Below are 72,089 nucleotides of genomic sequence, written 5' to 3' on the forward strand. Positions count from 1 at the left end.
TTACTGGAGAACATTACTACTTGTCTAGGGGCGAATGGGAAGGGGGGGGGGGGTATAACTATTTCCCTGTGGACCAATGGGGAGCATTATTAGGTGTTTGGGGGGCCACTGAAGATCATGATACTATGTGGGGCCACTAAGATTGGTGATGGTAAAATGTGTATTTTTGTATGTTCTGGGTGGAAAGTTTAGCATAGTGTAGATTTGAGGGTGCATTCACTAAAAAACACATCAAAACTTCATGCATATTTGCAGGTTTTCTATATTTACTAGTGGGAAAAAATGTCTGTTCCAGCTGTAATTTCAAAAACTGTGTTTAAAAAAAATCACATCAGAACTGTAGTTTTCTTGTCTTTTGGTAAAAATTATTTGGTATAGGTGCCCTGAGGTAAAACTTTTTTCCAAGGGTACCCCAAGTCTGAGAAGTCGGAAAAACACTGGCCTAGAGACTGTCAAGCTTCAAAGTCAATAATCATTGCTTGCATTGAAGTGAAGCACAATCATTTTATTTTGTTCCAATTTGGTAGTAGTAGACGTAATTCTAATAATGGAAGATTCTTTACATTTATGGTGCAGTTTCACTGAATATAACAGGATAAACCTAATATTTAATCTATGTAGGATACAAGAAGCTGATATATAAGAGCATGTTCAAAAGCATCTATCACCAGAGAGTTGAAAGTCAACATAATTTTCTTCGCATACCTATATTTGGTTATCTCATGTCTATAAAGTGAATTTACTCCATTTATTTCTATCTTTATAAAATCAATTTTGTGCAGTATTCTTTATAAACCGTAAACTATATACGCCATATTAACCCATTCGGTCTTACCAATATTACAATTGAGCATAGTTGCAGAATATTACTTCCATGCCATAACAAGCACAACTTGCCAATTGTTAAACCAGTGAGATATAACAAGCAGGAGCAGACAAAATTGTATCCAAATCATATTTCATCCACATAATCCACACATTCATTGTCGTATACAAAGACACACATAGGAAAGTCAGAAAACAAAATTTACTTCTTAATTTACTAATAAAGTAAAGATAGTGACAAATGGAAGAAAATGCAAAGGCTCATACCATTGTAGCAGCACTTGTGTAGTCCTTGTGATTTGCAGATCACTGAGGTAATGAATATGCCCAAAGAATAAAATGGATTAAGAACATCTATGACAGGATCTGAACCAGCAGTTTTCTATTGGGTGGGGTGACAAGCCTTGAGATGCTGTTTCCGTATTATACATTCAAAACAACCACTGAACTTGTCTTTGGAATCCAAAGAGTCTAATCCGAGGCTTTCACCACAAGTGTTATCATCATATTAACCTAGTGTTCTGTAGGTCAGAGGAGACTTCACATGGAAGGCAGGAACTGATAACTTGTTTTGTGCACTTTTATCTTCCAATTCCTGTGCGACCATTGAATAGCATATAGTTCTGGGAAAAAGAAATATTGTCTTCCAGTTATTCCAGTAGGAACAACCCTATTCCAGTAAGGTACTCTAACAGGATGCCACTATTGCCAGTAACTACAGAATGGGGATGACAAATGCTAAAGTGTATCCTTACAAGTTATTGAGAGCAGTTTGGGGAAGGCCCATTTTTGTTCCAGTATGAATGTGCCCAATGCACAAACCAAAGTCTATAATGTATGGTTGGCAGGAGCGGATCCAGGGTCGCACCTCTAATGGGGGCGGCAGCCCGGGCGATTTTTTTTTTTTTACTTTTTTTTTTCTTTTTTCTTTGAACCAGCACAGGAGAGCTACTGCTCTCCGTGCTGGTTCAGACGTCTACGTATCGGCGTAGGCGACGTCATCACGCCGCCTCTGCTGATACGTAGACTTCTGATGTCTGTCAAGAGAAAGAGGATCGCAGAGGCAGCAGGAGCAGCAGCAGCGCGATCGGTAAGTATAATAACATTTTTTTTTTTTATAATAGGCCTCTACCTGCTGGAGTATCTCCAGCAGGTAGCGGCCTATTTACCAACCTCCGCGGACCTGATCACTGCCGCCTCCACTTCCCCTTGTACTATAGGCCCGGGCCAGGCCGCGATCCCACTGCCGCTATTATTATACTCGGGGGTCTTTTCAGACCCCCGAGTATAATAATCGGAGCCCAAAGGGAGGTGAGGGAACATAAACAATGTTACTTACCTCTCCGAGAACCGATGTTAATCCTAGCTGGCTTCGGTCCTATATGGTATTGCCCAGACGGCACATGGTCTGGTATATTACCATATAGGCCCAAAGCCTGTGCTAGCAGTACCATATAGGCCCGAAGCCTGCTAGGATTAAAGAGGACCTTTCATGGGTTTGGGCAAAGTCAGTTCTATATACCGCTGGAAATCCGACAGTGCGCTGAAATGAATGGGATCTGCTTTATACGCGCTGATTCTGAATGTGTTTTAACGTTCATAATCAGTCAGCATATCCGAAGAGTGAATGCACCCTAATAGCATGAAGAAGCATTGTATTTCACTTGTAACAAACAGCTTAGATCACATTCTCTCCTGATAATTATAGTGCGCATGCGCTGGACTTTTCTATGTAAAGGTATGAGCTATGCAGTCGCCCATTTTCATCTTTTTCACGTATGTGCAGTATCACCTTATTCTATTTTCCATGATGGTGTGCTAAGGCGCATACATAGGATTATAATTTGAAGCATTAGATTACTAAGCGAGTGCACACACCTGGTGGGTATCATATATATATATATATATATATATATATATATATATATATATATATATACCTGTTGACCTTACAACCCCCTGACAAAGTAGAGGTGAAACATACATTGTGACTGAGTTGGAGGTATATCATTTTTGTCTTGCTCTATATAAGAGGCTGTGCCTTCTGGTTCTCCATACCTGGTATATAGCTATTCTATATCATTCAGTATGTGGTGTGCATATTGCATCTTCCATATGCTTAGTATAATATTGGTTATGCAATATATCTTATGTAATTTAAGCATACATTCTCATGCCATTGTACAGTGTGGACTGAAAATACACTCACCAGTATTTACCTGTATTTTTCCATTCTAAGTCCTTCATCCTATTTATGTACATGAATTATATATATATATATATATATATATATATATATATATATATATATATATAGCTTTTACACATCACTTATTGTTACTGCAATATGAATCAGTTTGGGGCATTGTTGTTATTCTTTTGGGGTATTGTAGTTACCACTGTTGTTATACCTGGCTTACATACTGTATTTTAATGTCTATTTAGAGTGACCATATTATTGTGATAGTATCATTATATGTATTGTGATCATCATTGATTTATGATTAGCACTAGGGCACTTCTTATGCACAGCTATATATAGGAGCATAACATTACTGATCATTTGATTATTATACTCTGGGGTCTTGCAGAATATTCCTTCCTCTATAGTAAGCACACTATCATGCCATTATAATACGATTACACTGGCACAATTTGTTTTTCCAAAGATTCTACCGACCAGAAAATGTTGGAAAACAATGATACAGATGTCGTAGTAATTTACAAAAGTTTATTAGAAAAACAACTTATACTTTTATTACAAAAAATAATTAATGCTTATAACAATCATTATGTATATCATGAAATGACACCACACAATATTTTTATGTGGAAGTAAGTTCTCAATTACATTCTTCTGTACATTTGGGTATCCCATAAATCTGAAGGATTGAAGCATATATATATTTGTTACTTATATAACATCAAGAATAGACAGGACAGACCCTTTAACTTAACCATTCACTGACTGACCAAGTGATTGTTATATGCTCTGGCTACTTATGATAGAGTCCCTTTGGCAATGTAATCCTACTAATACTATTTATTATCTACCCATCTAATCACTAAATCCCCAAGTAGGCAGCATGTTCGAAGCCCACTCCATTCAATTGATGAGAGATACAGAAACTCCTGATTGAATACCTTTAGTTGTTTCTACATATCCTATATACATGTATTTATAGCCTTGCTATGCACATGCTCTACTATTGAGTCATACAACTTCCCTTGGTTGCAACATATCATAGGTGAAATAGAGAAGGCAGTCTCCTGTTCTTGTGATGGATGATATAATTTCATAAACACATAACTTCCCGGCTTCATGACTTATATATTCCACTGCATGATTTTAATGTTGTTATATTGGAATAACTGTAGCCTTCATATGTCGGGAAGTATTTTTGCAAAATGGATGAAAACAATATGGTTTTGTGCTGGCAACATTTAACAAAAACCTTGTTCCTTGTTGTGATTAAATATATATTCCCAAAATTGTGAAAATAATTTGTATCCAAAGTTAATAATCATTGTATATCATGAAATTGATGTAACAAGTCTATACTTCTTCTTAAAGATTTATACAATATGTGTTTAATATTCTAATAAATGCAGCACTAGAAACAACTGAAAACATATATAGAAAAGTAATGTAGCCAGTATAAACAACTAACAACTGTGATTCTGCAGCTAAGAATAACAATTAACAAGTTCAACAATTAAACAAAATCATTCAATTTGCTGGTTCAATAAAATGAGTTTTTTCCCACTGCATTTCCCCAGCAGCCAAAAATGATGCACCATAGGCCCCTAGTCTACAAAACATCACCGCCCAAAGATTAAAACTGCCATTTACTAGTCATTTAGAAGCTTAGTGATTAAGTTCGATTTACTTACAAAGATATTTGCAGTCTTCTATCAATGGTGGCTACCATTTTTGTAAAAGTGACTATGGGAAGTATAACTATATCTTCCTCTAAGCAACTGGTGGTGAATGGAACTGATTTTCAGTCACAGAAATTTCTGCAGCATAAATCTGCCAGATATACAGTATGTATACCCTTGGGGTCCATTCACATGGAGGAAAATGGTGAGGAATTTGATGTGGAATTTCAGCGCTGAAAAAAAAGCCTCCCATTCCTTTTTCTGCTAGCTGGAACCCATTGAAGTCAATGGGGGGCTTTTTTTTTCAGCGCTGAAATTCCACACCAAATTCCTCACCATTTTCCTCCATGTAAATGGACCCTAGGTCATCAGTTTCAGAGAGGCAATGGTTACATAGAACAGGGTTTTATTTCCTGTTGTCACTTTTGCAAAGATGGCTACCACAAAAAGCCGTGCTGGGAAGTGTTGAGGTTATCTTTGATGATCAGGTCAAGAGGCCTACAAATTGGTTAACCCAGAGAGAAGAAACTGTCTCATAATCTGTCTGCATAATGCTTCTATTTCACGTGGTGTCACAAGATAACAACGTTTGGACACATCACTTCATCAGGCTCTTAGAAGCCAATTGAAATAAAAGAACAGTTCATAAATGTAAGACATCATGCCGTGCCGTTTCTTCTCTCTGGAATAACTATTTGGTCACTCTCTTGCCAAGTCCCCAAATATAAGGCAAAATAAAATAAAAACTGTACCAAACCTGCACTGTGTGAACAAGGTATTCATTAATTTTCCTGCCCAATTTTTTTCTATTTCATGAAATCATACCAAAGAAACTATAGCATGACATTTATGTAATACCCATTCAATATGACATAGTCAAATCTCATCATTCAGTATTATATTAGTAACATACAAGTATATGTAATGTAGATAGACATACAAGTGTTCTTTTGGGATCATGTTGATTCTGTAGAAGTTTTATTCTGTCATCTGTTATACCTGACTTAAATATGATTCTAAATAACAGACAGATTATGTCCCTGGAGAAGTTCTGATACATTCACAAGATCAGTGTTTTACTATACATTAGAGTTGAGCGAACACTGTTCGGATCAGCCGTTCCGAACAGCACGCTCCCATGGAAATGAATGGAAGCACCTGGCACCTACACTTTGCCGCCGGCCGGTCGCCGTGCCAGGTGCTTCCATTCATTTCCATGGGAGCGTGCTGTTCGGAACGGCTGATCCGAACAGTGTTCGCTCATCTCTACTATACATGAATACATAACAATATCACCTCAACTCCAAGCACTAAAAAAAATCCACCACCCACCAAAAACTACTTACAGAGGTATAAAAGTATTTAAAATGCTTAATTTTGTATAAAAAAAATATTATAGTACAAACTTTGACCAAAATGGTGAGCCCTTTTTCCTTCTATATCTACGGCTTGATATAAATTATGATACAGACGCTTTACTGAAACTTAAATATATGAAGCAATATTTGGCCATCCTAGAGTGGAATTTAAGTCGACTACTTCTGTGCATACTAAGATTTCTAAAAAATGTGAACTATAGATAATGTTGACTGAGTTAAGATCCAAGTGCCAAGAATTTGTAACCTTCCAGTAAAATCCGATATACTGAAGCAATCTTAAAACAGTGCTTCTATAGAATATTTCCCAGTGCTTAAACATTACAAATCAGTTCCTTCACGCTTCATTTTGCTGTTTCATTCTCATGAGGACAATGTGGTTCTTCTTTTTTCTGTGATATATTATACATGCAATGACTGTACAAACAATAGCAATGCAGCACAAAACAATTATTGCTACAACTACTCCGACTAGCCTGCTGCCACCACGTTCTTCATCATCAGCGATTATGTCTGAGTCTGTCGTATTCTCAATGTCATCATCATCTGATTTGCCAAATCGTGTTGTTGGTGTTGTTTTTGTAACTATTGTGCTGGTAACTTGTTCTGGCTCTTCAGAAGTTTGGAAAGGGATGACAGCACTGCTTTCTTCATAAATAGATGTTGTTTGGCCTATTTCTGGTTCTTCTGTAGTTGTCAGTAGTAGGAGCTTTTCTTCATTTAGCTCAGTTATGGGCATACCTATAAACGTAGGGTTGACACATACAAGTTGAGTTTGGTTTCCAAGTTTTGCCAAATTATGAGTAATCCAATCCTTCAATGGAAGAATGTGAGTGTCACATTTCCACGGATTATTGAAAAGTCTTATTTCATTTACATGTTCTAGACCTTCAAAAAATTCCTCTGGCAGATTCTCTAGAGAATTATTTTGTAATTGTATGGTCATCAAAGTGTCCATGTTTCTAAAGAGTCCTGCTGGAAGATACTCAATCTTATTGCTGTGAAGAGAGACATTCTGCAACTTGGGTAAGCCCTGGAGGACATCTTCATTTAATGTGGTAAGAGCATTGGTATGCAATGACAGTTCCAAAAGCTCATCTAAGCCATTAAAAGCATTTGGAGAGATGGATTGGATCTGGTTTCTGGATACAATCAAAAGTTGTATTTGTGTTAGATTGGAGAAGGCATTGTCCTCAAGTTCTTCAAGACGGTTGTCATATAACCAAAGTTCCTTTAATTTTGGCATTGGTCCAAATACTCCAGTGGAAATATGTTTTATGGAATTTTCAAATAACGTTAGCTTGGAGAGTTCTGGCAAATTCCCAAATAATCCTTGGGGCAGTGATGTGATCATGTTATTAGATAAGTATATTCTCTGTAAATTTGGGTTATTGGAAAACAAATCAGCAGATATTTGACTTATCTGGTTACTTTGCAGTCCAACTTCTTGTAGATTTGTAAGCGTCTTCAGTAAACCTTCAGGGATATCCTTTAACTGATTCTCATACACTCGAAAGGTTTGAAGTTTAGTTACTTTATCCAGGATTTTGGGGTGTAGCCGTGTAAGGTTATTTTTAGCCAAGTTCAACTTCAAAAGTCCACTCATTTGATCAAAAGCTCCCCTTGGTATGGATCGGATACTGTTTCCTAATAAACTGAGCTCCCTGACATTAACTAATGGAGCAAACAGTGATGAGGGAATCTGAGCAATCAGGTTGTTTGACAGGATAAGAGTTTCCAGTTTGACTAGATCTTGAAATAAACTTCCGGGTAAATCTTGCAGTTTATTGCTGGCCAGACTTAGGTAACGGAGGGATATGAGATTGTTGAATGCATTAGGACCAACTACAGAGAGTTCACTTTTTTCAATTCTCAAAATTAACAGAGATGTCATGTTTTCTAAGACACCATCTTCGAGTTCAGTGACCTCAGTGTTTATTATCTGCAGGTTTCTGATGTTCTGAGGGATAGAACGTGGAACCTCTACAATGTCTTCTCCAAAACAATCTACCTGGCCAGCTCGAAGGCATCGGCATTCTTTAGGGCACTGACTGTAGGTTTGCGGAATCAGAAGGAAAAACACAATTCCAACGAGGTGACAGTTCCACATTGTTGTATCTAGAACAAAGAGAAAAGGGTTACATTTCATTTTAGTATGTTTTTAGCAAAAAAAAAAAATGGCAACTTTTCTAATATGATACTCAAGGATGAAAATTCTATGCCTGATTCACATCTGCGCATGGGTTTCCTTTCTTGAGGACCCCCTAAATGGAAACCTAATCTACATTAAAAAACGGTTACTGTAGGAAACCCGCAGACCCCATAGACTATAATGGGGTCCATGTGGTTTCCACACAAAAAAAGAGAAAAGTGCTGCATGCAGAGAGGGGAATGGAATCCCCGACTGCAGATGTGAAGCGGGCCTTACATAACTATAACAACTCTTTGCATATGGTTCTGGTAAGTTTTGTTATTGAAATAGTTAATAATTAAAACAGAAAACATTGTAAGGAATTAATCACTTATTAATAATATGTAATCATGGCATAAAGTAAAAAGTCCGCAGCAAGAAAAACGCTTCAGGAAAAATCGCGGCAGCAATGCATTGTGGATTTTCCTACAGTTCTTTTCCTAGAAAGTTTCACACAGGTTTCCTCTGCAGAAGTTCTGCTTCCATTATACCTATAGGGATACCACTGGCATTTCCATAGGTAAAATTAACATGCTGCCATTACGCTGTGCATATTTTTCAGCAATGTGTGGATGGGATTCTCTAGTAATGATAGGGCTCTGGCTCATTTCAGACACATCCACCTCTATTCATGAGTCCCATCTAGTTCAGATGCTTCTTTGTCAGGGCACCCCATCCCTTTATGAAGTGGGGGTTGAAATGTTTGATGTCCAGGAAGACGTTCCTGTGTCTGTCAATTACAACACCCTTTAGTATGGATGCCTGACTTTCTCTGTCAAAGGCAAAAACCTTATTGCGTTGTAAGTCTGCAACTTTAACCCCTTCCCGACATGCGCCGTAATAGTACGGCGCATGTCGGGTCTGTAACTATGGCGACCGCCTGGGAGCCGGGCGGCCGCCATAGCTGCCGGGTGTCTACTGCTTTAAGCAGTAGACAACCGGCTCTAATGCCTCCGATCGGTCCCCGGACCGATCGGAGGCATTAACCCCTCCGGCGCCGCTGTCAAAGGCGCCGGAGGCGCCATTTTCCCGGCGGCGCATGGGCGGCGCCATTTTGGCCGGGATCGCCGGCTCCTGGAGCATGCTCCAGGGCTGACGTCCCGTTGCCATGACAGCCGGGAGCCTTGTACAGGCTCCCAGGCTTGTCTGCAAAGCCTCTCTTTTGCAGGCTGGTGTATGCAGCCTGCAAAAGAAAGGATGCTTTTTTGCAATGCATTAGCATTGTAATGCATTGCATTAGTGATCAGACCCCCTGGGGTTCAACACCCCTAGGGGGTCTAATAAATGCAAAAAAAAAAAAAAAAAAAGTTAAAAAAAAATATAAAAAAATATAAAAAGAATTAAAAGTTCAAATCACCCCCCTTTCCCTAGAACACATATAAAAGTAGTTAAAAACTGTGAAACATATACATGTTAGGTATCCCCGCGTCCGAAATCACCCGCTCTACAAATCTATAAAAATATTTTTCCTGTTCGGTAAACGCCGTAGCGGGAAAAATAGTCGAAAGTGCCAAACCGTCGTTTTTTCACTGTTTTGATTCTGATAAAAATTTGAATAAAAAGTGATCAAAGCAATAACATTTCCCGAAAATGGTAGAACTAAAAAGTACACCCGGCCCCGCAAAAAAAGACGCCCTATAAATCCCCATACACTTACGTATAAAAAAGTTACGGCCGTCGGAATATGGCGACTTTTAGAAAAAAAATTTTTTAACACAGTTTTGAAATTTTTTTTAGGGGTCAAAATGTAAATAAAACCATATAAATGTGGTATCTCTGGAACTGTACCGAAACACAGAATATAGGGGACATGTCATTTTGGCTGCACAGTGAACGCCGTAAAACCAAAGCCCGTAAGAAAGTTGCAGAAATGCATTTTTTCTTCAAATCCACCCCATTCTGATTTTTTTTCCTGCTTCCCAGTACATTATATAGAATAATTAATGGTAGCATCATGAAGAAAAATTTGTCCCGCAAAAATTAAGACCTCATATGGCTCTGGGAGCGGAGAAATAAAAAAGTTATGGGGTTTAGAAGGAGGGGAGTCAAAAACGAAAAACGAAAATCAAAAAATGCCATCGGCAGGAAGGGGTTAATGAAAGCACCAATCTTAGGGTCAGAGGTGACAAAACCATGTCTTGTTCCGTATACATTATAAACACTACATATGTAAATCAATAAACAATATCATTTACTGATAGTGTAAACCAGTAAGGTTTTTCTTATCATAAGGCCTTTTCAATTGAATATATATTCAGATCTAGAAAGACAGTCCATGTGTGACATTTGTTCCGTCTTCACCAATGCTCCAGTGAAGTGGACTTACAGCAGCATACTAACTTATGATACTGTGACCCTACTGTCCTGAACATGGGCTGTATTTCTCGGCCCAAATACATTCATGTAAAAGGGCCCTTAGGGTGGAAAACCATTCTGTCTTGCTAGTATATTGCCGTACCACAATAATAACTTTCACTTTTGCTGACAATTGCTTCAGGTTACTTTCTCCTTAGCAATACAATATTAACCCCTTCCCAACATGTCAGACATTTGACAGATATTTAAATATGACAGTCACTCAAGAGCTGAACACCTCTGACTGCGGGCTCTGATTGAACAAACCTATTGCAGGCCTTAAGGCCCCTGGTCAGCTTTTCCTGGCAGCACCATATTTAATAGGCTCATATGGCTTTATTTATGTATAATGAATGTAATCTCTATCATAAAAATGTCTGGACCACTGTATAAGCAATGCTACCTCCTATGCCGCCCCTGCTACCTCCCCCACCTCATAGATTGTAAGCTCTTTCGAGCAGGGCTCTCATTCCCACTGTTTGAATTGACTATTCAAATGACCCTCCTTTCCCTAAAATACATATAAAAGTAAGAAATTACTCTGAAACACATACACATTAGGTATCCCTGTTTTGGAAAAAATCTAAAGTGCCAAACCACAGGTTTTTTGCTGTTTTACCTTTGATAAAAATTTCAATAAAAAGTAATCAAAAGGACATTCCCCAAAATGGTATAACTAAAGATTACACCTGCCCTCTGCAGCTCCACGTACGGAGATATAGAAACATGGGTGTCGAAATATGGCGACTTTGAGAAAAAAAATTTTTTTTGCAAAGTTTTGTATTTTTGTTAAAAAGTTAAAATATAAATACAACAATATAAATTTGGTATCCCCGGAATCGTTTTTCAGCACAGGGGTATACTCAAGTGAAAATAAAACGTAGCTTTTAATAAATATGATTAAAAACGAAATTTCTGTGTGTCTCGTCACTGCTATTGTGTTACAGTGTTAACAACAAGTATTGCACACTTGTATCCTTTTGTGGATAGGGCAAGGGGGGTGGCCAGAGTCGGGGAAACCCACCCCACCAGCAATGGTCCAAAATAGTTAGCAGCGCGGTGTGGTATACACCCACCCGTATGACCAATTCCCCCCTATATCTCCAAGGGCTAATGTCATTGCTCCTGTCACTATTTGTTAGAATAGTGTCTAAACAGATATAGTCACTTGATAAAACAATAGTAACCCTCTTATCTAAATAAGTGCAGATATAGCAGACTGCCTCTAATAGGTCGGATATAACAGGCTGCGCTTACACTATTACAAGCTAATTGTTAGCACACAAGTAAACTGGAGTAGACTGAGCTAATGGCATTATAAGCCCTATTCAAACACTCTCTACGCGTTTAAAATCAATAGTTTTTCAGCACAGGGGTATACTCAAGTGAAAATAAAACGTAGCTTTTAATAAATATGATTAAAAACGAAATTTCCCGGAAAAATCCCCGGAATCGTACCTAAACATAGAATACAGGTGACATGTCCTTTTGGCTGCACAGTAAATGCAGTAAAAATGAAGCCTGTACTAAAGTCGCACTAATGCTCTTCTTCTCCTATACCACCTCATTCTGAAATTTTTTTCCAGTTTCATAGTACATTATACAGAATAATAAATGGCACCATTATGAAGAACAATTTGTCCCACAAACATTAAGCCCTTATATGACTCTGTGAGCGGAAAAAAAAATGTTATGGGGTTTGGAAGGTGGGGGTCAAAAATAAAAATCAAGAATGCCTCCGGTGAGTAGGGGTCATGTGCCCTTTACTATCCTAAATGAAGTCAATGTAGCTGACAGTAGCATGTTACAAGTGAGCAGCTGATAGGAAATGACATAGAACACACCACAAAGAAATTGAAGTCAGACATGAAGGACTGCTGAATGTCAAGCTTCTGAATCTTCTGTAGCAATTTTTACTGAGAATTGCAGAATTTTGACTTGTCCGTTGCTCTACAGTCTCCCCTAGTAGTAGTGTGGAGCTTTATCATAATCGAGTAGTAGCTTGTGTTATATTTATGTATCTGCATGTGACAGTAGTATAGAGGGATGCAGTTTAGGGATTCTGGTGTGCTGACGTAGGGTCCCAACCCATAGTAATCATGCATGTGACAGTAGCTCCTACATCTGCAATGATAATGGAGGCATACCTGAAGCCTGGGCATGTTAAGAGGGAATCTTCTTGGTTAGAACCTTATCTATGAACATAACATAAAAAGCTGAAAAGAGAATTTAGCTTTTTAGTGGAATCCACAAAATGATGTAATACATGATGACATTGTGCTGCCGGATTCATCAGATATTAGACAAACCTCTTTTTGATTTTCAAATAATGTTTTGTATTGGATTGTCTCCAAAATCCCTCCTGCTTAAGATGACCACTTCCTTTATCCAGATCAATTCCTATGACAAATTTTGGTCATCTGTTTTGAGATCAACGCACTAGAAGACTATTTTCAATGCAGTTTTGGGTGGTGGTTTCAATGGGGTTTTACTGTAAAAATAACAGTATCATACAATATGTGCCTAATCACTTAGGTCTAGAACATTTCATATTTCCAGGAAACTATGTTTTGTTGTCGCTGTCATGTCAGACAAGCTAGGAGAAGGGATAGGAAATGAAAACACAGCTAATATGGGCCACATGTGTCTTAGGCTTGAACTTCCAGCTGCGTTCAATACAGACATCCTTGTTCTTTTAAGATAAAAATAGAGCCGAATCAGCCGACGTGTAGCACGTGATATGGATTAGTTGTCCTTAATGTGCTGCTCCATGCATACATCATTGATGGAAGGCTCTTGTTTGACATTGTTTTGGTATTACCGTATTTCAGTTCCCGATCCAATAATGATCACAGGTTCATGTGAGGACTCTCTAGCAATACAATGAAATGCACGCCTAATAAGATATTACTTCGGTACTATCAACTCATGGCAGAAATATATTTCTATTTTACAGAGATGTTTAATTGAGACTAGTAATAATCAGAATAATAAGAGTAGAGCATTTCTCATGCCAAGAAAATACTAGTGCTAAAAATCTGGAGCACAACAAGGCGGTTTTATATTCCCAGCATTGTTACAAATATCCAGTAGACATACAGTCCTATGAAAAAGTTTGGGCACCCCTATTAATCTTAATCATTTTTTGTTCTAAATATTTTGGTGTTTGCAACAGCCATTTCAGTTTGATATATCTAATAACTGATGGACACAGTAATATTTCAGGATTGAAATGAGGTTTATTGTACTAACAGAAAATATGCAATATGCATTAAACCAAAATGTGACCGGTGCGAAAGTATGGGCACCCTTATCATTTTATTGATTTGAATTCCCCTAACTACTTTTTACTGACTTACTGAAGCACAAAATTGGTTTTGTAACCTCAGTGAGCTTTGACCTTCATAACCAGATGTATCCAATCATAAGAAAAGGTATTTAAGGTGGCCAATTGCAAGTTGTTCTCCTATTTGAATCTCCTCTGAAGAGTGGCATCATGGGCTACTCAAAACAACTCTCAAATGATCTGAAAACAAAGATTGTTCAACATAGTTGTTCAGGGGAAGCATACAAAAAGTTGTCTCAGAGATTTAACCTGTCAGTTTCCACTGTGAGGAACATAGTAAGGAAATGGAAGACCACAGGGACAGTTCTTGTTAAGCCCAGAAGTGGCAGGCCAAGAAAAATATCAGAAAGGCAGAGAAGAAGAATGGTGAGAACAGTCAAGGACAATCCACAGACCACCTCCAAAGAGCTGCAGCATCATCTTGCTGCAGATGGTGTCACTGTGCATCGGTCAACTATACAGCGCACTTTGCACAAATAGAAGCTGTATGGGAGAGTGATGAGAAAGAAGCCGTTTCTGCACGTACGCCACAAATAGAGTTGCCTGAGGTATGAAAAAGCACATTTGGACAAGGCAGCTTCATTTTGGAAACAAAAATTGAGTTGTTTGGTTATAAAAAAAAGGCGTTATGCATGGCGTCCAAAAAGAAACAGCATTCCAAGAAAAACACATGCTACCCACTGTAAAATTTGGTGGAGGTTCCATCATGCTTTGGGGCTGTGTGGCCAATGCCGGCATTGGGAATCTTGTTAAAGTTGAGGGTCACATGGATTCCACTCAGTATCAGCAGATTCTTGAGAATAATGTTCAAGAATCAGTGACGAAGTTGAAGTTACGCCGGGGATGGATATTTCAGCAAGACAATGATCCAAAACACCGCTCCAAATCCTCAGGCATTCATGCAGAGGAACAATTACAATGTTCTGGAATGGCCATCCCAGTCCCCAGACCTGAATATCATTGAACATCTGTGGGATGATTTGAAGCGGGCTGTCCATGCTCGGCGACCATCTAACTTAACTGAACTTGAATTGTTTGTCCAAAATACCTTTATCCAGGATCCAGGAACTGATTAAAAGCTACAGGAAGCGACTAGAGGCTGTTATCTTTGCAAAAGGAGGATCTACTAAATATTAATGTCACTTTTCTGTTGAGGTGCCCATACTTTTGCACCGGTCAAATTTTGGTTTAATGCATATTGCACATTTTCTGTTAGTACAATAAACCTCATTTCAATCCTGAAATATTACTGTGTCCATCAGTTATTAGATATATCAAACTGAAATGGCTGTTGCAAATACCAAAATATTTAGAACTAAAAATGATTAAGATTAATAGGGGTGCCCAAACTTTTTCATAGGACTGTAGTTGTAACAGTTCCAATTTTATCCAGAAAATCCTGGCATCCTTACTGAAAAGGTGGGGGAAGTGGTCATGGGGTGTTTTTCCTGGGTGGGGTTAAAATTTCCAGATTTTGGCTGTTGAAATATTGGTGAGTAGGAGTAGATCATCCATTAACTTGTATTGTTGCACTTTACAAAAAGACAATGATGCTGAGATACATCAATGATTAGTGCAGTAAACACTTTGGAGGATTCAGATGGTCCTTTATTATTAAAATAACATAACTTATAAATATACTTACTGTATTAATTCATTTACCCTGGGATACCTTACATCACCCACAAGCATTTCACCATGGTCCCCATGATATCGTATCCTAGATAACATGTCACTGTGTATTATCACAAACAAGGAGATGTGATGCGCACAGAAGTCCAGTGGCATGTCAGCGAAGATGAATCTGCTAGAACAATGCTGGATCACTATTGCTTAGAACATGGTATTATACCATTCCCCTGTTATTCCGGGTCTGATTGTGCAGAGACATGCCCCAATGACAAAACGAGTGACAATGTGTTCATAAAGTAATAAAATAACAGGAGTGTCAGAACAGAGAGTCCAGAGTTAAAATGATCTGGAACTTTTGTTTTTTGGGCAGTGTCAGATTAGAGGTATCAACCGCTGGACCTCACCAGTAAAATTCACTCTGAAGGTCAACTGTACATATTACCTGACACCTGTTTACAAAGTCCTAAAATTGTGCATAAACAGTCTATAGACTGTTTCTGTCCTATGGGTTTGCCTTGATCTAGGACCAATGAGTCTGGGGTTATGAGCTCACGAAGCGACGGGCCCAACAAGACTGTTAATGACTCAGCAATGAGAAGGCAGAGCCAAGTAAGAGAGATCACTGGTCAGCCTGTCTTTGCAACTAGATGTCATCTCAAGGTCATGGCTTGTTACAGATGAGATCTACTGTAGCTTATGAGTCCTTCATGATTTCACAACAATCTTTTATGAACTCAGCAATATTTTTTAAAATATGTCACATAATATATAACACTTTAGGGTGCATTCACATGGAGTAATGTGCCGCATGATGTGGCACGTATACGGCGTGTGAGACTTTGCGCACCGTAAAAGCTCCCATTAATTTCAATGGGAGCCTGGATCGTATAAGTCACATTATTTTGCAGCCGTGATTTTGTGGGCGCAAAATCACGGCCGCAAAATAACGCAGCGTATATGATCCAGGCTCCCATTGAAATCAATGGGAGCTTTTATGGCGCTCAATGTCTCACACGCCGTATACGTGCCACATCATGCGACACGTTACTCCGTGTGAATGCACCCTAAGGGCTAGTTTACATGGGCACAGAGGGGGCGGATTATAGCGCGGAATCCACGTCATAATCCACCCCCTCAAAATGGTGGTCTATGGAGACCGATAGCAGAAAAAAGAAGCAAGCTGCCCTTTCTTCAGGAGGAATCCGCAGCTCCGGAGTCAGCCCATTCATTCAAGCCTACTCCGGAGGGAGAAGCCGCGACTGTCGGAAGCCACAACAATTGTGGCTGGCGGATTTTGGCCCGAGAGTGACGCGGCTCCCCACGTCACTTTCGGTGCCAAAATCCTCCATTATGTTCCCCGTGTGAACTAACCCTAACTTTGCACTAGAGACAGGAGAAAACTAAAATGGGAGACAATTTTACTAATCCTGTCTAAAATTTAGACAGTATAAACTTAGACTAGACAGTCCAAAAAGTGCCCAATTTATCACAGTGGCTGATGGTAGATGATAAATCTGTCAGTTTCATACATTGGTCATAATCTGTGGTCTGCTCGGATGAATTGCACCCCAATTATTTAAAGTTATGACATTGGATTATGATATTGTTTACAGATAGGTGGGGTTCAACTCCAAGCACCCCTGCCATTCAGCTGTATAAAGAGTCATTTGTATAAGTGCTGCAGCCTCTTCACTTCTTACCACAAACACAGAGCTTGGAGTAGCAAACGTGAGTTAGACTAAGACCCCATGTTGCAGAAACACAGAATTTCTTGTTGCAGATATTGCTGCCTTTTTTGAGCCGAAGTCAGGAGTGGTAAATCCATTCCTGGCTTTGGCTCAAAAAACGACAGCAAAATCTGCAACAAAAACGCTGCGTATCCACAATGAGTGGCCATAACTGGCGTACATCTTCATTCTTGCTCAAGGAAATGTGTCTGATTTATTAAAAGACCTTCATAAATCAGCTTTGCCCTGCACCCCTTGGGGCCCTTATTAAGAATGGTGTATGAAATCTCATCCAGTGTTTGGTACTTGTGTGCCACTATTTCTGGAAAGTGTCTTTGTCTCTGTTTTTGTCTAAAATGCGTTCCTCTGTTACTGCACAATGGAAGATAGCCACCTCTTCATCAGATTGGATTGTAGCCTGAGTTAATAATAGTTCTAAGCCATGTCTCCATTCCCATAAAAAATTGAGAGCGTTTCCACTACAGAGGAACATTTCCATCCATACGGCGGTTGTGTATTACTCAGCTCAGTGGTTAGATGCTGCAGGTCCTAGCTGCCAAGTTTATGGCTTTAATTCAGCGACTGTATTCAGCAGCAAGTTAAGGCAATTCAGAATAAAGTCTTTAAGAGGGTTGGAAACCTCACCTCCGCATTCTTTGGAACAGTGTGTTCTCTATTTAATAGGGAGATGGATTTATTTCAAGTATGAATTCTCGTATGTATTCTTCAAGGCTTATATGAAGTTGAGAAATTCCAAATCTCTTTATACTTGATATAGAATATATATATATGTATATATATATATATATATATATATATATATATATATATATATTTGTTTTAATAAATAATGACTCCACCTAAAACTGGAATAATTCTTCTTACAACTCTGTATTCCTCTGTTATTCCTCCTGTCATTACTATTCCCCTTATCACTGATGTACAGTATGTTACTACACATTCTAAACTGTACAAGGACATTTATTAACAATGATAACAACTACTTGTCAATTGATTCATACAAGACACAGAGAAATGGCACACTGTGCATGGTTTCCCAGAAGCCCCTTATCCCACTACCCTTAGTTATTTAGGCTTCAAATACCACCCTGCTGCATGAATCAGCACATGTATGTATCTGTAGTACAGTGCAGAAACTTACCACTGCCTGCAGGCTCCATCAGCAGAACGCAGATGCCACTAACTTTGTTTTGGACAGAAATTTAGGAGTATAGCCTCACACTGCAGTGAATACTGGCTAAAATAGAGATAATACATACTGGTAGTTTGTTTCATAATCTGATAGATTTGCATTAAGTATTCTGCACACTGTTTTGTTTAGCTGTTATAGCAAAGATCAGTACATATGGGATAGCAGAGGGAATTCAGTTTTGTCCCATTCCTTATTACTGTGTCCCATGTGTTAACATCACATTTCGCTCCTACAATTACAAGATTAGATTGTATGTTTTCTTTTTCAGAGCAATTTTTCAGAGCAGAGCAGAATCCAAGAATCCAAGCATCAGCCTCTTATCCTCGCCTGCCCTCCCATCCTAACGGTCCAGTAACATTTCCAGTCTTAAGTCTACTGCTTTAGGAAGACGTCCAAACACTAGTCGCCTGCTCAGTCTTCTGTGCTTTGCATCAGCTAGGAATTAGCAATATACTGTACATGCCGCTATCTGCCTATCCGATTCACCCACAGATGTTTATGAGATTATGTAGTTGGCATATGGAAGGATTAAGCAAAGAATCCAAGTTCTTTTATAAGATATCGGTGATAAACTGAGATGTGTTTAGCTCAGGACATTTTATATAACAATGCCATAGTGATTACTCTCAAAATAGAAACCTGGAAAGAGGGAACACTAACCTACTTGCTTCATAAAAATGTGTCCTGTATGTCATGGTCCAGATAAAAAGTAACATTGAGAGATAGGGGCAGTGAAGCACCTCTATGGAAGTTTTCTTACATAAATTATATCAAATTAGTTGGCCTGTAACCTAGAAATTGGCATGCATCAAAAATGTGCCACTTTTACTACATACTTCTGGCACAAAGCAATAAACCTGTCCCATATAGTATTGAAAGTGAAGAACTGTATGGCATTGTAAATCTCCAGCTATTTTACGCTAAACATTCTTTCTTCATATATCCTTTCTATTGCATAGAGAAACTGTTGCTTTGTACGTTCTTCCTGTTGTAACTTCTAGTTTATGACATTGTAGGGTAGCTGTGGTTAGTTTACGGTTAAGCTACACTATGTGATCAAAAGTATCCAGACACTCCCAAAAACATACATTTTTCATATTAGGTGCATTGAGCTGCCACCTACTGCCAGGTACTCCATATCAGCGACCTCAGTAGACATTAGACATGAGCAGATTGGGGCGCACCGCGGAACTCACAGACTTCGAACTTGGTCAGATGATTGGGTGCCACATATCACACAAGTTTAAGGAGTGTAAGCATTGGATGATTGAACAGTGGAAAAACGTTGTGTGGAGTGACAAATCACGGTACACAATGTGGCGATCCGATGGCAGGGTGTGGGTATGGCGAATGCCCGGTGAACGTCATCTGCCAGCGTGTGTAGTGCCAACAGTAAAATTCAGAGGCAGTGGTGTTATGGTGCAGTCGTGTTTTTCATGGAGGGGGCTTGCACTCCTTGTTGTTTTGCGTGGCACTATCACAGCACAGGCCTACATTGATGTTTTAAACACCTTCTTGCTTCCCACTGTTGAAGAGCAATTCGGGGATGGCGATTGCATCTTTCAACACGATCGAGCACCGGTTTATACTGCACGGCATGTGGCGGAGTGGTTACACGACAATAACATCTCTGTAATGGACTGGCCTGCACAGAGTCCTGACTTGAATCCTATAGAACACCTTTGGGATGTTTTGGAACGCCGACTTCGTGCCAGGCATCACCGACCTACATCGATACCTCTCCTCAGTGCAGCACTCCGTGAAGAATGGGCTGCCATTCCCCAAGAAAACTTCCAGCACCTGATTGAACGTATGCCTGCGAGAGTGGAAGCTGTCATCAAGGCTAAGGGTGGGCCAACACCATAACACTCATAATGGTTACAGATTATAATGTTCCGAAAATCCCGGCTTCTTCTTCAGATATAACCGTTATTAAACATTATACTGTCATCATTATGAGTTAGCCATTAAAAAAGGTATCAACTACTGAAGACTTTCAAGTTTTTTTCAAGCTTTTTTTTTTTTTTTTTTTATACTTCCTACCCACTGGCTAACACGGTATAAAAACAACATTTTCCTTATCCTTAATCCTAAGCATAGAGGATAAATACATTTTATAGCATTACTTGTATTCATATTAACATTACTTATATTAATTCTTACTTGTGTTATAAGCTGGTAAACCAGGGGCACAGGAAGGACTCCATGCAGGCACCAAGACAAGACCAGATCTACTGAGAGGAAGATTGCAGGAGCCTTACACCAAACTGGTTCTGGGTAGTGTTGTTTTGCCCACTGTACTTAGGTTGTGTCAGGTCACTCCACTGATGAGATGACCTGGCTGACTGCAGCAACTGAGTGGTACAAAGTGGGCGGAGCCACAGGAGCCTGGGAGATTCATCATCCCGGAGGCGGAGCTGCCCTAAGGGAACTTAGCGTGACCTGCAGGAGCTGCCTGTGTGCGAGTGTGCAGCGCTGTGCTGCAGAACTATCTTTATACACATTGCCGTCACTTGATGTCAGTCCCTTCCCCTGGTGGCTATACTTCTACACCAGCGCAGGACAGGACAGGCTCAGTGTGTTTTTAAAGCAGCCTGTCTTGGGCTGGTGTAGATTAACAAAATAGTGTTCCAAAATGCTGCCCCCCCCCCCAGTTTTCCATGAGCAGCGCCGCCTGAGGCAGCCACCTCATGCCGCCTCATTAAAGGTGCGCCCCTGTAGAAAAGGAAGCTAAGTGTCATTTGTTTGCAGTAAATAAACATCTATACTACTGTAACTATGTGTGTGTTCTTTTAACTCGTGTAGTCCTTGTAAGCTGTTGCATTACACCCATCAATTTTAGTGAAATTAATGAATAAATTTATGTGCATTGGGGCAATCTGTCCACTCATGGCAGACTTTAGTTCTATATCCATTACTACCTGTTAGATAAGTTCAACTAGTTGTGCTTGAATAGGTTGTAAGGACATGTTCATCTATCACTTAGTCTATATACCACTCAGTCCCATTCACGTGAAAGGGATTTACTGCAATGCCAAGTACAGTTACAATGCAACGTACAGTGCTGGGCATGGTATTCAGTAAATGGGTCCAAGTGCTGCAGCACTCTTCAAACAACAGATTGGTGGGGGTCCCTGGTATTAGCCCCTCGCCAATCTGATATTGATGACCTAGCCGTAAGGATATCAAAGTTCTGAAAAGCTATAACTATCAAATAGTGAGTGCAGCACTTCTATAAGGGACAAAAAATGAACATATATAGGTTTTATTTAGTGTAATGTGTAAGTTGTCACAGCACCGATACAAATGTGTGTTTATAAACATTGATATACACAAATGATACTGAAGAAGCAGACTTGGCGGCAGGAGGTGACTAGAATAAACAAGACATGTCTGCAAGCTAGTAACTAATACTTATATAAACTTGAAAGTGTTTGTTAGAAAAGTAATGGTGCCCACACACGCCGCAAGCTGCTGGCTGGATATACAGAACTGCCTATATTATTTCCTCTAAAGCATATCTCTAACCAGAAATGAATACGGTTAGGCTATACAGTGTTCACACATAGCAGAAATGTATTAGACTGAATATTTGTTGAATACATCTGAATATGGTTATTTCTTTGGTATGTGCATGCATTGTTATACACCCCATTCAGATATGTGGAACATTAGCACACATTTCTGTAACAATTGCCATGTGTGAACATACTTAAAATTTGTACGTGTAGTAACTGTATACAGTGATGTTGTACGCTCAGATGTTAGCTCTCGTGAATACTGGCTTCAGTTTCTGGGAAAGGAAATGAGCTTTTGACAGTAATCAATGTCAGCCATATTAGCTGAGGACATGTCTCTGTCCTTTAAAGAGGTTGTCATGGAATTAGAAATCTCCACCAGGAGCCCAGGGAAGGTGAAAAAATATATATATATATATATACACAACTCGGAGGCTCATTCTTGAGGAGGTCTTCATTACACGTGACCACAGAGGCCAATCAGTGGCCTCAATGGCCAGAGGACACAGTACGTCACTAGTGATGTATGTGAGTTGCGTCCTGGGACCTTTCCTGTGACCGCTGAGGCCTCTGATTGAACTCAGTGTTCATGTGCAGTTAGGACTTTTGCTGGACCAAGCCCCTGGGCAGTGCTGGATGGGACAGTGGCCTGGGGACCCCAAAGCACCAGAGACAGGTGAGTATAATTTTTGTTTTGTTTTTCTTTCACCTCCCCAGCCTCTTGGCAGAGATCCATAATTCCTCGACAACATTCTCCACTCTCCTCTCAAGTCCCGATGGAAGTCAATTACAGTCACTGAACTCTCCCCCATTCCACTTGTTAGAGAAAGATGCTAAGTTGAATGTTTTTTGCACAGTATATAACATGTTCTATTTATATCAAATCTGTAAGCTGCAAGGTTTTATACCTTTTAGTTGAAACAAAGATGATGAATTTCCTTTTATTCATGGACAAATGGATTTAACCATCCACCCACATATTCTAATCTACGGTCAAGTAGACAATTGAGAATGGTGGCATCTTTCCCTAACTTTCAGTGACTCACCAAGAGTAAGGGTGCATTCACACTGAGTAAACGCTAGCTTATTCTGAACGTAAAACACGTTCAGAATAAGCGGCGTCTAAAGCAGCTCCATTCATTTCTATGGGAGCGGGGATACGAGCGCTCCCCATAGAAATGAATGGGCTGCTTCTTTCACTCCGTGCAGTCCCATTGAAGTGAATGGGGAGTGCCGGCGTGTACGCTCCGGCATGAGCAGAGCTTGCCGTATACACCGGCACTCCCCATTCACTTCAATGGGACTGCACGGAGTGAAAGAAGCAGCCCATTCATTTCTATGGGGAGCGCTCGTATCCCCGCTCCCATAGAAATGAATGGAGCTGCTTTAGACGCCGCTTATTCTGAACGTGTTTTACGTTCAGAATAAGCTAGCGTTTACTCATTGTGAATGCACCCTAAGATGATAAACTAGCTCTCTTATCTACTTCATCAAATGTTTGATTTCTGTGAAGGTAGATAACCTCTTCTCAATCTAGTTACACTGGAAGGAATTTACTTAGACTGGAATTTTCTACACCAGTCTTAGGGTGCATGCACACTACGTAACGCCGGGCGTGTATGAGAGCCGTACACGCCGGCGTTACAGCAGGGCTGCCGAACACTTCCCATTCACTTCAATGGGAGCGCTCGTAAACGCCGCTGTTATGAGCGCTCCCATTGAAGTGAATGGGAAGTGTTCGGCAGTCTGCCGTAATGCCGGCGTGTACGGCTCTCATACACGCCCGGCGTTACGTAGTGTGCATGCACCCTTAATAAGTTCCTCCACTGACAGATGCCAAAGTTTGCCTATGCTCATGACCGTGTGCTAGCTGTATTTTTAACAGCTCATTATATTTTATAGCCCCATACACACAATGGAAGGGGCAGTGAGCCCGGAGGCAAAGCTCAGGAGAAGTCCTATTTCTGTCTGTTTTCCTGGCTGGGCTCATTAATGTATGGTTCTGTAGAGATCAAAGACGGCACAAACCATGTTTCACCCATGTCGATTTTCACAGACCCCTGCACTCACACGTGTAGCCTTATTTAGAGGTTCCAGCCTCTTATTAAAGGGGATGTCCAGGATAACTGGAAATCTCTACACTAATCTAAATACCCTCCCCCTCCTACTTTCTAATAACATAATAAAAAAATGTATATTTATTCATATTCTGGAATCAGATTGTCACTACTACTCTCCCCCATCCACCTCATTATACTTACCCTCCATGCCTCTTCCTGGTGGATGACTCCTCCTTCTTTACTGATTTTGCAGGCGCGCCCTCTTCTCCATCACTGCTCTGTGCACTGATAATTCACCTATACTGAGCAGCTTCCACATATACAGTAGAGGTAGATCATGGCCGCAGAGAACAGATCAGCGATGGAGAAGAGAGTGCGCTATCTCACAGGAAGGTAAGTATACTGTATAATAGGATCAGAGGTTGGGCTGAGTATGTAGGGAAGAGCGGGATAGCTAGAGAGACAGGGAGGGGGTGTATATGAGAGAAAGAGAGGAGGGGAGAGAAAGTGGGGGGGTGAGATGAGAGGGTTAGTGAGGATGTTAGCAGGAAGATGCAGTATGTAAACAAAATGCAGGAGATACCAGGAGCTCCCAGAGACATCCAGAAATCCCTCATAACATTGGTAGAGGTATATGGGTGCATTTATCAGCCCATTAATAGCTCTAACAGACATTTAATAAAAAAAAAATAAAAAAAACATTTTTTTACCCAGAAAACCCCTTTAAATTTGGTATAACTTGGGGCTCCCATTTGAAATCTATGCCAGCCAGGGGCTAGCATAGATTTCATCTACATGTACATTGTAGCTAAATATATACAGCTGTATATACTCTATATTTAAGTTATAATAAATCTATTATACTAAAGCGTCCCTGCCCCATTCTGCCCTAGTTGGCTTAATTTTTAACAGTGAAAAACCCCATCCTCTTTACAGCAAGTCACCCCCCTTTTACAATAAGTCCTGACTCCTCAGCTGCCTAAAACAGTTAATACATTTGGTGTATAGCATGTACAACAGTGCATTTCCATAGTAAGGCCGGGTTCACACGGAGTATTGTGGATCGTCATTTGGTACGTACACGCCGCGGGATCTTTTGCGGGCCGTATATGCTCCCATTGTTTTCAATGCGAGCCGGTACCGTACACGCTACGCTATTTTGCAAAATCACGGCCGCAAAATAGCGCTGCGTGTACGGTACCTGCTCCCATTGAAAACAATGGGAGCGTATACGGCCCGCAAAAGATCCCGCGGCGTGTACGTACCAAATGACGAGCCACAATACTCCGTGTGAACCCGGCCTTAAATCTGCCCCTTAAAGTTTAGTGTGGAGCGGAAGAATCATGCAGCAAAAACCACATGCAGTCGTACCAGAAATTTGCCATGCGGAGCACTACTTTCACAGCAGCTGAAAACCGCCTCACAAAACCACACTCGTCTGCGGTAAATCACTGGTAGTTTGTATTACACAACACAAATCAGAATGTATGCGTGACCCATAATCCACAAAATAACTCAAGTTTCTGTTCATGAGGTTCTGTACACACAAAGTAGATTGAAAATGATACACTGGCAGTCTACAATTTATTTGCAGAGGGATATGGAAACACTCACATTCCCAGAATTCTGCTGAGGTGGAGGAAGATAAGAGGGGCATGGAGAGGCCGCAATGCTGGAAATGCAAATTAATCCGTAAAGAAAAAAAAAGGACTGCATAGCATGGAGACATCTGTGTAAAGTCTACTTCTACCTTCTACTTAAGAAAAGATATAGGAAATTCTAGAATATGCTACAGAACAGTGTACAGATACATTAGAATATGGGCCATCTCATGCTGTACATTGAATTACTCTATCCTAGGAGTGTTACCCCCACATTGGAGACATATAGCAATATACTGTACAGTACATGTGCCCAAGTGTCTGCAATACAGACCTGCTATCAAATAGGCTTTGTGCCTCTGAGCTCTAAAACTGGGTTCACAATGGATTGTACTGGGATTTCACAAGGTTTCTTTCTATTAAGCTTGTGCAACTTTAAAGGGCAAAAACTATCTACAAACTACACTGTTCTTTCCATCAAAAGTATAGAAAATTAGAAATCCTAATGAAGTGAAGAAAATGCAATGTGAAAAAGCCTTAGTGAAAATCTTAGCTCGGGTATGTCTGTAGTACATTGGTTTAAGAAATATACTGTATAATGAGATCATGTTCCCAGAGTTGGTTCCAATTGCAGCATTGCATTTGGACACCACATAGGGATTCACATTTTTGTAATTGCCTTTTTTCCCAATGTCAATAAGAGAAAAAACAGCACAAAAATGTTAGAAAAGGAGCATATAGCTATTAAAAATATACAGTAGGGAATCAAAATACAAAAACCTCAAGGACACTGATGAATACACCATGGAGAGAAAGCACTAAAATTCAACTAAATTCTTAAACTGGAATGAGACGTGACAAATTCATTAAGGGGTTTAGGTCTCTTAATAAATGTGGCGTATGTTTAGTAGAGATGAGCGAACACTATTCGAAACAGCCGTTTCGAATAGCACCCTCCCATAGAAATGAATGGAAGCGGCTACGTCCATTCATTTCTATGGGAGCGTGCTATTCAAACGGCTGTTTCGAATAGTGTTCGCTCATCTCTAATGTTTAGCTGCCCATACACCAGAAAAGGCAAATCTATGGTGGTATAAGCAGTGTGGAATGATTCCATAATTTTGCCAATTACCAGTATAAGGGCCCCTTCACACGGCTGATACGCTGGCTGCTTTAGAACGTGTAAACGTTCCGTAGCAGCGGCATCTAAAGCAGTTCCCATTGTTTTCTATGGGAGCCGGCATACGTGCGCTCCCCATAGAAATGAATGGAAAAAGCAGCCCACTCATTTCTATGGCGAGCGCGCGTCTGCCGGCTCCCATAGAAAACAATGCGATCTGCTTTAGACGCCGCTGCTACGGAACGTTTACACGTTCTAAAGCAGCCAGCGTATCAGCCGTGTGAAGGGGCCCTAAGGCTGAGTTCACACAGGGTTTTTTGGTCTGGATTTTGATGCGGAATCTGCCCTAGAATCCGGCTCCATAAAACGCCTCCCATTGACTTAAATGGGAGCCATTCACTTCTTTTTTCCGCTAGCGTCTTTTTGCCGTTCACAGAAAAAAGAAGCAAGCTGCCCTATCTTGACACGGAGACCGCAGGTGAATCTGGTGTGGCGTCCGCGGCGCGACACTCACTCCCGACTAGGCCCATTCATTTGGGCCTTATCTGGAGTGGAATGCCGCGACTGGATGCTGGTACACTGCACCGGCATCCAGACGTGGCTAGACACTTTTTGAACCAGATTCTGAGGCAGCCACCACGTCAACATCCGGTCCAAAAAACTCTGTGTGAACTCAGCCTCAATTATAGTAGGTCTGTTGGGTCTTGGGAGGCCTGCCCCCTCCTGCCATACTATATGCATTTCTCTCATGGCCTCTGAAAGTGGTAAAACAAATACTAAACTGCAAAAAATCACTAATTTTTTAACAAATGTGGCATGTATGAACATTTGCAACTTTTCAAAAGAGGGTCCTTAAAATTAAGTAATAGATTGTATGTAAGGGACTGAGCTAACACATAGCCTACATTTACAGGAGGCATAAGGGCTGCTCTATGACTGGGAATCAAGAGGCCCATATGATGTTCTTGCACAAAGTTCCTTTGTTCTATGTCCTCTACCATGACTAATCGTATTACCCATAGAGGTATAACACAGTCAAGCTACACTATTTTTGCATTCAATTCTACTATAAAGGAGTTCCAGGAACAGGGTACAGCAGAACTGCTCAGCTAGGGGTAGTGACTTGGGAGCAGATATTTCCATTTTGGCATCAAATTGCAGAGATGGGAATAATCCTTAAAGTTCTGTGATGTGAACATCTGGATGATGTGACATTACAAATGTAAAATACCAAGATAATTCCATACCTGAACTGATAAGCATTGAGATACTCTGCTGAAAATTACTATAGGATCATGGAACCATCTACAGGGGCTCATGGAACCATCTACAGGGGCTCATGAAACCATCTGCAAAAGCTTATGAAAATCTACAGGGGTTCATGGAACCATCTACAGGGGCTCATGGAACCATCTACAGGGGCTTATGAAACCATCTACAGGGGCTCATAGAACTATCTGCAGGGGCTCATGGAACCATCTGCAGGGGCTCATTAACCATGTACAAGGGCTCATATAACCATCTGCAGGGGCTCATGGAACCATCTACAGGGGTTTATGAAACCATCTACAGGGGCTCATAGAACCATGTACAGGGGCTCATAGAACCATCTGCAGGGGCTCATGGAACCATCTACAGGGGCTTATGAAACCATCTACAGGGGCTCATAGAACCATGTACAGGGGCTCATAGAACCATCTGCAGGGGCTTATGAAACCATCTACAGGGGCTCATAGAACCATGTACAGGGGCTCATAGAACCATCTGCAGGGGCTCATGGAACCATCTACAGGGGCTTATGAAACCATCTACAGGGGCTTATGAAACCATCTACAGGGGCTCATAGAACCTTCTGCAGGGGCTCATGGAACCATCTACAGGGGCATTTCCTATCAGTAAACCTAAAAAATGCAATAATAAAAATGTTAATGTAATGAGCGCTGGAAGCTGAAAGGCTCCATTGAGTTCAGTCATGTGTCCTTACAAGAAGTTACATCTTACGTGATCACTCTCATTGAGCTCATTCACAGGGAGCAATGTTCTGGACAAATTCCTTTTTTTTCTTTTCATAGAGACTTTGTTGCAGTAAATCACTCACTACAAGGACTGTATACAGGCTGCATTTTGTCTTGGAGACACTTTGAATCTAGCCAAGAGATTGTCTTCTCCATGTAGACGGATTTCCTGACAAACATTTCCAATATTGTCTTTTACATCCATTGAATGACTGTATCTATATCCAAAGGTAACGTCATTTTAACTGGAAAGTTTCCAAGTCAAGTCTTCAAGGTCTGAAATCTCTGCACTTCAACAATACATGTGGATTACTGAGTGTTTTTGGCTTGTGTACACATTGCGTTGGAAATGTTTCATTATAAGCTCTGTGCCGAGCTGGATTCATTTTAAGCACATTCATCTTAGTGAAGTACATGTAAAATCATTGTCCAAATTTACAAGTTTCAAAATGTGTCCTAGAAGAACCTCAGCAATGCAAATGTGCTTGAATCATTCATTCTCTAGTCTGAAAGGGACACACGCTAAACATTGAAGCCATAGAGACATGCAAAATATTAGCAGCTTCCTAAGACATTCTAAGTTTTATATAGGTATTACCTTCTGTACAATGCAAATAAAGGGAAAGAAATCTCAACCACCAGGCTGTGGCTTTCCTTATTATTAAGTTTAGATTAAGTTTTGCATGCATAACATATTTTACCATCTGTAAATATCAGTGCATACAAATAAAATATGAATAAAGCACTGCAGAATATAAGGGTGCTATATAAGTAAGCAAAATAATAATATCAGTTCATAAAATACATGAAAACCCACTAGAAAATCTTCATACAAATATTATAATTCCACGTAGTGAACAGAAAGAAGATTTCAAAAGAAATGAATTCTAGTTAAAATAGAGAGAGAACTGCAGATACGTGAGAATATGAGCAACATAATCGAATCCAGATGTCACCTACCCTGGTTGTTGGCTTTCTTGTAGCTCTCTGAGTTGCAGCTGTATAGACTGAGGAAGGGTTTGGTTCCCTCCTATATAAAGCTCTTAGATCAATGAATCAGCAGAGGGGGATGTGTCAATAGGTTAAAACATTTCTTCAGTTTTTCCAGGAGTCATAGTAGTGCTCGGTGGGTACTGCCCTCTTGTTACTGCCTGCCTGACTGTGGAATGGGATTTCCCAGTGATTAAGTTATTAATCTGTAGGACAAAATAGTTTTTGTCTTGCGTTTAGACCTGTGCTGGAGCACAAGCTCATTCTAATAGACTCTGGGAAGAAGGTTTCACTGCGGCTCCTTCACTCCTAGAAATGATGGGTGTTTATTAGAGATGAGCGAACAGTGTTCTATCGAACACATGTTCGATCGGATATCAGGGTGTTCGCCATGTTCGAATCGAATCGAACACCGCGTGGTAAAGTGCGCCAAAATTCGATTCCCCTCCCACCTTCCCTGGCGCCTTTTTTGCACTAATAACAGCGCAGGGGAAGTGGGACAGGAACTACGACACCGGGGGCATTGAAAAAAATTGGAAAAAGTCATTGGCTACCGAAATCAGGTGACCTCCATTTTAGACGAATAGTGGATTTCAAATCCGGGTCATATGAGAATGTGAACTTTGTGACTATGAGACAGGGATAGCTGTACAGGCAGGGATAGCTAGGGATAACCTTTATTTAGGGGGGAATGTTATTAAAAATAACTTTTTGGGGCTCTATTGGGTGTGTAATTGTGATTTTTGTGAGATAAACTTTTTCCCACAGGGATTCATTGGCCAGTGCTGATTGGCCGAATTCCGTACTCTGGCCAATCAGTGCTGGCCAATGCATTCTATTAGCTTGATGAAGCAGAGTGTGCACAAGGGTTCAAGCGCACCCTCGGCTCTGATGTAGCAGAGCTGAGGCTGCACAAGGGTTCAAGCGCACCCTCGGCTCTGATGTAGGAGAGCCGAGGCTGCACAAGGGTTCAAGCGCACCCTCGGCTCTGATGTAGGAGAGCCGAGGGTGCACTTGAACCCTTGTGCACCCTCGGCTCTGCTACATCAGAGCCGAGGGTGCGCTTGAACCCTTGTGCACACTCTGCTTCATCAAGCTAATAGAATGCATTGGCCAGCGCTGATTGGCCAATGCATTCTATTAGCCCGATGAAGTAGAGCTGAATGTGTGTGCTAAGCACACACATTCAGCTCTACTTCATCGGGCTAATAGAATGCATTGGCCAGCGCTGATTGGCCAGAGTACGGAATTCGGCCAATCAGCGCTGGCTCTGCTGGAGGAGGCGGAGTCTAAGATCGCTCCACACCAGTCTCCATTCAGGTCCGACCTTAGACTCCGCCTCCTCCAGCAGAGCCAGCGCTGATTGGCCGAATTCCGTACTCTGGCCAATCAGCACTGGCTAATGCATTGTATTGGCGTGATGAAGCAGTGCTGAATGTGTGTGCTTAGCACACACATTCAGCTCTACTTCATCGGGCTAATAGAATGTATTGGCCAGCGCTGATTGGCCAGAGTACGGAATTCGGCCAATCAGCGCTGGCTCTGCTGGAGGAGGCGGAGTCTAAGATCGCTCCACACCAGTCTCCATTCAGGTCCGACCTTAGACTCCGCCTCCTCCAGCAGAGCCAGCGCTGATTGGCCGAATTCCGTACTCTGGCCAATCAGCACTGGCTAATGCATTGTATTGGCGTGATGAAGCAGTGCTGAATGTGTGTGCTTAGCACACACATTCAGCTCTACTTCATCGGGCTAATAGAATGCATTGGCCAATCAGCGCTGGCCAATGCATTCTATTAGCGTGAACTGAGTTTGCACAGGGGTTCTAGTGCACCCTCGGCTCTGCTACATCAGATTGCTACATCTGATGTAGCAGTGCCGAGTGTGCATCAGATGTGTAGTTGAGCAAAACTGACTCAGCACTGCTAAGTCTCTGCATTCGCATAGGAATGCATTGGCCAGCCTTTGGCCAATCAGCGCTGGCTCTGCCGGAGGAGGCGGAGTCTAAGGTCGGACCTGAATGGAGACTGGTGTGGAGCGATCTTAGACTCCGCCTCCTCCAGCAAAGCCAGCGCTGATTGGTCGAGTTCCGTACTCTGGCCAATCAGCACTGGCCAATGCATTTCTATGGGGAAAAGTTAGCTTGCGAAAATCGCAAACTGACAGGGATTTCCATGAAATAAAGTGACTTTTATGCCCCCAGACATGCTTCCCCTGCTGTCTCAGTGTCATTCCAGGGTGTTGGTATCATTTCCTGGGGTGTCATAGTGGACTTGGTGACCCTCCAGACACGAATTTGGGTTTCCCCCTTAACGAGTTTATGTTCCCCATAGACTATAATGGGGTTCGAAACCCATTCGAACACTCGAACAGTGAGCGGCTGTTCGAATCGAATTTCGAACCTCGAACATTTTAGTGTTCGCTCATCTCTAGTGTTTATACAAAGGCATCCTTCCTGACCATGGAGGAGGCAGGGCACCTGGAGATTGGAGGAATGCTGTGCTGAAAGGAGCTTCTGGATACAAATATGTCATTCAGATTTATACAGTCTGCAGGAAGAGTCTAAGCTATGGGAATACTTACTATTGTATTGGTTATGTTCCACAGATATGTCACAACTATTCACCTACAGTATATTTGTAGAATAGGCAGATTAACTATATTTGGAAGTCAAGTGAAAGATATGCTCCAGTCCTCAGGTTTTGAGAAATAATACAATAAAAAAAAAATTGGAAAGGTATTTTACAAAACAACATCTGCAAAATATTTCATGAACTATGTACAAATCTTATTCTTATCTTATTTTTATGGGGTGCAGTGAAGAGGATGTAAAACTCTTGTGGGAAGGCTTTCCATAAGATCTTGGAGTGTGTGTGTTATTATCTGCACCCATTCAGCCAGAACAGTATATGTGAGGTCAGACACTGATGTTGGATGAGACAGCCTGGCTTGTAATCTCCATTCTGGTTCATCCAAAAGATGTACGATAGGGTTGATCTCATGGCTCTAGGCAGACACTCGACTTCTTCCAAATCAAACTTGCCATAACTATGTCTTCGTAGCACTGACGTGGTGCTTTGGGCACAGTCAAGCTGGAACAAGAAACGGCATTTCCTGAACTGTTGCCATAAAGCTAGCAGCAAACAATTGACTACATTATTGTTATGAAATAGTATAGTACAAACAGAACAGTATACACTATACATTTCCATAGATACTGTTCTCTAGGCATCCTCCAAAGCTCAGATTCAACCAACTGACTGCCAAGTATCTCATCACACTAAAGTCCAGTGGAGCATATTGCCATTACGGTTGATACTTGGTATTATACATGGTCATTCTAAGCTGGCATGCAGCTGGTCAGGGCAAAGCTTGTAGATCATAAATTTCACAAAATAACTTGTGGCAAAAGGTGGCAAGCTATAACAGTACAGCATAATGACTGACTGAGCTCTTCAGTATAATTCATGCTACTACTTGGTTTGTCTATGAAATTGTGTGGTTGTGTGGCTATCCAGATAGATATGGCCATATATTACATATCTGTTTGATTATTCTCCAACATTTCCAGCTCTGAGAACCACCAGAGCCATTTATGTATTCATGTGTAGTAGACTGTCTTATAACATAGCCCAGAGGGCCCCTTCACATGGCGTAAGCGCGCCGCTCATTTAGACACGTAGAGCACGGCACTTCAAAACAGAACGCATTGATTTCAATGGGAAGCACGCATATATGGCGATATACGCACGCTTCCCATTGAAATCAATGGGCTCTGTTTTAAAGTGCCGCGCTCGGACATGTGTATGTATGTCTAAATGAGCAGCGCGCTTACGCCGTGTGAAGGGGCCCTTAGAGTACGGTCATAAGGGGCATCTCTGACAATAGGCATGGAGACTGCAGCATATGGCAGCTATAGTTTTTATATTAAGGCCACATAGTTTTAAAGATGAAAGAGCTGTTTTTGGCAAAATCATGCAGCCTCTTTATGGTCAAATCAAAAAACTCAGCAGCCACATGCTGTGTTTTTTGTCTACATTGCAGCTATGTCAGTGTTGCTCCGTAACTTTACTATTACTATTACTCTCTGCCCACATCCCAGACTTCATATCTGCAGACGAGAAGAGGAAACTCAACATCCTACTGGGAGAAGAAGAGGCCACTGTGGAGATCGCTGCCCAATACGTGTCCAGCTGTCACCAAACAAGAGGAAGATGAGACTCCACGGACTGTTATACCCCAAAATACCCGCCCCACCCCACCTCCCCATATAGCGGTCACCAACTAAGAGGAAGATGAGACTCCATGGACTGTTATACCCCAAACCACCCACCTCACCCCACCTTCCCATATAGCGGTCACCAACTAAGAGGAAGATGAGACTCCACGGACTGTTATACCCCAAATCACCCCACCCCCCAATACAGCTGTCACCAACTAAGAGGAAGGTGAGACTCCACGGACTGTTATACCCCAAATCAGCCACCCCACCCCTAACTCTCCCCCTCGACTCCAACTCCCCCCCCCCCACTTTACTAGCTTTGGCAATGCCAGATATCTATTCGGACGTGCCAATAGAGCCTGATTTGATTTGATTTGAAATGAGACTCCATGGACTGTTATACCCCAAATCAGCCATCCCACCCCACCCCACCCCCATACTCTCCCACTTGACTCCAACTCCCCCCCCACACACACACTTTACTAGCTTTGGCAATGCCAAATATCTATTTGGACGTGCCAATAAAGCCTATTTGATTTGATTTACTTTTAGTTAAATCATCAACACCAATTAAGATAAATAAATGGTTGGGCTTATTCACATTTAGCTTAGTGGCAACAACATGGCAGGTTTTGTAGACAGAAAACAATTGTGTACTGCCAAAATTAGAACGGTTAAAAACACAGATTTATTGTACCGGGGCACGATGGCACACGTCTGGTGTGGATGTACACTCCTGCAGCTCTTTTAGTCGGATGTCCTTCACATAATTAAAACAGTCACTGGCATTGCTTTTGAAGATGACCTTGCTCCCCTGCTCCTCTCTATCTTCCTGCGTAAGTTTAAGATGACAAAAAAAAGAAAACACGGCACCGAGCCGTTCCTAGCATAACACCCTCAAAATATGAAAGAATAATAAAAAGACAACAGGTGACTGCTTACCTGATCCAGTTGTGTGGGACACAACAACCGATTGACGTATCAACGAAGAGCTCAATGAAAAACCAGAGGGCAGCTACTAGTCACCGTCACGGGGACATCTGAATGAGTAGAAGAATGGACCAGCCTTGTGGGGGACAGGCAGTAAAACCAGCGCTCACCCAAGATGGATATAGAAGACAACTTTATTTGGCATGACGCGTTCCGGGCATTGGAGCCCTTTATCAAGTGCAATATCAATCCGTGTCTAATGCAAATAACTCTTGATGTGCATCAATTTCGTGTATTGTAGTCGCTTTGTAGAGAGATCTGATCCTCACTGACTCCCCAGTACTCCGTTCACAGGTCCATTGAGTAGAATGTAGTTGGTCACATGACTGAGAGGTGGAGCATTGGCAGGAGAGGCAGAGAACTGTGAATTTTGGACTCCTCAGCTGCCTCCTGTAAGGGTAATAGACAGTGCACAAGATATGGTGCCATTTTAAGCTAACTTTATATGCCCAGGCACCCTCTGCACGTTAAAGGACACGGCTGGTGATGGCTCATATAGTTTTATGTTTGTGTAATAACAGTAACCTCTATTACAAAATTGTCTGACTACTATATAAGGAATAATACCTCCAATGCTTCCCCTGCTAGCTCTTGTGTCATCCTCTCTACCTCATAGATTGTAAGCTCTTGCAAGCAGGTTCCTCAGTCCCATTGTGTGAAGTGACTATTTCTTTGCAATGTATCTTCTTTGTCTGTACTTGAACCCTACAAATTGTAGTGCTGCTGAATATGTTGGCACTATATAAATAAAATGTATTATTATTATTATTATTATGACATATCGCTCAGTAGCTACAGAATATCATAGTCCATACTTCAGCTGCTACAAAACATTATAATACATACCTCTCCTACTAAAGAACCTCAGCTGCTGCAGCACATCATAATACACACCTCTCCTGCTACAGAACATCATAAGGCTCTGTTTACATCTGTGTTGGGGACTCATTTACAGATCCAGTGAAAAATGCCAAACAAAATGACAATATAAGGAAGGTTAGTACAGGTTGCTGTTGTACTCCCCTCGTTGGCACAGTTCTTCAGAGGAGTACACCTTGGCTTCAGTGGGAATGCCCTGTACCTCCAGCACTGGGGACCTGTGGGTGGTTTACTGTCCCAAATTAACCTGAAAGGTTCTCTTTAAGCACAGAAGCATGGCCAAATTTCATTGCTTCCATTTAAAAAGACCAATAGTGAGTAAAAAGGAAGCCAACAATCCTATGGGCTTACTCACATTCACTTCTTGCAATGTCTGTCTACAATGACAACCCATTCTAACTACATCAGCCAGCTCCCAACAACCCATCAATGAGGCCATTGAAAAATACTACTCGTCATGAAAAAAACAAGTCCTTGTATAAATAAATAGACAAACAATAAAACATTCTGACAAGATGTGAAAATGGAAAAACAAAAAAGCATCCTTAAGATGTTAATATTAGTCCTTAGAAATAGTTGCAAATTAGGTAGATAAGTTGATACTTTTAGTGTGTGGACCTATGCACAAGGTGTGATAGTGTGTGTAATTTTGTTAGTATTAAATGCCCTTTTATGTTTAATTTATAACTATACCTTTTTTGTATCTTTGGGCGGAGAAGGGGGGATGCCAAAGTCACATCTAGTGGAAGACACTACGGGTACCCATCGTTTATGCATTTGAAAGCATTGCACATGAATAGGATGTGAAAATATCTGAACAACCATGGATACTGAGATACCCTGATGTTCCAACAGATTAATAGGTTCTCAGCCAAATGATAGTGTATACCGTACAGATGCCCCACATAAGGAGGGTATTCCGGAACTGCTGCTATGGTGAGAGGGGCTGAGCTGGCAACGATACAAAGATAACTAAGCAGTCAGTCACCTGGGTGACTTCAGGATTTATTACTATATGCATACACCATGAAGCCTGTCCAGCACACAGAAATACAGCCTAGGAGGGAGCTAGAGATCCAGGAGAGTCATAAAAAACAATACTCCTTAATTAAAACCACTTGATTTTTTTTTCTTAATAAGTTTGCTCCCAGAACTTCCCATGCAACTTAACAAGGATTTTCACCCATAAGCACATGAAATGGTAAAATTATGTGAGGACTATTTTTTCATACAATTTCAGGAAGCATAACATAGGAACATCACACTTCAGAATACTAAGACAAAGTCCGCCCGAATTGTTTATGCTAAAAACAAATATGCAAGCCGGCTGGCTGTATAAGCCAGCCGGTTATTGAGCGGCCATTGTGACCTATGCCCTTCCCCTCAAGGGGTTTTTTTCCCATTCATTGGTGGCCCGGGGAGGGGGGAGGGGCTGCCCACAGGAGTATCCAGGGCAGCGCTGGGCGGGGAACTTCCTTTTTGAATCCCGGCCAGAGCTGACAAAGCAACCCACCCATTCAAAGGTAACTTGGTCCGTATTTATGTGAAGATCACACACAAGGGGTTTAGTAGAGGGGAAGGGGGGTTTTGGTTTGGTCTCGATAAAGGCTCAAATATGGCCGGTCTTCACTGAAACATACATTTCAGGGGAATAGAAAACTGCCAGCCCAGCGTTCAGCCAGAAACTATCTCATCCAATATCCCCACACATCCACACATGGCTTGGCCAAGTGGTGCATGTGTCCTAAACTGGTAGAGAAGCGGAGCTTATGCCAGATACTTCTGGCAAGTGCAGCATCCTGGAGTGCTGCTATTTTTTGTATTTATCTATTGTACCTTCAGGTTATGTTGGTATGTCCCGTCCTCTATGCTCAGTGTTATATGTTTTTATTATACAGCTTTCCATGTTGTTTTTTTCCCCCTCATAGTACAAAAACCATGCCTTGGTTCATCCCTGGCCAATCAAAGGTCACTGGGCGGGGTGTAAGAAGACTATAGTCTTCCTGGCGACTGTTGAAATTTAGTCTAGTGCTAGCAGTCACCCTGCGCAGTTTATGCTGGGCTGTGCAGGAGGAAGATCCAGACTGCAGTTCAACATCCGCCAGTTCAGCCTCTAGGAGGATTATTCATTGCCCCAGTGTCATGCAGAGACAGCCCTGAGTCAGGGAATTAATTTCTGCGTCTCTACTAGAACATTTGTCAGCTAAGCCAGGAAGAGCAATGAACAATCCTGACTTGAGAAACTCAGTCGGGCCTAGTCTCCAGGCAAGCAGATTCCTGTCAGGATTCCTTGCCCCACTACAACTCCGGGTGGGGAGCAGCATGAGAGGGTGAGTAATTATAGACTATTATTACTGAGCCTGTAACATCTCTGGGCCGCCTCCTATGACCAAGGCAGGGGGCTTGGACTGTGAACTACTACCCCTACCTGCAAGCTGCTGGTTCTGCTATTCATCCCAGTTAATAAACTGTTACTTGGTTTTCACTTCATCCTGGACTCCTGAATCGTGCCTGAATACCACCAGGGCCCTTCTGAACACCACCACACTGGAGAGGAGAGGTCCCCTCTCCAACCAGAAGTGCCCCAGAGGAATATTACCACCACCACCACCATCCGGAAGTGCTGCAGGACCCCCTTCTACTGTGGCCGGCCCTGAAGTGGGATTGGGGTGCATGAGGAGTATGCTCAGCCTAGCAGGTGGCACCGCCTATGCCACTACAATTCCCATCCTCTGGTCTCCTCCACTGGGTTGCGGCATAAGGGCTTCTCTCCATAAGAACAAAAGTATTGGATAGTTGAAATTCTTCTGCTGTTGGTTGGCTGACCTACATCTAATGTGTGACATTCTTATAAGGTCACTAACTTTTCAGACAGCTTAGTCTCATTTCATAGAGCATTTGATTCTGTGCCAAAATGTCATGCACTAAAAATGTGTCTGCTTTCTGCCTGAAAAAACTCTCTAAAGTTTCTGGTCTTAGTTATCACCCTTCTAGCTACTTTGCAGTTCACTTGTTTGTTACCAGGGAATAGGAGTGCACCTTCCATGAGGTGACCTGAGGCGAATGCCTCGGACGGCACCTTATGGAATTAAGTGGGGGCCGGCATTTCTTATTCTAACCCATCCATGCTCCTGTGCAGGCTAGCCCTCTAGGCCGCACTGCACTTTTGTGAACACTGAAGGATGCTACATCCAGTATCCTGGCATTCTTCAATGTCAAATACAGTGCGCCCTGGAGTAAAAAGTATTGGCCACTATGTATTGCAATAATACAATAAGTACGATTGATTAATAAAAATAAATCCCCCCAGTCATATATTTTGCAAGGTGGCATAAAAAAGGGGGTAATATACTATTGAAAAAACCACAGCAAAATTTGCAACAACAAAAAAAAAAAAAAGTTTTTGCAACATGGGTCTCAGCCCAATAGTGTATAATTCGAGCAAAATCAGTCACTGAAAATGTGGCCTTTAAGGGTAAGTTCACACAGGGTTTTTTGGATCGGAACCTGAGGTGGAGGCCGCCTCAGGTTCCAATCCAAAAACCGGGTAGCCGCGACTGAAAGCCGGTGCACTGCACTGGCATCCACCCGCACACTCTGCTCCAGATTAGGCCAAATGAATGGACCTAGTGCGGAGGAGGGTGTGTCTTCAGGCCAAATCGCGAGGCGACTCAGCTTGAAGAATGAGCGCCTCGCTTTTTTTTTCAGGGAGCCGGAAGAAACGGCTCCCGGAAAAAAGACCTGAGCGGCTCCCATTGATTTCAATGGGAGACGTCTTTTTGGTCAGGGTTTTGAGGCAATTATGGCCTCAAAACCCTGACCAAAAAACTCTATGTGAACTTACCCTAAGAGGGGGTCTTCTCAAAGGAGTGGTCTTCTGGAGAGGTTTCACTAGTGCAAATATACAAGAGCATGGTCAGTAGCATGTAAAGAGAAAATGCATAAATCTTTTGCAATGTTTTTTACATGGTTTGTGAAAGTTCTTCAGAAATAGAGGAATTTTGGCAGGATCCTTGGTTGTCTCATGAGAACCAAAGTCTGCTTTTCCCATTTCTATTCCCTATGATGTATATGAATATTTTTAAACAAGTAACATCATTGAAATTGGAAGCCATATATGACCACGTGCAATAAATAAATCATGAAAAACATCTACATTTTTATTTTTAAATGTTATAACTATTATTTGAATGCACCAACTGGCAGAAAGGCAATATTGTGTATCTGTTGTACATCATATGGTAATTTCAGCAGCATCCGTGGTATTCAACAGATAATGTACCAACGTGATGTTCAGGTTCTGATTCTTATATAGATTCTATCCAGGCCTTGAAAATGTTGTAGATTTGTATCCAGCTTTGCCATCATCCTTAAGTTTTGCTTGGTTTGGATCTTGAGTTCATCTGGCATTAGTTACCCAGCAGTGGACACAGATTTTAGTAGGCCGTTCTTACAACCAATGGCCCAATGTGCACTGAGTGCTCTTTGTAAAGATATGGATAGTTTCCAGAAACCTTTTACTAATACTACCTAAAAATCTACAAGTTGTTTAAATTATTCTATGTGCATTTATAAATGATACAATAAAGAAATAATACAGAATCAATGTAAAATAATGTGAAAGATTACACTAGAGGCTTCTGTAATTTGTTGCCATGGATGCTAGTGAAATAGTCCACCATAAAGGGGTTGTCCAGGCAAAATTGGACAACCCCTTTAACTTTTAAATCAGCAGGGAGCAGTGAAAAAAAAATAAAAAAATCATACCCACCTGTCCCCAATGCTCCGGTGTTCTTCCAGCGCAGTTTGCTCTTTCTGTTGGAGGGGTCGCTTCCAAGCTGAAGCTGCTGATCGCCAGTCTGCGGCCTCAGCAGGCTTCAGAAAAAGGCCCGTGATGTCACAGGTAGTGACATCGAATGCCGTTCCTTGATTGGCCTCAGTGGTCATGTGACAACTGAGACCGAACAGTGGCTTCAGTGGAACTCCGGAAGAGACCAGTTAAGCAGAAGGAGTGGAACACCCCGGAGCATTGGGGACAGATATGTATGAATTTTTAAATTTTTTTCAATGCCTCCAGCTGATTTAAAAGTTAAAGGGGTGGTCTATTTTTGCCTGGACCACCTCTTTAACCCCTTCCCAACATCCGCCGTAATACTACGGTGGACGCCGGGTGTTTAACTATGGCAGCCACCTGGGAGCCAGGCAGTCGCCATAGCTGCTGGGTGTCTACTGTTTTACACAGTAGACACCCAGCACTAATGCCTCCAGTTGGTGCCCGCACCGATTGGAGGCATTAACCCCTCCGGCGCCTCGCTCAAAGCTGACCAAGGCACCATTTTCTTGGCAGCACATGGGCTGATGTCATGTTGGCATGACAGCCGGGAGCCATGTAAAGGCTCCCCGGGCAGTCTGCGGTGATTTTCTTTTGCAGGCTGCTCTGTGCAGCCTGGAAAACAAATGATGATTTTTTTGCAATGCATTAGCATTGTAATGTATTGCATTAGTGATCAGACACCCTGGGGTTCAAAAACATAAAATAAATTAAAAAGTATTAAAAATTCAAATCACCCCCCTTTCCCTAGAACACATATAAAAGTAGTTAAATACTGTGAAACACATACACGTTAGGTATCCCTGTGTCCAAAATCGCCCACTCTACAAATCTCTAAAAATATTTATCCTGTACGGTAAACGACGTAGCAAGAAAAAAAAGTCAAAAGTGCCAAATCGCCATTTTTTCACTGTTTTGCCTGGTAAAAATTTGAATAAAAAATGATCAAAGCAATAGCAATTCCCCAAAATGATATAAAATGGGCAATATGTGGACAACAAGCAGTTGAACGTAAATGTCCCAGCATGTATTGTATTTATGTGGTTGCAGTAACTGATCTATATATAATGTATACTGCTATTGTATTAATGAATGATGACTCCCATTGCCCACCCATTGAGTCTCATTGACCAGTAACTGGTACATAAATGGTTGTAAACACACTGGATTCTATACTGTAGTGTAAGCAAATCTTAATATTGTTTTATTTTATAGCAACTCTTTATGATTCTTCAAGATCTTTACTAAACGGAACAGGAGTTTCACTTTAAATTGACCAGCAGAAAACTATGTCTCAGTGGGATGTAATTTGGAAGAAATAAGCAGACATCTGGATTATTACAAGTCATATAAATAGCCCAAAATAAAAGTGCCTGCTCTGCAAAACTGGAACATACATATGTATTAACTAGATCCAGATTCTGAAGCAGAATGGGGGCTGGAAGAAAGAAGGTTTATACAATGTTCCAAGTCCCAGTGATGAATAACCTCAATATTGCTACAATTAAGGGGATGACAATGTATATATGTCTTCTATTAGTATCTTATATTAAATGCAATGACAAAACTTTATTAATTTAAAATTAAATAAAGATTTACATTAATGTGGCAGCAAATCCCAGCAGTTCAATGATACTGTATGTGCTGGTAGTGAAAATGAAATTAATGCTTAAGAAAAGGGAACATATCCCATTGAGAACAGAATTATGGTATAAAGCTGGAAGAACTGAGCAGATTGATGATATAGGGATCATAATCTAAACTCCTTAGCAGTATATCTTTGGAGTGTGGAAGGGAACTGTAGTATCTGGAGGAAACCCATGCTAACACTACTGAAGAACAATTATAAGTATTGCATAAGTAAGGATTTTGTTTTTGTTTTGTTTTTTTTACAAATACATCAAGTTTATGCAAAAACTCAATATTTAGAGGGTAGACTCTAGTTTTTCAAGATTTCTGAAAATCACCCTGACATGTTAGATCAGATCCTGACACAAAAGCCTATTCTTGCCCATTCAGTGCTTGGAGTTTGTCACAATTTCCTTATTTTAGTTTGTCTACCCACTTTTTTGAGGATTGACCACATGCTCTCAATGGAACTGAGATTTGGGGAATTGCCTATCCATGAAAAGAAACCCCACATGTGAATGGTCTGAAGACGCTTTACTGTTGGCATGACACAGGACCCATGGTAGCACTCATCTCATCTTCACCAGTCATTCTTCCAGATTTCCCAAACAGCCTGAAGGGGGCTTTATCAGAGAAAATAACTTTACCCCAGCCCTATGCAGCTGTTTGATGTTTTTCTTAGAGACAAGTGGCTTCTTTGCTGACCTTCTGGGCAACGCCTTTCTGTGTCTGCAAATACACTGCGACCTTCCTGCTGCCAATCCTGAGTAAGCTCTGCACTGGTATTCAGCTAACTCCATTGCTAAATCCTCTTTAGTGGATGTCCTGGAGATGTGCTGGACTTTCTTTGGCACCCTAAGGAGTTCAGGTACAGATACTGATCAGACAGGGCAGAAACAAATACAGATAAAATACTGAGGTCAATAAGTTATAAGACGGAACTGGTACACAACAGGATCAGATCAGACAGAAGAGAAACAGATATGTCAGCAAGGTCCATAGGCTGAGCGAACTGTCACAAGCAGCAGATTGTGGACCTGCTGTGCTATCAAACTCGTTTGGATTGGGGGCCACCTCTATGGGATTCCCCAATTGTCACCCTTTATCCCCCATATGGAGACCTGGACTTCACAGTGGTGAGTGAGCCAGGCTACTACCTCCTGAGGTGGTTCCAGGTTGGTAACAACTGTCCAAGTCGACGGACCTGTAATGCAAAGCAGCGCAGAAACAGGATAAAGTGTAAAGAATGCAGAATGTATACACGGACCAAAACCAGCACAGACAGGGACAGGCTAAAACAGAAGCCAGGTAAAACACAGCAAACATACAGGAATAAGGAGAAATAGCAATAACTCCTGAGGCTACAGGTATACGGGATATATATTGGCCCGAAGGCTATACATTATACAGTACACAGGACACATATTGCAGAAAGCTTGGAGGTTACAGTTATACAGTATATATATTGCAGAAAGCTTGGAGGCTTCAAGTATACAGGAATAGACTTGACACAGTCTTGTTCAGCCAGATTGCAGAGCACAGAGAAGACTAAAATGATGAGTGGGTGCAGCAACAGGAACAGCACAGTGTGAACTAGAGCCAAGCTAGAGACATAGCCATACACTAACACTTAAAATAAAAAAAAAATAAAAAAACAACGATTTAGAATTCCTTCTTTGACAGTCATTGTGTTTCCATTCCACATCTACATCTACAGTATATGTTTTTCATGACTGGGTGTCCAATTTCATTGGTCCTTCTTTTCTGATCCAACCCACAGATGCTTTTCTAAGTACCCAATGTTTTCAGAAATATAAGCCTTATTAGTGTTTATGCTAATTAGGGTATTCTAGCCAAGTGGGACATAACACTATATGTCATACAACACACAGAGACCCACCGCTAGAGAAAAAATAGACCATAAAAGACCATAATTTGCATAAACAGTAGCAGGGCTTGTATCTTTGGAATAGTGAAAGAGTTTGGATAAACAATATATTCAAGCATTCAGGGTAACAGCACATCAGTTGAGATATTTCTTTTGGCTTTTAAGACCAGGTGATGGATCCTCTTTAAGGCTAAGGACTCACATAGCAGGCTGCAGCAAAAAAAACACTGCGGGAAAAAATGGGAAAAGGTTCATCTGCGAACTTTCTGAATCCATTATACCTATAGGGAAACTGCCGTCATTTCCATAGGTTCAATTGGCATGCTGCCAAAACACTCCATTTACGCCACGTGGATCCCCGGCCAAAGGAAGCAAACAGAGTCATAATTATGTCACACTGACATAAATAAGTTAAGTTACAGCAAACCCATTTCACCCTTATTTCACCTTCTGACTCAAAAGCAGGAATTTAGGAAACCAGGTACTTTTGGAATCAGACATTTACATTAGTCACCTTGGATGTTTCCACCTTCCTGAACTTCCTGTCACTTTCACTAGCTTTGAGCCAGGATCATTCTGAATTGATATAGTGCCAACATTCTGCAACTTACAGGCAGAGCATACAAAGCACATACTGTAGTATAGACAATGCAAACACGTATCAGACCAAATGCTCAGACAATGAAATTCAGGAATGGGTATTTCGGCAATATGCATTTATCACATATCTAAACAGATGATAAATAGAGATGAGCGAGTAGTATTCAATTGAGTAGGTAAAATACTCGTACTCGATCGAGTACCACTCACTATTCGAATGGAAAAATTTGATGCAGAACCAGCGTTGATTGACAGAATCCTATACAGTAGCAGTGCTGTTTGAGCGTTGGGGCCCGCCCCCAGTGCTGCGAGAGAGCTTATTTGCATACTGAAAAAAACGGGATTGTAGGCGTGGAGAAGACAAGGAAAGGTAGGAGGCGAATAGCCTTTTTTAAGGCTATTCTGACATGTTAGGGAGAATAAAATGTGTTTAAAAGATAGGATCCGTTTAAAAAGATGTCCCTTTTCTTTGTCACGTTCCCTTGGTCCTCTGAGTTCAATGGCGGCTGCTTGTAGCCAAATACTGACCATAGAGGTCACCGCCATAATATTGCTAAGGCCAATAACTGATAGATGGGTAATAGAAAGGAATAAGCAGATGCTTGTTTGGGTTTTTTTTTGTATTCCCTTCTACTATTTGCGGCAAAGAGACATCTTTTTACATAAGTTTGAGAATCCCTTTACAGCTCAGGCCCCATGTTGCAGAAGTGCAGCATTTTTTGTTGCAGATTTTGCTGCATTTATACAATTTTTTTTTTTTTTTTATTAGCCAAAGAGTGGCTTGAGAATGAGTGGAAGTTCTTAGATGTTTTCCCTCTCTTAAATCCACTCCTAACTTTGGCTCAAAAAAACGCAGCAAAATCTGCAGCCAAAAAAGGCGAGGTTTCCTCAACGTTCGGCCTCAGTCTGAGGCCGGGGCCCCACGTGGTGTAAACACTGCAGTCTGCTGCAGCAGAATTGCCATGGCAAAAACTGCAGCGTTTTGCAGTGCCTGCAAAGTGGATGGGATTCTAGTGAATTCAATCCACACTGTGCAGAAAAATATCCACAGCGGAAATACTCCAAAACTGTTGTGTTTTTGAAAATGGCAGCATATCAATTATACCTAAGGAAACGTTGGCGGTTTCCCTATAGCTATAATGGAAGGAGAAAGTCCACAGAGGAAACTTCTGCAAATTTTCTGTGAAAAGTGCTGCCTTAGCCTAAAGGAGTTTATGCCATGAGAAATATTTATCCTCTATCCTTAGGATAGGGGATAAATACCTAATTGATGGGGGTCTGACTGCTGAGACCCCCTCCAATTCTGAGGCCAGGCAGGGGTTATGGTAATTATCCCTATTATGAATTAAGCCTGACTACAACCAGCCTGAATATAGGAGTATCACTTCATGGATATACAAACCCATGCTCCTATTCTCTTCAATTGCAGTGGCAAAGATAGGTGAATTGCAGTAGTCATCTATGTATGGCGCTCCCATTGAAGAGAATAGGAGGGTGGGCTTTTTATCCACTAAGTCACACTCCTATATTCAGGCTGGCTATAGTCAGGCTGATTTCATAGCAGAGGGAAAAAGACCCCTGTCCTAAGGATCACTGAAGGTCTCAGCGGTCAGTCCTCCACCAATCCAGTATTTATCTTTTATCCTAAGCATAGAGTATTCATATTAACTTCATATTAACTTCCATTAATGCTTACTTGTTTTATAAGCTGGTAAACCAGGGGCACAGGAATGACTCCATGCAGGCAGCAGGACTAGACCAGATCTACTGGATGGGAGATTGCAGGAGCCTTACATCAAACTGGTTCTGGGTAGTGTTGTTTTGCCCACTGTACTTAGGTTGTGTCAGGTCACTCCACTGATGAGATGACCTGGCTGACTGCAGCAACTGAGTGGTACAAAGTGGGCAAAGCCACGGGAGACAGGGTGATTCATCATTCAGGAGGCAGAGCAGCCCTAATGGAAGTCAGCGTGAGCTGCAGGAAATAGTGTTCCAAAATGCTGTCCCCCCAGGCTTCCATGAGTAGCGCCGCCTGAGGCAGCCGCCTCATGCCACCTCATGCCACCTCATTAAAGGTGAGCCCCTGCACATCAGCATTACATTGAAGCAGAGGATTCACCTTTTAGCACGGATTGAATAGCCTCACTAATTTTTGGGAACCTGGATGCAATTCAAACAGATTTTATCTATTAGAATAAAATTAGAATAAAGGCCTGCTGTCTAACTTTTAGAAGTCAGAGAGGGAGATATATCATGAGATGAACTTTTGCTGAAGTCTGTGTTGTCATCATTTGCACCAAATGTATGAAATGTTGCACAATGTTAGATAAATTTGGCACACTGTGTCTGGAGGTGACCAAAGAAGGAGTGAGAGATACAATCTTGGGCCTCCTTCACCTTTACCATCTCAACACTGCTAGCCCCTGGATGTTACACAAAATTTTGGCATAACAAATAAGACTGAGCCTTTATGCCTATGAACAAGATCAAGTTAAAGTATCAACACAATGGAGTATCAAAAGCCAGCACAAAAACAACTCAGCTGGCCCATTAACAAATCAGCTTGAGCAAGAACAACTCAACCAGGAGCAAGAATTTACCAGTCAGGGCCACACCTCTAATGAGGCTGGGAGAGGCAGCCACTTCAGGTGGCACTTTCGGAGGGGGCGGCTGCCACAGGATTTATTTTTTTTTAACCTATACATCATCAAAGGTCCTTTAACTCAAGTTAAAGGACCTGTGATGATGTCATCAAAGGTCCTTTAGCTGATGTTCAATGCGGCATCTATCTAGGACAGGGGTCGGAAACCCCTGGCACGCATGCCGCTTTTTGCACGCGTAGCATATCTCACTGGCACGGCAGACAGGAGCTGCAGCAGGGGAGCTTCCCTTCAGTTCTCTCAGGATGCTCCTCTTTCTCTGGCTGCTCTCTGCCCACCAATGAGAGGAGAGAATGAGCTCAGGGGGTTGAGCTTATCACTACATAGCTCCAGGACTCTGCCTGCAGTGAGAGCTCCTGCCGTGTGTATCCTGTACACAAGAGAGAGAGCAGAGGAAGATCCGAGCAAAGTTAAAGTAAAAAAAAGAAAATATCAGGTACCTGCTGCGATTACTATTCCTATTAATGTCAGGCATTTGGGTGATTAATTTAGTTTTAGTAACTCCATGTGCCTTAAGAAAGGCTATTCTTCTCCTACCTGTCGTTGTCTTCTCCGCACCGCCATTCGCCTGTAATCCCGGTTTTTGTCGGTATACAAATGAGTTCCCTCGTAGCACTAGGGGGGGGGGCAGCTCTCAAACAGCACTGGGGCCATCCCCAATGCTGCGAAAGAACTCTCCAGCGACACCTCCATCTTCTTCAGGAACCCGCCTCTCTGCACGTCTTCTTCCATCATGGGTTTTCAATTTTCTGGGCCTCGGGCAGAGCCGACTGCACATGCCCGGGCCAAAAGAAAATGGTCGCTTACACAGCTTACAGTGAGACATGTGGAAGTAATAATAAAGGACCTTAAAAATGAAGATTCTTAAAGGGATTCTACCTTTAAAACACTTTTTTTTCTCGTTAACACTTCGGAATAGCCTTAAGAAAGGCTATTCTTCTCCTACCTTTAGAAGTCGTCTCCCCCCTGTCATTCGGTTAAAATCCTGTTTTTTGTCGGTATGCAAATGAGTTCTCTTGCAGCACTGGGGACGGTCTCCAGCGCTCAAACAGCACTGGGGGCATCCCTAATTATGCGAGAGAACTCTCTCCAGTGACGCCTCCATCTTCTTCAGCAACCGCCTTTTCACTCGTCTTCTTCTGGCTGGGGTCACACTTCAATGCCTGTGCAGTCGGCTCTGCGTGAGGCCCGATGAAACATGCCATTTTTTTGGGCCGATTACGCGAGCATGCACAGTGCGCTCCTGTAATTCAATGGAGAAGGGCTAGGTTCACCACTACCCATGCTTCATTCATACTTACCATCAAAGGCACCCTGAAACACAAAGGAAACACACAGTAGGGATTGCCTGTTGCAGCCCCTTCATTATCTTGCCATTTCACATCCTGTAAATGATTTTAGCACTAAAAGCCATCTTGACTAGAGACAGAATGAGTAGCTGCCATCTTGGGCCTTCTTGCCCACATAATCATCACACTGTTAGGCCCCTTTGTTGCACATATTCATCAAAAAACAAACATGGTTTACATAGACTATGCTTTTGTCTAACAAAAAGTATCCGCTCAGCAGTGTCTGTGGCTATTGTCCGTACAAGATTTTAGCAACGGACACTAGCTGGTCCATTTGCAATTTCCATTCATTTCAATGGGATTTTATCTTGTGTCCTTTAGTGTCCTTTAGGGTACGTTTACAACCATGTCCATTTTTTTCAAGTGGACAAAAAAATCCTACATGCAGGACTTTTCTGCTCAGTTATTGGCACAACCTTAGAAGAGAGTTGTTAAGTGTGGAAAGAGACCAGGAGTCTTCCAGCTTTAGTAGTGAGAGATTGTACAGGGAAGTCGACGAGATCCTGCAACCTAAAGTCATGAAGAAGAAGACTATACACACAGCCCCTAAAGATAAAAGGGCCTCAGAGCACAAGCCTTCCCAAGCCACAGGACTGACATGACATCCTGATGAATCCTTATTGGGACTTATATGGCAGAGACAGAGAAAATGCGATTGGCAACTGTTTAAAAGTAGAGAACCATCTGCCAACTCACCCCAAAGTCACAGAATCACAGTCACAGTCAAGAACTGTACCTCCAGCAGTAGAAGCTGTTATTTACATGGTGTCACATGCCCCATAGGGAATATCATAAAGAACAACATAAACAACATTATATAACACTCACTTAAATAATCAATAATAAAAATAAAGACACAACAACTTCTTAGGGCTAGTTCACACGTGAACAAAGGGGCGGATTTTGACAGCGGATTTCGCTTCAAAATCCGCCCCTTTACAATGGTGGTCTATGTAGACCACCGGGCTTTTTTTTTCCGCTAGCGGCGGGCTGCCGCTAGCGGAGAAAAGAAAGGACATGCCCTTTCTTCAGGCGGAAGCCGCTCGGGCTCAGCCGTGCGGCTTCCGCCCCCGGCAGCTCCCTCCTATGTCGGCTCATTCATTTGAGCCGACAGCGGAGGGGAAAGCCGCGAAAGCGATGGTCGCGGCAGGCGGGTTTTGACAAGAGAGACACGCGGCTCACCGCGGCTCTCTCGGTGTCAAAACCCGCGCGGGCAGTTCACGTGTGAACTGACCCTTAGTGGAAATAAATTGTCCGTGGTGTTTTATTATGGGGTTACCAAAATTAAATAAATAATTCATTCAAAATTACTTTCCATAAATAAAATAAATAATTAAATAACTTTATAATAACAGATAAACTATAACCACAAATAACCATAACTGGAACATTGCAGTCCTCCCAGCGCTAGCTGGGTGACTAAAACCCTCACGACAGTAATGTAAGAAAACAAGGGATGGGCGGGCGGGCGTCTTCCTCCTCCAGATGTTCTCCTCAGAGACTGACAGACCAGTGACAGCTGCACCATCCTTTATACCTGAATCTCCTTCTGATGACAAAACAGCTGTCCAATAAGCTGCTGATACCATTGCTGGGCAGAACATCTGGTTACCATTCAACAAGCCCGTTGCTGGGCAGAACTTGAAGCAAAAAACTTTCTAGAACCTACTCATACACTGGCATAGCTGACCTGGATTTGACCTCCACCGGCAAGTACCATTCATAGAAATTACCTCAAAGATATAGGAGTATAAGAAAAGACCATATCAATACTCAGTTTAATCAAATGAATATAAACCATAAAATAACTTCCCAGGGACAGTGACACCATGAGCCCCCTATTCGTATTAAACTCCATGGGGCTTTACATTATCAATTTATAGCACAGTTATGTTTTTTGTCACCGCAAGTCTCCTGAGTCTTATTCCTGTATCAATATCATGGACACCATCCCCATCAGGCTCAGTAGGGCTGGACAATGTTAAGGAAAAGATTACCAGCACCATCAGGTATACAGCTGGCCCCCTCAGCTCTGCACCAACCCAGGAGGAGAGGAGAATTTATTAGCCACTGTGAAAACTACTACCATGAGTATTTGGGTTACTTCTCTTGGGTTGCTGAACATCCAAGCATATTTGAAGCTTCTAGGACATAACATTTATGACCTATTTCAATCTCTAATTCATCAAAGAGAAAGTCACATCCCATTCCCTGCAGTACTCAAGGAAGTGCTGCTTTCTCACATGACTCTGGTACTGTAAACTGCATTTGCTTGAATGGGGTTGACCTGTAGTAGAAGACACAGCCCCATAGATATACTGTGATAAGGCCACTGAATTCCACGGCCTCTTTTTTCCCCACTAAGGAGTAGAGGTTCTAGGGGTTGGAATAAATCAGGTGAAAAACTGATGGCATAACCAATCCCCATCTATTGTTGCATCCTGGCAAACCCCTGTAAATATCTTTTGGCTACCTTACAATTCACTATCCTTTAGTTTATCCCGGGTAATAAGAAGCCATCTACGTTGAATTTTCCACATAAAAAGATTTTCTAGTATCCAGCATAATTTGCTCCATTGGTGGATGAAATAGTATTTGGGTGGGGGTACGATATATTTGAGGATATTAATTACTTATTGTATAACTTCTTCAGTCGCTCAGTGGTAGAATCCAACTATAACTTAGTAGGCTATTAGAACAGAGATTCCTACTTGTAAGTCATCCCTGCACAAAAAAAGAGTGTGCGTCCACATAGCCATCATATCACTGAGATTGCAGAATGTTAAACTTCAAATTTGCACAAAGCCTTGATGTCTTAACCATGAAGGGTCTGCTGAGTCAGACAGGAACCAGCTGAACAGTTTGTTCTGCAAAATGATCCAGTCATGAGCATTACACAACCTCTCGATGACGTTCTTAGATCCATCATCTTGAGCTGGGAGGGTGGCTGATATACCAGGATATGTTTTATAGCAGTGCCTGTAAATGTTGAGATACGGAAGTCTTAAGAAACGATTACAGGAATTAATGTCTTGCACTGAAGAACCTTATTTTGATTAGGAGGCCCCAGAATTAATAAGTCAGTAACCTACATAGTAGAGGACCTCTATTCACTAAGTCATAGATCTGGCAAAATGTACTGCTTTGATGGAGGCAAACAAAACTGGTTAAACATAATTATGGGCTGAATGATAGCATTAAATGGATTTCTTTCTTGTGTGAATAGAGCAGTATTGCACATGTATGACCACCTCTCTATTCACATCTATGGGCTCAATTGAGCACTGTACTTGGCTATCTCCATCAGACCCATAGAGGTGATGTGAAGCAGTGATTGTACATGTCCGCTCCCACTCTATTCACACTGGTGACAGGGATTATGGGATACACAGTCTCGGGTTTGCTAGCAGTCCTAGGATTTGGACCCCCAGTGATCAGACACTTACATTGTGTTCTTAGGATAGGGGATTGGTGGTATTAGTGAGAAAACCCCTTTATGAAAGAGCAAATCTACAGAACCAGCATAAAGGAATGTATGTTCTGAGAGGAGGAAGGAAAGAAAAGAGGGGTATACTTGGAGGAATGAAAAGCCATGTGTATGAATAACTCATGAGCCGCCAGCTCTCTGATCATTTGCCCAAACAGTGAAGAAAAGGGTTTTGTGAATGACATAAATAGTTGTTTCTCTTCCCTTAAGAAGTATACTGTGAAGCTTTGTATAGAGCAGAGTCCAAGAACATTCCTATCATAGGGCAGCAATGTTTATTTTACAGAAATGCAGCATTTCTAATAGGAATCTCATGAGACCTGCATGGAAGCATCTGTTCCGCTAATTTGTCTTTCTGCCAGAAGGGCTAAACAATCCCGCTCTATAAACTCTACTGATAAAACTGGTGCGTCACTTAGATAGCCATAAGATATGTGTGTGGCCAAATGCTTTTCCTGAAGAGACCTTTCTGTGCCGCAAAGCTGTATGGGATTCTACTATTGCTGCAATGAAATGTTAGATTTTATTTTGCAATGTCCTAGTCGTGCTATTATTACTAAGTATGTAGTCATCCCAAATGGCATTCACCAACTTGTAGCCTCACCAGAAGCTCAAGATGTATCCCCATAATGGACATGTTGGTCACTGATGTTTATTGCTGTAATGTGCTCTGTAACATGATGGTGGCATTGAATATACCTGGGGGAGGTGGTAGACTCCTTTTGAGTGTGACACATATTCAGGTAGACAGTTCTCGGCCCAACATCAGATGAAGCGCATCAGGACAGCTGCATTCACAGATCACCGAAAGCTGGTGCCTTATCATATATTGGATATTTTTGGGCAACAAAGGGAGCAGACTTTACAACACACCCAAAACTGTGCTAGTGGATATTATATATGAGTAGAAGTATAAAGTAGTTCTTATCTTGCAGTGTCTAGCTTAATCTGTCACTAAGATTATCCTGTTAGATCTAAGGAAAGCAAAATGTATTACCAAATCCCTGATTCTTTCCCTATTTAGTATCAAATACTATTGTCCTTACTGTAGTTCTCATAAAAATTACACTTTAAGGTAGTCTGCACACGGAGTTACGCTCCGCTCAGGGTCGGACTGGGATGTCTAGGGCCCACCAGTGGAATTGTTTCTAAGGGCCCACCGCCAGGACCCTGCAGATCAGCGGTACCGAGACAGGGCGGTTAAAGGTAATAACATGTTGGGAGCCATGCTGCTCACGCACTATACCATGTGCACTGCATATACCTACTGCTACAGCCTGTATGGCAAGTGAACAGCATGGCTCCTAGAAATGTTACCATTACCCGTAGCTGAAGTGTCCTGGAAAAGCTGATCTGTAGAGGTCCTGGCTGTTGTATCATCGCAGATGTAATATTGATGGCCTATCCTAAGGACAGACCATCAATATTAGAAAGATGGATAAACCCTTTAAAGTGGTTGTCCAGGAATTGGAGCAACTCATGTGCTGGGAGGGAGGTGTAAAATAAAAAAACAAATAAATAAAAAAAGAATACTCATCTGTCCTTGGCGCTCCGTTGTCTGCCGCCAGTGTCCATTCAGTCTCGTACTGGCACTACTTGCTGGGAGTCCTGCACCTCATGTGACCACAGAGACCAATTAGGTACAGGAACTCCAGAAATGAGGCCATGAGACCAAACACAGGCAGGGACAACGGGGTGCTGGGGACAGGTGAGAAGGTTCTTTTTAAAAAAATATATATATATTTTTACACCTCCCTGGCGGCCACCACAGTGATCACTCCAGTTTATAGACAACCTGTTTTAAGGGGTTGTCTGGGCCAAATATTTTATGGCCCCTTCACTGGTCCCCCATAATGTATGGGATACAGTGACGGGGCCATTATATTGTGTGGGAGCAGTGATGGGGCTAACATATTGTGCAGAAGGGGGATGCTAAAATGTGTGGGGCATATTAAAGGTGTTTCCAGGGTTAAACTTTTTTTATGGCCTATACTCTGGATAGGCCATAAATACCTCAAACCCCACATTGCAGAAACACAACGTCTGCGGCTACTACAGAAAAAACCAGCAAAGTGAATGAAATATAATCAAATTTACCTCATTCACACACTGCAGGAAAAAGATGTGGAACAGCCACAAACTCTAAAATGTGAGCGCTTCTAAAAACATGGCCGGTTACTTTCAGCTGCGCAATTGGGAGAAAGTGCAGGAAAAAAAACACTGTAGAAAAAATACATTGAGATTCGCCGCTATTTTTTTAGCCGCATCTCACTGTTGGGCCTCATCCTTATTATCTCAGTAGACTGAGCATTATACTATAAGGCTGAGTTCACACAGAGTTTTCTGGTCAGGAATTTGGTTCTATTGGGTTAGAGTTCTATTGGGAGGCTTTTTTGGAGGATGATTTTGAGGTGGATTCCTGACCAAACAACTCCGTGTGAACTCAGCCTTAGGGCTCGTTCACATCTGCGCCTGGTCTTCGTTCTGCAGGTTTCCATTTCCTGCACAAAACAGAGGCAGGAGATGGAAACCTGCAGGAGGCTCTCTCACCCATTCATTTGAATGGGTGAGAAAGATGTCCGGCTGTGAGCGGCGGTGAGCGTTTTATGCTCTCCGCCATTAAACCGATTTTTTAAAATCGGACACAGAATCGAACACGCAGTACTCTGTGTCCGATTTTAAAAAAAAACCCGTTTTGCCGCGGAGAGCATAAAACGCACACCGCCGCACCCGATCTGACAGCTTTCTGTCTTCTACATGCAGAAGACGGAAAGCTGAGAACGGACTGCCGAACACTAGTGTGGACCTAGCGTCAGCCTAAAGCCCCATGTAGCAAGACAAAGCAAAAAGCGCTGCGGGAAAAACCCCGGCGGCAACATATCAGTTTTTCCTGCAGGGCTTATTGCAGAAACTCCGCAGAGGTTTCCTCTGAGGACTTTGTTTCCTTTAGGGTAAGTTCACGCTGGGATTTTTGGTCAGGATTTTGAGGCCGTATCTGCCTCAAAATCCTGACCAAAAAGACGGCTTCCATTGAAATCAATGGGAGCCGGTCAATTCTTTTTTTTCCGGGAGCCGGTTTGTTCTAGCTCCCAGAAAAAGAAGCGTGGTGCTCATTCTTCAGGTCGTTTCGCCTCACGATTCAGCCTGAAGACACTCCCTCCTCCCATCTAGGCCCATTTATTGGGCCTAATCTGGAGCAGAGTGCGTGACTGGAGGCCGGTGCAGTGCACCGGCATTCAGTCGCGGCTACCCGATTTTTGGTCCGGAACCTGAGACGGCCTCCGCCTCAGGTTCCGGACCAAAAAACCCAGTGTGAACTTATACCTATAGGGAAACTGCAGGTGTTTCTGTAGATATAAGTGACATGCTGCAATTTCCAAAACTGCAACAGTTTTGGAAATTGCAGTGTGTCCGCCGTGTGTGTTTTTCTGCAATGTGTGGATGGGATTGCACTCACTGCGTTCAGTAATGCATTCGGGGAGTCCGCATGGGGACCCTCCCAAACAGACTACCGAACGCATTAGCAGACGGTGTGCAGTGAAAGCACACATAGACTATAATGGGGTCCATGTGCTTTCCGTGCGGTGTCCGCATACAACATGCGGACAGAAAAGTACTTTACAATCTACTTTCCTGTCCACATGACTCGTGTGGACACCGCGTGGAAAGCACACGGACCCCATTATAGTCTATGCGGTCCACGTACTTTCACTGCACACCGCTTGCTAATGCGTTTGGTAATCCGTTCGGGGGGAAGGGGGAGGGGGTTGCCATGCAGACTCCCCAAACAGATCACCGAACGCAGATGTGAACCAGGCCTTATACATATACCATATATACTCACACATATACAATACAATATACAATATACACATACAATACTATAGCACATATACATTTATATACATTCATATACCATATAAGTCATATATATACACTTGTATGAATACTATATATACACACACACACATATATACATACACATTATTATAGCATACAGTATATACTCACACATACCTGTATACAAACATACAGTACTCACACAGTATACAACACACATACTTTACACAAATGTACATATATACATATTAAACATACAGATTTTACAAAAAGAGTTTACTCACTTATTCCAGCAGTAGTGAACTCAGCAGACGGCTCCTGTCCTCCCCACACGCTGCGATGTAAGAGGACTCAGTGTGAGGAGGAGGGGGGAGGGGGAGGAAGTGCGTGCGGGCAGCAGGGGAAACCTCACAGGAGAGCAGCTGCAGGTAAGTGAAGGGAGAGGCCATTAGCTGATGCTGAAGAAAGACACGTTGTCCTCCGATGTGTACTTCTTCAGCATCAGCTAATGGGGGCCCCTGTGTGTGGAGGCAGATGCATTGGCCAGGTGCCCTGTTGGGGCCCCTGGCCATCCCGATCGGGGCCCGACCAATGCATCTGCATTGGTAAAAATCAAAACTTTAAGTCAGGGCTCGGGGACCCACCGGGGGATTCCCCGATACACCGGTGGGCCAGTCCGAGCCTGGCTCCGCTCATTCTGAACGTAAAACTCGTTCAGAATGAGCGTGTAAAAACCAGATCCCATTGATTTCTATGGGTGCCGGCATACATGCGCTACCCATTGAAATCAATAAGAGGATTTTTTCCCTATTACTTTCAATGTGATGCGCACGTAACGAGTTTTACGTTCAGAATGAGCAGAGCGTAACTCCGTGTGCAGGATCCCTAACACCCACAGCAGGAACCCAGAGCTGAGTCTTGGGGGTCATGAGCAGAATACTCCCCTGCCTCCCCACCCTGCAGTGGGAGTAACTGGAAACTCATGAATTCGAGGACTTCATTGCTTGCCTACAGGATAGAGAGTGCAAGGCTCCATGATAAAGTGTGATTTTATGGAAATTACAGAAAAAACACCAGTAAGCAATACAGGACAACAGAAACCTGGTTATAGATTCTCTTTAAAAAAGGTCTGCCACCATCAAAACCACTTTAAGGCAAAGGTCCCATGTTACAGGAATAGCTTTTTTTTGTTGCTTTTTTTTTTTTTAAGTCAATCCAGGACTAGATTGAGCAGAAGGTAGAAGTATAAGAATTTCCTTTATATTTCCCATTCCTTTTATAATAATATATACTATAACAACTCCTGGCTTTGGCTCAAAAAATGCAACAAATTCAGCTGCATTTCCACATCGTGGGGCCTTAGCCTTAGATTAAGTCCCCATGTTGTGAAAACTCAGCCTTTTTTGTTGCAGATTTTGCAATGTTTTTGGAGCCAAAGCCAAAAATGACTACAAAAGAAGTAAGAAATATATACAAAGTTCTTATACATCTATCTTCTGCTTAATCCACTCCTGTTTTTGGAAAACCGCAATAAAATCTGAAACACAGAAAGCTGCAATTCTTCAACATGGGTTCTCAGCCTTAAACCTTTTCTATGCCGTTGTATGGACTTTATTGACACAGTGAACATGTCTTTCTTATATGAAAGTGCAATCTTGATGCTGAGAAAATCTGCTTTTATTCCATATGCAAATAAGCTGTTTGGTGCACTCAGGGTGGGGTGACATTTGCTGGAGCACCATCTTTTTGGTTGCTGCAAACCACTGTCTAGATATGTCTGTTTTTCTGTTTTGGATTCATCAATGGGTGATGACCACAATGTAAAATGGATGCTCTGACAGGTTTGTCCATGTCCTGAATGCACAAACTTACTTCACAACACAGAATAAATCCTAAATCCTTCATTACTACACAGTCCAGTCATATTAATGTGACCACCGCCTACTTGTGACGTCAAAATTAAATAACCAATTGCAGAAGGCACGTGTCATCTGCCATCTGGGTGCACTCATCATTGTGGAAGGCACGATAGATCAACACAAGTATGTATCTATCCTTGCAGACCATGTTCACCCCTACATGCGATGATGGCATCTACCAGCAGGACAATGCGACGTGTCATTAAGCTCGCAGTACACATGCGTGGTTCGAGGAGCACCAGGATGAGTTTACTGTACTCCCTTGGCCAGCAAATTCCCCAATCGAGAATCTGTGGGACCACCTTGATCGGGTTGTTTGTGTCATGGATGCTCAACCGGGTAACCTAGCGCAGCTGGACACAGCACTGGAGTCGGCATGGCTCAACATCCCAGTGAACATCATCACAACATCCCCTCTCTTCCTGCAAGTCTTGCAGCAGTCTGATCTGCGAAAGGTGGTTATTCTGGATTTTGACAGGTGGTCACATTAATCTGACTGGACTGTGTAGTACTGGCATTCTCTGATCCTCACTATGAGACCCAGTATCTCCACAAACAACGTGGTTCATACCAAGTCATATGGTTCTGGCTTCCACAGACCCTGGCACAGCCTGCTTCTTCCACAGACAAGGAGCATTATAGGAAGGGTTAACAAATCACCTATAGGCTCATTAAGCCTATTAACAACCCACTACAAATCCAAATGAAACACCTAACTTTCCTTGAATCTTCTCTTCCAACTTGCTTTCCTGGGGTGAAATTACACACTTTTCACAACACTAGTTAAATCGATTGTATACACTTTAAACAATTGAGAGCCAAAATCTGCAAGTACAGGTCATTCTGGCCCACCTGGCTCTAATACTTGCAAAACAAGCACTTTAGATAAGTGTGCAGCAACATAACAAGTAATGTATGTAATACAACAAGCCTGTAGGATAGAGATTTCCTACTCAGCCAAGTTACATTTAGAAATGTGATATAACAATGTTGGTCTTTTTTTACTTTAGGTTAGTGTAACCTCTCTCTGTGGCTCGGGGGTTACAGATGCAGTGGGATTAGTAAAAGAAAGCATGCAGCTGTGAGTCCAGATGTCTCTTGGATGAAATGAGCATAGCATTAAAATGATAACATTATAACGTGATAGATCATATGTGCTGCACCTTCAGTACTGCTCGCAAACACAAATCTGTTTGGGTTATAGCATATGATGTTTTTCTTAGCCAACGTATCTTCCTGTGGCCTGTGAAAGTTTCTGAGTCAAGGATGTGACGGCAGATCACTGTCTCTGGACATCTGAAGAGGTAGTCTCTCCAAAACAGCATATGTCTGGGAGTTCTCAGCGATGTGTCCATGCTGCAAGTATATTCAGACGTCTTGCCATATTTCTATTTATGATTATGAATTATACACTAATGTTCTATGAACCATAGAAATGAGATTTCCATAACAATATGGCCTATTGAACACAGAAAAACAAATGTTTTACCCCAAAATCTGAGTTTTACCTTCCTGCCAAGACTGCTGATCTGCATCTGGAAGAAATACCCTACAAACCTTTCCTACTTTTTCCAGCAGAAACAGTCATTTTATTGGAACTATTTTTATGTTGGGATTGGAGCCGAGAATGATTTCATTGGAGATACTGTACCTTCCTGTATTTTCTAAGAGGGACGAACACAATGAATTACCTCAGATATCAATTTTCTGAAGGTCATCAAAGGGAAACAATGCTTTATGAAGATATATGAATGTATTGAGTCTAAATAGATTAATGTGAGTCTGTCAGTAGTAAATTGGCTCTAACAATTTGATAGAAATCATTGCCTGATCTGACTGATTGGCCATTAAGTAGTTAACTAGTCATAAATGTTTTGCATGTCAACCTACCATCACATCAATTTTAATTCTAAATGTTAAAACTGCGGTATATGTTGACAACAAATGGGTATTATAGCTAACATGTGAGTGGTGCATATGCGTCATTTCTCCAACGCAAGTAGAACATGAGCATGTGTCCTGAGTATAAAGGTTGCATGTGTGACATGTATTAAGTATTGCCTTCGATAGCACAGCTGGTGGAGCAAAGGCAATACTTAAAGGGATTGTCCGACCCCAAATCAAATTTTCATATTAATGATCTATCCATAGGATAGGTCATATGTATGTGATCTAGTTGGGGGTCTGACACCCAGAACTCACACAGATCATCTGTTCCAGCAGCCTTCAGACATTGGTAGCTGCTAGTGGACAGACCATACTTGCAAAGCTGCTTCAATACAAGTAACAGGAGCGTACAGTGGAACCATTGCTATGTATGCACCACCCATCCACTAGAAGCTTTAGACACCAAGAGGCTGCTAGAACATTTGATCTGGGGTTAGGTTATCTGTATAAGAATTTGAATTGGGGGCTATGTGACGTGTGAATGTACAGGATGTGTCTAGTGTGTAAGTGGTCAGGCCACAAATGCATTCAGTTATAGCTAGTGTGTGTCCTGTGTGAGTGGACCCTCACAACGAATGTTGAATAAGTTAATTGTTTTGGAATATTGTAATGTCTAATATTGTGTATTCATGTTGCCTCTGATCTGTAAAGGGATGCAGAATATGTTGGCAGTATATAAAATGATTATTATGGGGGTTATTTATAATTTTTATAGACTAGTTTTACTATGGTGTGTATTTATGGTGAAGGCGCACATCCTTGTATTAGCTAGTTAGTTTAGATGCTATGTGCCTCTTTTATTAGAAAAAGGTGTGATTGCCCCTTTTCAATGCTCTCTGAACTGACAGGGTTTGTTTCATGCTGCCCATGTACTAGGGGGCATTTGTGCCTTTTTTGTCACAATTTAAATAGTCACAAGTCATAAACACAGAATGAAAAGGATCTTCACTTAGGCGCTGCTCTCCTTCCCCGACAAAAAGCAAAAGTGGCATAGGCAGCATAACTTCTGGAAAACAAGGCGCAATGCGTCATAAATATAGCACAGGGCAGAAAAAGACCACAAAAAGGCAGTAGTACAGTAGTTTATGTAATTTTTTTTTTTAAAGGCACAAGTATCCTAATAAATTTGTCCCATTGTGTTCCAGAATTGTGGCAAAACTATAGGCACAAATTAATAATAGGTGGTATAGATCTAGACTAGGCAGTGTGAAGGGGCTCCAGATTTTTTTTTTTTATCCAGCATTAGCCATGGTTATAAACCTGGCACATTCTGAAACTGTGTAGTCTATATTTCCAGTGTCTAAAGTATCTCCATCTTTATGGATCTACAGTAGTAATATGAACTGTAGATACATTCCGTAGTGCCACCAGATTCTGCTCCAGCTGATGCTCTTGGTCGAGTGTGCATTTCTAATAATCAGGTCTGTATCACACAGTGGGCTAGCAAGCAGTTTTTGCTGGGCAGCGTCACTACATGTGTATGGACTGAAGATAAATTATCATGGGATGTGGTGAATATATCCATTTTGGTGTGATTCAATAGTTGTATAAGAAGATGCTATAAAGAGATTTACAGAATTCTGCATAGACCTGTGTTTTGTGAAGTCTATATATAGTTTCTGTTATCCTGGTGCCAGTACCAGTCAAATCCTGTTTAATATTGGATTACCCAACATCAATGTGTGTTTAGTTCATAAAGGAGTTGTCCAGGCAAAACTGGATATTAAATGTAATCTTTAAATAGGCCAGGGGCAGTGAAATAAGAAAAAAATGATACTTTCCCCGATGCTCTGGTGACGCCCAGTGCGGTATGATCTTCTTGGTGCAGCACTGACATGTGGAGGAAATTCCAGCCACATGTGACTGATGACACCACTGATTGGGACCTGAGATCTCACTGCCTGTGACATCACAGATGGCGAGCAGTATCACTTTGAGAAGACAGCGGATCAGCATGACTGGACCATGCTTGAAGGACACCGGAGCATGGAGGACAGGTGTGATTTCCCCCCCTCCCCCAGCCTATATAAAACTTATCACTTAGGGATAGGGAACAGGGAAAAAGTATTCAGCCACCAGCAGCAATAATAAAATTCAGATCAAAAATGATGACCATTCCACTTAACTTTCCTTGAAATGCCGGGTATCGCACGGAACTGACTCCTTCGGCTTGGAGCTGTAAGTATGCAGATCGTTCGAGAAATAGAACCAGCGTAGCCCCGTTAGGAAAGATAAAACTCTTCTTTGTTTAATCCATGAAAAAATATAGTACACGCATGTGAAAATATAGAAACTGCGCCAGTCTGGCGCAGTTTCTATATTTTCACATGCGTGTACTATATTTTTTCATGGATTAAATAAAGAAGAGTTTTATCTTTCCTAACGGGGCTACGCTGGTTCTATTTCTCGAACGATCTGCGTATATAAAACTTATCAATTTGCCTGAACAACCTCTTTAAGTCATTTCAAATATAGTGACCAGTTGCAGGTTAGCCAGTGTATTCTTACAGCACTAAACCATAGTGACAAATTTCACTTATAGTCAGTATTTGTTCTCTCAAAATTTGCAAAAAACAGTGTATGACAATGGGAGAACCCAAGTTTATATATTTTTGTTTAATATGTGTTATTTTAAGTACATGTCAAATGTTCACCATGGGGCCCCCCATTCCTTCTTATGCCACTGTGTAAACCCTCAAATGTATAGCACCATGGAATAAATGGTGCTCTATAAATAATAATAATTGCTCTTTATGTTGCTGGTCAATTCACTTCAGATGTTTTATTTTAAATTTACTTTTTATTGAGAAAATTTTTTTCAAATACAGGAAAGTAAAAAGAATGCAGGAAAAATAATAACACGCTCCTACAACAGACCATAAATATAGCATGGAAGGAGTCACATCATACATATTAAACAGATATACAATACCAGTGAAGACATACAGTTGAAGAATAAGAACAACTGCACACCACATGAGTAAGTACAACTCTTTCCGTCAACAAATCAAGGTCGCTTCAACTGGATCTGGGAGCTGGGCAGAAAGAAAGGGAAGGGAGGGAAGGGGGAGGGAGGATGTGAGAAAACAGTAAAATAACAACCACAACAACATAATAGAAATAACACTTATCTACGTCCAACTCAGCTTCACAGCATATAAAATTTAAATCTTGGTCAAGAGACTAAGGAGGTGCCCAGCAGTACAGTCACCACTGACTCAATTAAGAAAAGCTGCTATCAGGGAGTTCCAGAGGAAGGAGGCAAAATCCGGGGTTGGGAGTCCCTTTCGTTCCTTACATAAGAAGACCAAAGGGTCCATTTGGTCTGAAATTTAGAAAAAGTGTGCCCTTTACTGGCCAGCATACGCTCCAGTATAAAAGCTTGGTTGACATGGTGGAACAACTCGTTTACAGTCAAACATAATGCTGATTTCCATTGTGGGCAATCATGGACCTTGCCGCTAGGATTATTTGGCCCAAGACAACCTGCGTACCCGTTGGAAAAGAGCCGGGATCCAAGAAACACTGCGCTCACCCTGGGGAGGGAGGAATAGGGAGACCAACAATGGAAGACATGAACTGAAACACTGCTACCTAAAACGCCTGAATTGGGGGACACTCCCACTACATATGAATAAATAAGCCTACACGACCGGAGCCCCGCCAACATAGCCTTGAGGTAGAGGAATTCATATGAGCCAATTGAACAGGAGTCCTATACCAGCACAGCATAATTTTTTGCGCCGTCTCCCAATGGGAAGCACCCCTGAACACCTTCTTAACAAATCCAAAGGCCTCATGCCACTCCGTCAGGGGAATGGTTCTGACTAGGTCAGCTTCCCAAAGCAATAGCAAAAGGGGTTTGACCTGTGTAGATGGAGTCGAGAGAAAACTATAGAATGCAGAGGTGCCACCTCACACTTCAGTTGTTTTATGTGTATACAAGGGGAGTTGCCCTTTTTGGCACCAGCCAAGATGTTTTATTGCCTTTGGACAAACAGATATCAAAGTAGGGAGGGAGAGCTAGTGACCCTGAGCTTAACCCCAGACACAGATTTCCTGCAGCCCGGAAAACATCCTTCTTTCTCAGTATCCTGCATTGGGGAGTAAGAGGAGGGGGGCACCCTTTTATGGAGGTGTGGCTGGACACTGGCCTTAAAGAGAGAAAGCCGACAGTGTGCTGAATTTAGCGCACTATCAGCTTTCACGTTCTGTGCCCCAGGTGAAGAGCTATCGGCGCCATTACCATAGCTCTTCACCGTCAGAAGGGCATCTCTGACAGTCAGTCAAGAACGCCCTTCATCACAGTAGCGCCTATTGCGCTGTACTGAGAGAGCGGTGAGGAACCCCCCCCCCCCTCTCCTCCTGATAGTACTCGTCCATAGATGAGTGTGACATGTTCAATTTTCAGCCTGAGTGAAGGGTGAGTGCAAGACTGAGTGAGTGGACTTGAGTGAACACTTGACAGCAGCACCTACATCATGTGCTTGCAAGGCCCTTTTGGAATACTCTTCAGTTCCTGCTGACACTCTACTGGTGTGCTGTTAGATCATCTTGTCCTTGGTGTTCCAGTATTTCTATGTGCTCCAATTGTAGTGCTAGCTATACACATTGAGCTGGATAAAGAAAATCTTACTAAACATCAAAGGGATGTTGACAGTTCATAAGGAGGACAATGTTAGTCTGTGGGGCAGGAATTATCTACACTAATATCCCTATATGGGAATGTGTCTAGGGGTTTATAATATGTCCATACTCCTAGCCTACCTAGCCTCAACATCGGCAGCCTAAAGGGATCGTAGGCTCCCGATTATGTGTGCTATATGCACCTCTTTAAAACTCCCTTAGCAGCACATAAGAGTTTTGTGTTAGAGTGTCTGTAGGACGAAATAGCCGCAAAAATAGAGTGGTGAATATATTATACCACAGGCATATCAGTAATTGTTCTGTCCTGTTGCATTTTGTTTTTTGGACTACTCATTTTTATGAATCAATTTTAAACGGACTTAATAAAAGTTACATTTTTATAGTTACTCCCTCAGTGATATATTGAACATTAAAGAGGACCTTTCACCATATCTGGGCACAGGCAGTGTTATATACTGCCAGAAAGCTGACAGTGCGCTGAATTCAGCGCACTGTCGGCTTTCCCGATCTGTGCCCGGTGTAAAGCGCTATCGGTCCCGGTACCGTAGCGCTTTACAGTCAGAAGGGCGTTTCTGACCATTAGCCAGGAACGTCCTTCTGCCTCGCGGCGCCTATCGCGCTGTGCTGTGGAGCCGGGAGGAACTCCCCCTCCCTCTCCTGATAATGCTAGTCTACGGACAAATTGGGCGAGCAGAGGGAGGGGGGCGTTCCTCCCCGCTCCACAGCACAGCACAATAGGCGCCGCGAGGCAGAAGGACGTTCCTGGCTAATGGTCAGAAACGCCCTTCTGACCATAGAAGAGCTACGGTACCGGGCCGTAAGCTCTTCACACCGGGCACAGATCGGGAAAGCCGACAGTGCGCTGAATTCAGCGCACTGTCAGCTTTCTGGCAGTATATAGAACTGCCTGTGCCCAAAAGTGGTGAAAGGTCCTCTTTAAAGGGGCTTCATCACAGTGGAAACCACAGAACAAGAACTTTACATAACTAGTTGGCTCTGGAGGACACAAAAGACGAAAATCCTTTAATTGGAAGAAATATCCACTATAGATTATTATATATTATCATACAATAAATTATATATAATTATAAATTATATATATATATATATATATATATATATATATATATAATTTATACTATGTGACAGCACCAAATTTCACCAAACAGACCTCTTATACAGTAGGTGCTATATATAAAGTGATTCTGTTTGTGCTATGATACCTGCAAAGAACCAGCCCAAGAAGTACACGTCACTTTCTAATTACGTCACTTCCTGACCACAGTGTCTTTCACTGAATGAGTCCCACATCTATGATTTCAGGATTCCTCTCGCCCATGAGGGTGGGAGGCAACATAAAGAATACAGCAAATGGTTTTGATTTCTATAGATGTTCTTTCAAAAATACAATAGAAAATTTTACAATGCAAGGCCATAGCTGAATAATGGAGTAAATAAACTACATAAGAATTCCCTGATGTATAAATATAATACATGGCTATTACTTCTCTGATGGTTCGCCAGTGTTCCCGTAACTAGTAATTCTACTTAATTCAGACACGTTGCGTCTGCCTAGAGACGTGTTCCATTTTGTTTGATTACATGGAAACATAAATCGTACTTAGGAGCGTTTTATTATCAGCCAATTCTGGAACAGATTTATCTATTAGAAGTACTGATGCTGTCTGGAGCCTGTGAGTCATAAACCCACATTTGGAACCTGTAGGAAGTCGACATATTGTAATCATTTTTCAGTCTTGTTTAGCATAGTGTTGTATACATTGTGCATATATTTGGTAGCAGCTATTGCTGGCTGATTTTCAGCACACGTGGCAGTTCATGACCACACATGTCAAGAGAGGTAACCCAAGAGGTCTCACCAGTCCTTCTGGATTACAACTAATGTATTGAGGCAGCTCTCAACTCTCCGAACATGTAATTTCCATGGAGCAAATGCTATTTTATACATCTGTTTGTAGAATTAATGACATTTGTGTATTGGGTTTTTTAAGTAGACGAAAATTCTTTCTCACACCAAGAATCTGACTTTGAATCTAATATTTGAAATCCTCAGGGTATGTCCCCTGTTCTCTAATAATGGCAAGCAGCTGGAGAAACTCTGGGACAGGAATTATACATGAACGCGTCTGGTCTGCCTGAGCTACAATACAGAACATCTGCTGACAGCTACAGTGTCTCGCTGAGAATTCAGTACAGTCTGAAGAAGTTGTAGCAAACTCAAATGATCTGCAATTTGCTTATCTGTCTACTACTTTCCCATCCACACTTCTTTTCAGTAATCACTCCCATGTGAACAAAGCCATAAGAGAATACTGAGCGTTAAAATAAGAATTTGACATTGAATAAGATCAGAGGAAGAAGTGATAATTTAGCACTTCCATCTTTCCACATCTGAATAATGTTGGAATGTAGAAAAAACTAAGGATAAAAATTGGAGTTTGTGGGTACCAAGAAAATAAACTGCCATTGTCCATACAACATAAAGCATCCATAAAGTTGTATGGTCCATATTGTACTTTCATAGGCCTCTGATATCATGTGTCATTGTACACCATTAACAAAAAATATATAATAAATAATACAATATAAAATTTTACCAAAACCAGACGTTGTATCTGAAGTGGAAAGAAAGAAGAAATTATTGTAGGCTACCATGGGCCCTGGACTGTATGAGAATTGTGGACCCCCAGTAGTCTAAACTTTTAATGAACTGATGCTTACTGCCTAGATAAAGTAACAGAAACAAAGTCATTGTATAAACATGATGACCGAACACATACAATATGAAAAGCAAGATTGCTGCATAGTTACAATACTGAAATCAAGTCTACTGCATATCAATTGGAAGAGAACCAGTGCTTGGCTTGGAGCGTGGGGGTCCTGGGTTTGCATCCAACCAAGGACATTATCTACTTGGAGTCTGTATATTCTCCATATGTTTGGGTTTTTTTAATACAAGATTATTCTCCATATGTTTGTGTAGGATTCCTCTGGGTACTCTGATATCCCCCATACTCCAAAGAATACTAATAGGGAATGTAGATTGGGAGCCCTACTTGAGACATTGAGTGATGACAATATCTGCAAAACACTGCGGAACATGTCGGTGCTATATATTAAATGAATACTGGGTAGATCAGTCAGAGGTTAACACAAGATGACCACAGACGGATTGAAGAAATGGTTTAATACATTGTGAGGGTAAGAAACTAGTGGTTTCTGGAGAATGATCTGAAGAAGAGAATGATAAGGACCCCAACCACATCCATTTCCAGTACACTCCAGAGAGAAGACCTCAGTGTTTGTTTCATTTACTTGCATTACAGACTATATCCCCGTCCCCCTCCCCTCCTGTTCCCTCACTACAACCCTCCCCATCAATGCTTACCTTCCGCCCTACTGGAAACTCCAGGCATCGGTGATGGGTGTGCAGTGACTCTGTCACTCGGGCATCCACAATATTGTTCCCCAGCAATTGAGGTATTGCGCATCGCGAGCTACATGGTGATGTCTGCTGATCCGCACATGATAGATCAGAATCGACAGTTAGGGGTGTCGTTGGCACCTAGAGATACAGGGTCTTTTGAGTTCTTCAAGCATCTAAAGGAGGGTAGGGATCCTTGCGTGCTTATGGCATATAAAGGGGGGGGTTCTGCTGTTATCTAAGTGGGCTAGGGAAACAGGGAGGGGGTGTGTGAGAAAGGGAGGGGGTCAGTGTGTGAGAATGGGAGGAGAAGTGAGACACCCTGGAACTTGTAGGAAACACAGAAGAGGAAGTTATGGAAGTAAACAAATGCAGAAGATTCAATGAGACTCCGAGAACCCCAGAAATCACTCAAAACACTGCTAAAGCTATTTGGTATAATTTATTAACCCATTAATAGCTACTAACAGACCTTTTTTGAAAAAATTTTTTTTTTTTTGCCTGGAAAACCCCTTTGAGAAGTGGCCTCTATGTAGGTTATTTATTATTAACAATTGATCAGGAAGATTTCTGGGTGTTGGACCCCCACAAAGATCTTTTATTGATGACTATCCTGAGGTTAGATCATCAATAAAAAAAGAACTTAAAGGCTTATAAAGCGGCTACATTTCATGTTAAACCAACTTTTAGTGTTACAACATACTGCACTCATTGAAATATTCAACCATGATAAAATCTTGTAGCTGTGAAAACAGACTGCATTGTTTATGGTGTTGCTATGAAATTTTGTTTAAAAATATATAATGGATTTATTATATTTTAACATATATAACATGAAAACCTCCTTAGCAATAAGAAGTGGGGAGTGCAAAGAAAGCTTGCAACATACAGTTGTATATAGTGTTCATTACTCCTACTGATCCGGGAAGGTACAAGTAGCTGAAATATTTTTGTTTGCTTGTCAGTTTTCTGCCTATGAATTACGAGGCTACAAGGCAAGAAGCATTTGTGAGGAATCTCCCTTATCACTGACCACATGAAATGGTCACTGCTTTCCTGTAATGTGCTGTGGCTGATAAAATGTGTTACACCAGCAAACAACTAGTAGGCCGAAGGTCATGTTTGGAATAGTCATTTAGACAGAACAGGACATTGATATGTTTTAATATCAAGTATGGTAAGACAAAATGTTTATTTTAGGTCTGACTAGAACAGTGAGGTCAGACTCCACCAACCTGACCAGGATTGAAGACTGCATACAAGAATTTACAGAGACTTCCAATCAGTGGCATAACTACCACCATAGCAGCGGAGGCAGCTGCCACAGGGCCCAGGACATTAGGGGCCCGGTGACAGCCACTACCGCTGCTATCATTATACTCAGGAGTCTTTTCGGACCCACGAGTATAATGATTGGCGGAACGGGAGAGGTAAGAAACATAAAAAACATGTTACTTACCTCTCCACGATCCTGCCAGGCCTCCTTCCTGACGTCTCTGACGTTACATGAACCCAGCCTGCGTCCTGGGTCATGTGACGTCTGATGTAATTGAACAAGGGTCCCGGGTCTCTGACTATTATACTCTGGGGTCTGAAAAGACCCCAGAGTATAATAATTGTTTATGGGTGTCCACAGTGGGACATAATAGTGTGTGCAGGGGCCACTATGGGACATAATACTGTGTGCAGGGGCCACTATGGGACATAATACTGTGTGCAGGGGCCACTATGGGACATAATACTGTGTGCAGGGGCCACTATGGGACATAATACTGTGTGCAGGGGCCACTATGGGGGATAATACTGTTTGCAGGGGCCACTAAGGGACATAATACTGTGTGCAGGGGCCACTAAGGGACATAATACTGTGTGCAGGGGCCACTAAGGGACATAATACTGGGTGCAGGGGCCACTAAGGGACACAATACTGTGTGCAGGGGTCACTATGGGGGATAATACTGTATTAAGGGGTCACTATGGGGCATAATAGAATGCACAAAAATGTGTAGGAGGGGTCGGTCGAGGTCTTCGGCATCGGTGTCGGTGGGGGGGGCATGTCAAATGTCGCCACGGGGCCCCGCCATTCCTAGTTACGCCACTGCTTCCAATATTCAATATTAAAGATCCACTTAAAGATGCCATTAAACATAAGGAGAAAAGTAATCAAAATACAGATACAAGATAAACTCCTGTTCTGCTGAAGAAACTTATGGACCCCAAGCAGGGACCATAGAGGAGAGCCTACACTTCTAATATATACAGTCTGAAAAGACATAAAGCTTCTTATAGTAACAAACATGCTTTACACATCATGTGTCAGTCTATCTATGACTAGTGAGAACTAGAGATGAGCGAACACTGTTCAGATCAGCCGATCCGAAAAGCATGCATCCATAGAAATGAATGGAAGCATCTGTGACGCCGGCCGGCCGCCGGCAACGTCAGCGTCACAGGTGCTTCCATTCATTTCTGTGGGTGCGTGCTGTTCGGATCGGCTGATCTGAACAGTGTTCGCTCATCTCTAGTGAGAACCCTTTCACTTCCTTATCTACAACATACAGTACATGTGTAAACTGATTTAATTGCATGTTTTCTTACATTGTAATGGATTTACTGACATATACAGAAAGAAGTTAGAAGGGTTATCCAGGATATTGGATTTTATGGTTTTTCCCTAGGATAAGATCAGTTGGGAGTCAACAGTTACCTGCCCCCAGATCAGCTGTATGGGGCCACTTCTGGCATCTGTACTGTTCTGTTTTTCCACTCACAGTTTAATAATAATATTTCTAATTCGATTTGGACTAAACCGTAACTTGCAGGAGAATATTTACGAATCTTATGAGGTTTGCCCATCACTAGTGATGGTAATATTTGTTTTTCGTGTAGGTCCTTTATTTCATGGCTGCATGGCTATATATTATGTTGCCAGTGTGTCTTGGGACTGTAGCCCTGATCTTTTATGCCCTACTAAGCAGAAAGCTCCAGTCTGTGTATAGTGGCCCAGTGCCATCACTGCAGCTCAGCGCTTATTGACTTCAAGCATCTGACCACTATACAGGGCACAGAAACATTTCCAGATTGTGTTGTATATTTTAGGGGCAAGGGAAGCAACCCGTAGAAATAATCTGTGCAGGGGTCAGTTGCCTCAGCTGCAACTAATGATATCAAATATCCTGGAGAATCCCTTTAATTTCTCTATTGAAAGTGTACAGATAAATATTACAAGTATTCCTGGAATATCCAGTATTTTACTGAAACAATTCTAAATATGTGATTGATATACTGGACATTGCACAGTTCCAGAAATTCCTATCCAGAGCAAAGTCATAGTAATATCAGGAAACAGGACATGTAAGGCTACAGAACAGACTTCTGGCCAACATCCATCCACTTGTTCATACCTAGAGACAAGGATTGGCTTACTAAGCATTAGAGAGATCATTAAACAGTCTCAGATAGATAATGAATTGTAAAATACACAATACAGTATGTGTAAAAGGACGTGGAGTAATGTACTAAAGTGTAATATACCATCAGTCATCAGTCACATGTAATAAGTAGAGAGTAAATATATTTTCATTAATATAGCTATGTCAGATCACCAGGATTGAAAGAGGAGGGGGCAGAACGCCGCCTAAAAATCACAGGACTCAGGGGTCATGACATTGCCCGAATTCCACCAGGTCCTTCATCAGCAATCCCCGGGCAGCAACAGTTTAAGGCCCCATGCAGACGACTGTGTGCTAGTTCAGTGTTCTGTGTGGGGTTTTCCTGAATAGCACACTAAACCATTCATTTGTATGAGCCCATGCACACGACCATGATTTTCACGGTCCTGTGTGTGGGCCGACAGTCTGTGCCGCAAAACTCAGGACTGGTCCTGTCCGGTTTTGCAGCCATACGGA

The 72,089-nt window shown here is 41.9% G+C and overlaps 3 protein-coding genes across 3 annotated transcripts in view; all 3 read right to left on the reverse strand.

Annotated features, from left to right (window-relative positions):
• LOC142198521 (uncharacterized) overlaps nt 1-1,123 on the reverse strand; it is a 17,015-nt gene extending 15,892 nt beyond the window's left edge. The window contains exon 1 of the mRNA XM_075269553.1: nt 1,093-1,123. Within this exon, the coding sequence (XP_075125654.1) occupies nt 1,093-1,095 (3 nt within the window). The 5' untranslated portion in view covers nt 1,096-1,123. The remainder of the gene's footprint in view (nt 1-1,092) is intronic.
• Nucleotides 1,124-6,015: 4,892 nt separating this feature from the next.
• LOC142197891 (uncharacterized) lies at nt 6,016-30,078 on the reverse strand. The gene is made up of 2 exons (XM_075268562.1): nt 29,822-30,078; nt 6,016-8,201 (listed from the first exon to the last, which is right to left on the reverse strand). Exon 2 carries the CDS (start codon nt 8,191-8,193, stop codon nt 6,421-6,423), a length of 1,773 nt encoding a protein of 590 aa, XP_075124663.1. The 5' UTR covers nt 8,194-8,201; nt 29,822-30,078; the 3' UTR covers nt 6,016-6,420.
• A 36,998-nt stretch (nt 30,079-67,076) lies between these two features.
• The window catches only part of LOC142196906 (uncharacterized), a 20,599-nt gene continuing 15,586 nt past the window's right edge, over nt 67,077-72,089 (reverse strand). The window contains exons 6-9 of the mRNA XM_075266887.1: nt 68,146-68,322; nt 67,479-67,481; nt 67,355-67,372; nt 67,077-67,148 (exon numbers count right to left, since the gene is read on the reverse strand). Of these exons, the coding sequence (XP_075122988.1) occupies nt 67,077-67,148; nt 67,355-67,372; nt 67,479-67,481; nt 68,146-68,322 (270 nt within the window). The remainder of the gene's footprint in view (nt 67,149-67,354; nt 67,373-67,478; nt 67,482-68,145; nt 68,323-72,089) is intronic.

Source organism: Leptodactylus fuscus, chromosome 3 (genome assembly GCF_031893055.1).
Source record: "Leptodactylus fuscus isolate aLepFus1 chromosome 3, aLepFus1.hap2, whole genome shotgun sequence".
Lineage (NCBI taxonomy): Eukaryota > Metazoa > Chordata > Amphibia > Anura > Leptodactylidae > Leptodactylus > Leptodactylus fuscus.

Excerpts from the sequence above, each read along its gene's own strand:
- LOC142197891 (XM_075268562.1), bottom strand. The coding sequence starts at position 8,193 with ATGTGGAACTGTCACCTCGTTGGAATTGTGTTTTTCCTTCTGATTCCG.